This window comes from Drosophila subobscura, chromosome E (assembly GCF_008121235.1).
Source record: "Drosophila subobscura isolate 14011-0131.10 chromosome E, UCBerk_Dsub_1.0, whole genome shotgun sequence".
Lineage (NCBI taxonomy): Eukaryota > Metazoa > Arthropoda > Insecta > Diptera > Drosophilidae > Drosophila > Drosophila subobscura.
The window spans coordinates 501076-573164 of NC_048531.1; the positions used below are offsets into that span (position 1 = coordinate 501076).

General features: G+C 41.5%; 4 protein-coding genes across 6 annotated transcripts; 2 read left to right on the plus strand and 2 right to left on the minus strand.

Moving 5' to 3' along the window:
• Window positions 1-4872: 4872 nt before the first annotated feature.
• On the plus strand, window positions 4873-56653 carry LOC117889780 (protein Wnt-5). 3 transcript variants are annotated; one of them, XM_034794247.1, is made up of 11 exons: window positions 4873-5266; window positions 18596-19026; window positions 25147-25886; window positions 25959-26755; window positions 31129-31213; window positions 33170-33350; window positions 42517-42925; window positions 44268-44492; window positions 53296-53398; window positions 55572-55739; window positions 55796-56653. In XM_034794247.1, the coding sequence occupies exons 2-11, from the start codon at window positions 18911-18913 to the stop codon at window positions 55981-55983; spliced, it is 3012 nt and encodes a 1003-aa protein (XP_034650138.1). In that variant the 5' UTR covers window positions 4873-5266; window positions 18596-18910; the 3' UTR covers window positions 55984-56653. The 3 variants fall into 3 exon arrangements, with proteins under 3 accessions (XP_034650138.1, XP_034650136.1, XP_034650137.1); XM_034794245.1 differs by having other exon boundaries at window positions 25147-26755; XM_034794246.1 differs by having other exon boundaries at window positions 4873-5165; window positions 25147-26755.
• Window positions 19448-20847, plus strand: LOC117889792 (probable salivary secreted peptide). Its single transcript, XM_034794264.1, has 2 exons — window positions 19448-19912; window positions 20597-20847. Exons 1-2 carry the CDS (start codon window positions 19727-19729, stop codon window positions 20771-20773), a joined length of 363 nt encoding a protein of 120 aa, XP_034650155.1. The 5' UTR covers window positions 19448-19726; the 3' UTR covers window positions 20774-20847.
• On the minus strand, window positions 21727-22347 carry LOC117889791. Its single transcript, XM_034794263.1, has one exon. It carries the CDS (start codon window positions 22276-22278, stop codon window positions 21910-21912), a length of 369 nt encoding a protein of 122 aa, XP_034650154.1. The 5' UTR covers window positions 22279-22347; the 3' UTR covers window positions 21727-21909.
• LOC117889790 lies at window positions 22538-23051 on the minus strand. Its single transcript, XM_034794262.1, has 2 exons — window positions 22842-23051; window positions 22538-22777 (listed from the first exon to the last, which is right to left on the minus strand). Exons 1-2 carry the CDS (start codon window positions 23034-23036, stop codon window positions 22604-22606), a joined length of 369 nt encoding a protein of 122 aa, XP_034650153.1. The 5' UTR covers window positions 23037-23051; the 3' UTR covers window positions 22538-22603.
• Window positions 56654-72089: the final 15436 nt, after the last annotated feature.

Consider the following 72089-nt stretch of genomic DNA (forward strand, 5'->3'; position numbering starts at 1 on the left):
GGCACGCAGTAAATGGTCCTTGGGAATGTCCTGGAGGACCGGCTTTGCATTAGAAGTCCACTTCCTCAGCGGAAAACCCGCACTGTCAAGTGCAGCGCGAAGCTCCTTTATAGATGCGATTGCACCTTTTATTGTGTGTGCACCCGCAAGTACATTGTCGACATACATCGAATTGGATATGATGTTGCTTGCCAATTGGAATCGCTTTAGGACATCTTGCGCAAGTTCCTTCAGCATACGAATGGCCAAGAATGGAGCCCAATTTACCCCGTACGTAACTGTGGTAATCTTATGGCGGAGCTCGCCATTTACATTCCTGGAAAGCATTCGCTGGAATCTTGTTTGCGAGAGATCGAGGGTAATTTGCCGATACATTTTTGTGATGTCAGCACCAAAAACATATCGTAAGAACCGCCATTTCAGTATCTGAATGGTTAGATCGGATTGGAGAACAGGTCCTGGATGGAGAATATCGTTTAAACTCTTGGCATTCGAGGAATTACTGGAGGCGTTAAAGGCGTACTCCTGGAGGATACGATCATACTGCTCATTTAACGGAACGTTTCGTCTCAACCGACTTTCCCTTTTCAGGAACTGAGCCAGAGCGATTGATCTTGAATGCACTAAGTTTATGCATTCGGGTTTCCGAAAGGGCAATGACACTTGCATCTCTACGGGCGGTTCGAACTAAATTGTCCTCGCAGAGGGACTCCGAAGAATATTTAACCCGACTGGCTGGAAGATCCTCCCTGCGCTGACATTAATCCTTATTGCAAATGAGGAATTTGAGGTGCAAGTTGACTCAGCTACTGGTCCGGTAAGGATCCATCCAAAAAATGAGGCCTGGCGGCGATTGCTTCGTTTAAGTCCGCATCTTGAACTTGAACTGGTTGAAATGGAAGTATGATGATTCTGAACAAGTGCTCTGAGATGAACGTCGCCTCTGACCCAGAGTAGATCAACGCACGAGCTTTATAATTAGTGCGTAAGTGGCACACGTTTATAATAGCCGTGCCTAGCAGAACACCATGGGTGTTTGCTGAGTAGTAACTTTGGACATTGGAGGATGAAGTGGATTGTATGTCTTGAATTGGGTTTGACTTTGGAGGAACTTCTGTAGAGGGATCTGGAGGCGGGTTGCCACGGTGCAGAAGCGTGTGGTGGCGACGTTTGCACCTGAAGCAAGTATGCTGACTGGTGCACTCTTTTATTTGGTGCCCTCTTGCAAAATAGTTCATGCATAGCTTTTGCTGCTTATTGTAGTTGGCTCGATCATGAGCTGACATTTGGAGAAAGGGTGGGCATTGGCGTACCGGGTGGTTTTCTTCCGAGCAAAGACTGCAGGTGCGAATCTTGACGGAGCTTTGGCGGAGGTCGGAGCTGACCTTTGCCCCAAAATAATTCACTTCTTTCCCGCCCCTTTCTATTTTTTCGGGCCTGGAAAGCGCATGCATGGAGGCATTCGCGTTATCCATTGCTTAGAGAGATAAATATAGCTCACTCAGCAATTTGTTCATGGAGCTCCACGACGGTATCTCGCTCTTGCTCGAAAGTGACTGTTCTTAAAGAGACAAGGTCACTTGCGGCAAATTTGAGGAAACCAGGAACACCAGAACGCCGTCCGCGAAACGATTGTCAATGGGAGCCTCTGAGTGTTCTAAAGCCGTGAGGCATCCCTGGATGGCGCTTTGGAGTATTTTTTAAAGCGGCCCTGGATTCATTTTGGATAGGGGAGCAACTAAATAGTATTCTTAGTTGGCTGTTGACCTGAGTTCTCTTGTTCTCGAAACGTTCTTTTAGGGCGGTCCATGCGGAACTGAAACCCTCGTTCGTCAGAGGAGCTTTTTCCACAATGACCTTGGCTCACCGCGAATTTTCAGGCATAGGTGACATAACATCTCCACTTGAGTCAGCCTTGGATTACTTACATAGATTGCAAAATATAGATCGCGGAAAGTGGGGCACTTTAAATAATCGCCGTGGAAGACCTCGATTTCAATTGTGGGCAGACGACTGTAGCCTCCTTGCTAGGTGTGGATAACGGGGGAGCCGAAGCACTCTCGATTTGCTCCTGAAGGCTTGTAGCGCACCTCTTATAAACTGAGTAGCAATGCTCATATTTGGCTTGCATGCATTGCATTGCGTCACCATCGGGTTCAGTTTCACTGAGAGCATTGGTGCAGCGCTCGAATTCTAGCCGTACCTTTTTTCCCAAGGTCCTAACTTCGTCTAGACGGATCTTAAGGGTTAACGTTGAAACCACAACCGAGGATGGAGTAGCGAGCCTCGCCTCCAAACTGCCGAGACGGCCTGATGCCGCGATATAATCCGCTAATGCCATCTCTTGACCTCCGCAAGTTTTTGTCCCAGGGCGCGAGTAATGCTGACTGGAGTAAGTTTGGATTCGACTTTCGATTAACCTGAAGGATCTTTTCTAGAGGAGGACGATGGAGTTTTAGGATGAAAGTGCTGCGCTGCGTATGAAAGTTAAACGGTGGAAACGAAATGGATATTGTAGGAGAGCGATAATTTGAAACGAGAAGGGACGTGTGAGACGCTTCTTACGCGTCACAACTTTTATACCCGGCACTCAGTACTACATCTGCGCCTTAGCGGTTATTTGTCAAATTTTAAATTTTTTCTTCATCTGTCATCTACATCAACAACACTACTCACGCCAACACGCTACTTTAGCTCGCCCACCTCCCCTAGAGCCACACACTGCAGAGTCATGGCAGAGGCAGAGAGAGAGTCAGAGGCAGAGACGTGTCAGGGGCAGAGACCATAAACAGCGCGAAGCAGAGTGTGAATGCTGCGGGACGGGGTGGGTTTGGCCACTGAAAAATAATTTCTTCATTGTGGCTATAATAATGATCCAATCGGATCCCAATTTGGTGATCTGATAGATATGGTCATTCCCTACGGAATGGCTGTTTATACATAAGTCTGAATGCAAAATTTGGTGGCTCTAGCTTTTATGGTCTCTGAGTACAAGGCGCTCATCAGGACGGTCAGACGGACAGACGGACGCACAGACAGAAATGGCTCAATCGACTCGGCTATTGATGATGATCAAGAATATATATACTTTATGGGGTCGGAAACGTTTCCTTCTGTGCGTTACACACATTCACTTTGTGCACAAATACAATATACCCTATTTAGTCTTCGAGTACCGGGTATAAAAAGAATATTCGACAAAAATCACAAGGTCCCAAATGCATATGTTTACTGACAGAGTACCGGGTATTAAAGTCGTGACGTTATTTAAGTATTAAGTACCGATTACCGGTACCGGTACCGGAATAATAAGCATATATAACTTTTGCATTTACTACGTAAGAACAAGTTGAAATTTAAAGTTGAATTTAAAAAAAAAAAACGAGAAGGGACGTGTGAGACGCTTCTTACGCGTCACAACTTTTATACCCGGCACTCAGTACTACATCTGCACTTTAGCGGTTATTTGTCAAATTTTACATTTTTTCTTCATCTGTCATCTACATCAACAACACTACTCACGCCAACACGCTCCTTTAGCTCGCCACCCTCCCCTAGAAACACACACTGCAGAGTCGCGGCAGAGGCAGCGGCAGAGACGGGGCAGAGGCAGAGACGTGTCAGAGGCTGAGGCCGCACACTGCGCGAGGCAGAGTGTGAATGAGAGAATGTGTAAAAAACAAATATAAGCTGCGGGACGGGGTGGGTTTTGCCACTGCAAATTAATTTCTTCATTGTGACCATAATAATGATCCAATTTTGTGATCTGATAGATATGGTCATTCCCTACGGAATGGCGTTTTCAGTTTTCTGTTATCTTCAAAATTGTAGATTTTGGAGGTTTTCTCCCTTTTGCGGGGGTGGAAAGGGGTGGGGCTCATTTTTGAAATACACTGGTTTCAGTGTGAGCATACCAAATTGAGATCCGATTGGATCATTATTATAGCCAGAATGAAGAAATTAATTTTCAGAGGCTAAACCCACCCCGTCCCGCAGCTTATATTTGTTTTTTCACATTCTCTCATTCACACTCTGCTTCTGCAGTGTGCGACCTATGCCTCTGCAGTGTGCTGCTCTAGCGAGCGTGTTGGCGTGAGAAGTGATGTAGCGATGACAGATGAAGAAACAATTTAAAATTTGATAAAAACCGCTAAGGTACAGAGGTAGTACTGAGTTCCGGGTATAAAAGTTGTGACCCGTAAGAAGCGTCTCACACGTCCCTTCTCGTTAAATTAAATATTGACTGTAGAAAGCAGCCATCATTTATTAAACATATTTAAAGACCCATATCTCTCAGAAAAAGTTGCTTTGGCTTCTTGATTAAGTAAAAAAGGTCGTTTTTCTTGAGAAGTGTCTTATTGCTAATCGAGAGCTACGATTAATGGAAAATATAATTTTGAAAGCCTGTCTCTTATAAAAACTAGATTGTCGTAATACCTAACCATAGCCTGATGAACCTTTTTTCACAGGGGATTTAGAAAATACATATTTTCATACATATGTACATATGTACATATGTCTTCATACGTACATATGTACATATGTATGAAAATATGTACATATGTATGAAAATATGTACATATGTATGAAAATATGTACATATATACATACACACATTGTTTTAAAAACTATATACATATGTTGGGATTTATGAACATATGTACATACATACATACATATGTACATATGTATGTATTTTTAAAAAACGTAAACATTGAGCTGCCCTAAATTAAGTTTTGAGAACAATTTAGCAATTTTAGAAATTACATTACATTAACTTAAGTAAATCTAAAATCTCAAGTGCGCCGAGAATGTACATATTTATAAATTATTAAAAAAAAAACGAATGTTAGCTCAAATGAAAAATGCACTCACTCACTCATACAGAGAAAGGTTGTCGGTTGTGGTGGTTGAAATTTCAATTCGCTCTCGCGGAGTTTTATGAAGCTGCTCTTGAAAGTGTTGTTTACCCAGAAAACGGACGATTTAAATGAAGAATAAAATATGAAAAATAAATAGAAGTAAAGTGAAAGCCATTAGTTCTGAAATACGGTTAATATAATAAAGAAATTCTCAGCGCAAGTTGGTGGACTCCTCGATTCTCGTCGCGAGTGCCTTTTTCGTGCGAGATTCCTTCGTGCTTGATACGGTTTTGGTTTACATACGTATGTACATACATATGTATATACATATATAAACACATTTTTACAAATCCAGTTCTCGTTTTGTTGTGTATGGATGTATGAGTGAGCATACATATACATATGTATGTATAAATTGTGAATATACCTAAAATTACATGTTTATGCTGAAGAAGTAGCGTATTTCAGTGTATGTACGCATGCAGAAATACATAAATACATATGCAAATAAAAAGTTTGCATGTTAAATTTACAAAACCATTCATAAACAATTAAAAATAAAAGAACCCACTTAATGCATAAATTCATAATAAATGAATGTATTTGTATGCACATATAAAAACAGAGATTACTTTTAAGTTGTTATGAACACACACATATATACTAACATACATATGTACATGCAGATATGTATACATACATATGTATGTCTTTATACTATAATAATGCGCAAACAATTCATACACATGTAAATACATACATATGTACATAAATACATACATATGTATGTATGTACATATTCACGCATAATCAGCATGATTAAGCGTGCGTGCAAGTGTATGTTGTGCATACATACGCATAAATATATGTATGCAATGTACAAAGTACATGTTTTATTTAGCGAGAATATTAATAATATATTGTATCTTGTAAAATATATGTATGTACATATTTATGTAAATATATGTAAATTCATCTGAAAATGCATCTGTACCTATGTATGTACATATGTATGTAACTTATGTATGTATTTGAGACAAATAGATTTTAATACATTTTTTATTTACGGTAATTTGGTCAGCAATATAAAGAACAAAATGCAATGTTAGCTTCACATTAGATACATATTTATGTATGGACACATGTAACAAAATCAACCATGGAAGAGAAGAGTTATCTTATGACCATACATATGTACATACATACATACATACATTGCACTATGGTCCCAGTGACCACTTTTGTTGCTCTAAATTAATAACTCGCGAACGAATCAAGTTTTTTGGATTGTCTTTTCAAATTAGTTAAGAATAGCAAGAGGAAGGTTTTTAAAAAAAAATGGGCGTGGAAGCTCCTTTTTTTTAAGGGAAAATCAGGTTTTAATTTTTCTCAAAATGTTAGAGGTAAAAAAAAAGGATGGGAACATGTTTAGTAGTGCAAGATTCTATTAAAAAAAAGTCGTGGTACGAATTAAAACAACTTAAAAGTCCAAGATAATCGATTTTTTCTCCCACAAAGCATGGTCTCAAGCAGTTTCCATTATAAAACAATATTACGCTGGATATCAAACTCTAGCCCTCGAAAATAGCTAGCGGTTAATACTGTGGCTTAAATGCAATGCAAAATGGCACCCTACTTCACAATTTTCTTATTCATTGTGTTCCAAACGGCAAAAAAACATAGAAATTTCTCATTTGAGGTTATGATCCTGAAATGAAAATTGTAAGAGTTGTGGTCAAATGTGGCAATTCTGACTATATACATTTTAACATTCATGTATTGCTCTACGACACACAATCTACATATTAAAAAACCTTTTTCAAAAATTAGTTTCCACTACGAGTTGACACATATTGAAGGACTCACTTTAACATACAATTACGAAGACATCGCCAACTATTAGATACCGTTCACATTACAAAACAGGTAGTAAAAACCCTACTGAATAAAATGCATCCAAACAAATTGGATCAGTTAATAGTATTTTTCAATTTATGAGATATTTAAAACAGCAATAAAATTGGTACTTTTTCACTGCACATGCTGTGCAATTATGACCGCTAGCTTTCACAGCAGATTTTACGAAGGTGGGAGGATATGGAAATTGTAGGGCCCGTACGGGAACCCCCTGCTGTTGGGATTTCGGATTTTTTTTTATCAAAACGTGGACATGTATCTGTTATCTATCGATACAGAAAATAGCATCAGTCAATTATTCCGAAATCTCGGCCAAAAAAATATTTTTGGATTTTAACCGTAAATGACCGTATCCAAAAATCGAAATAAATCGGGATTTTCTCGGAACTCGACCATTTTAAAGTGCCTAAACTTAATGATTCCGTCTGCTCTACATCCTAACTTATAATTCCACTAAAAATTGTTGGCTAATGTTGGACCAGAACATTAAAAAACGTGAAAATGTTCCTAAAAATGGGGGTGGGGAACAATTACGCTAAAAGTCACAGTAAAATTGGTCGAATCGATTCCAAAATTGCTGATAATTGCTATAAACAATAGGAGGAACTTAAAACATATGAGTTTTTAGGTGAAAAGTTATCTGGAAACAAAAAAATATGGGTTGGGGATTTTGGTTCAAATAAGCTGAGAGATGAAATTAGGCACTTACTTTGGTTTTAATTGTGAAAAAAGTTTTAAAAAAAAAAATTGTTTAAAAATAAATGAAGTTGGTTTTGTTGAAGATTAAATGTTTATCTATCGGTATACATTTCATTTTCAGCGGTGAGTTAGACGGTTCAGAAGTTATACGACTTTGAAGTTTGAAAAAGGTTTTGGTTCATTTAAGCTGGGAGCCACTGTATGAAAATTTCTGGTACGCAGCTTTGATGGTTAATCTTTTTCTAATACACAGCGCCAAAAACCGCGTCTTGTTTTTAACTTTTAACGAGATGGTTTTAACGGGTACGTTTGAGATGCTTCTTACGCGTCACAACTTTTATACCCAGCACTCAGTACTACATCTGTACCTTAGCGGTTTTTTTTGTCAAATTTTACATTTTTTCTTCATACATCATCTCCATCTACAACACTTCTCACGCCAACACGCTCCTTTAGCTCGCCCCCTTCCTTAGAGCAACACACTGCAGAGTCACGGCAAAGGCAGAGGCGCGGCAGAGGCACTGCAGAGGCAGAGTCCGCACACTGCAGAAGCAGAGTGTCTGGACGTTGATATGCAATGACTGCACCATCAAGTGGCCCATGCGACACCAAGCCAAAGCCTGTTACGCTCGGAAACCAGCAGAACGCAGCCCTCCTCCCGCCCAACCGACCGAGGGGCGCTGCCGCATGACGCGCGGCGCGATTAACCGAACCGGTCGCGAGCATGCAGGAAAGATAGATGTTAGGCTAATATTCGAGGAAAATTAGAACTAAACACAACTAAACTAGAGCAACTATAGCTAAGCAAGCAAAATTATCAAAGTCAAAAATTAAATTAACTACGGGAGAGGTAGGCTAGTATAAGAGATTTAAGAAGAGGAAGGGAGTGAGTCGAGGATATAATGTGATAGAGAGAATTATATTCCGAGCATAACACTCTAAAGGGCTCGTGCAAGGCATAATTCGATCTAGAAAGGAATATAGTTTCTAGTGGGTCTAATGGGAATCGTAAAGTTTACGCGGCTCAACAAGTCAGGGCTGTCTACATCCCCCTTGATCAAGTTGTGCATAAAAATTACACCAAGCATTTTTCTACGACTAACCAAGGATGGAAGATTTATTAAAAGAAGTCTACTACGGTAGGATGGCAGTCTCACAGTTGCATCCCAGTTGAGGCCCCGTAGGGCAAATAATAAGAAGTTTTTCTGTACTGATTCAATACGGTCCTGATGTATGTTGTACTGAGGGCACCATACACATGAGCCGTATTCTAAAATCGGACGAACAAGCGAGATATAGAGAGTCTTCGTTATATAGGGGTCATCAAATTCCTTTGACCACCTCTTTATAAACCCAAGCACACCCATGGCTTTATTTACTATGGTAGAAATGTGTTCAGAAAACTTTAACTTGGGGTCTAGTTTAACACCAAGATCATCAACTAATGTAATTCTCTCAAGAGAACTACCGCAGAGGGTGTAAGGTGCCAGTAAGGGGCTGGAGCGATGAAAAGTCATTACTTTGCACTTCGAGGCATTAAGGTGTAACATATTTGCGCAACACCATGACTGAAAGCTATTGAGATCAGATTGCAAGCGAGAGTGAAATGAGATGTCCTTATACTGGACACAGAGCTTACAATCATCCGCATACATAAGTATTCGAGAATTTGTTAAGACAGAAGGCAGGTCATTAATAAAGAGTGTGAAAAGTAAGGGGACTAAATGGCTACCCTGTGGTACTCCAGAAGTAACCATGACAGGTAAAGATAAGGAGTTTTTGAAACGGACCCTTTGAGACCTAGAACACAGGTAGCTAGAAATCCATCTCAACAGATTGGGCGGAAACCCTAGAAGGTCGAGCTTTTGTGCAAGAAGAGAGTGGTTTACAGAATCGAATGCCTTACTGAAGTCAGTGTAAATAACATCCGTCTGCAAGTTACCTTGGAATCCTTTAATGACAAAGGAGGTGAACTCTAAAAAGATTAGTGGTTGTTGATCGTCGCCGTATAAATCCGTGCTGAGCTGGAGATATAAGTGATTTGCAAAGATGTTGCAAGTGCGGAGTTAAAATTTTCTCGAACATTTTAGGAATAGCGGATAACTTAGATATACCTCTATAGTTTTTGGCGTCAGACTTGCTACCTTTCTTATGGAGAGGAATTGTAAAGGATTCCTTCCAGATGGGGGGAAAGCTAGAAGAATGGATGGAAAGATTGAATAATTTAAGCAAAGGTCCGCACAGAGACTCGGCACAGTACCTGAGTACACAGCCGGGAACTCCGTCAGGGCCCGGTGAAAATACCGGCTTAACTAATTTAAGTTCATGAAGTAAGGAGCCTTCATTTAACATAGGGCAGAAAATGCCATTCGACCTTGGTAAACTATATGGATACATAGTGCCTGGGTAGCTTTCCTGGGAATAGGTGGTTTGGAAAAATTGTGCAAAAAGATCGGCGATTGCCTGATCATTGTTTGCCGACATATTCAAAAATGATAGCATGGATGGATGTGCGGACGTTCTACGCTTACTGTTTACAAAGCTGTAGAACTGTTTAGGGTCCTGTGAAAAACGTATCCTGCATCGAAGTAGGTAGTTCCTATAGCATTGAGCATTAAGTGTGAATGAGAGAATGTGACAAAAACAACAAAAGCTGCTGGACGGGGTGGGTTTAGCCACTGAAAATTAATTTATTCATTGTGGCTATTATAATGATCCAATCGGATCCCTTTTATCTTCAAAATTGTAGCTTTGGGAGGTTTTCGACCTTTTGCGGGGTCGGGGCGAAATTTTGAAATACACTTGTAGCAGTGAGAGCATACAGCCATCTGGATGCAACATTTTGTGGCTCTAGCTTGTATAGTCTCTGAGAACCAGGCGCTCAACAAGACGGACGGACAGACGGACGGACGGACAGACAGACATGGCTAAATCGACTCGGCTATTGATGCTGATCAAGAATATATATAATTTGTGGGGTCGGAAACGCTTCCTTCTGTGTGTTATATTTTTTCCCCACAAATACCCTATTTACACTTCGTGTACCGGGTATAAAAACGAAACTTTGTTTTCCGGCACAGCTGACTTGTGTGATAGTCGGTTTGCGTTCAATGCTCAAGAGAGCTACACGCCAAACTCTCTCAGCCGAAGGCATCAGCAACAAGAGCCGAAGGCATCAGCAACAAAAGCCGAAGGCACTGGAAACCAATCCCCTATACTCTTTATGCAGCAAGTTTTTTAGCTATTTGAAGCCTCTATGTGTTGTTTGCTTAGTTCTTTTATATAAGAAATAAGACGCTTAGTATTAGTAGTCTGGGCTATTCTATTTTATTATAGCAATTCGCCCATTTAAACGAAGTTTAATCGCAAAGTGGGGCTCAGGTGAAAAGCGGAGACGAAAATCGGAAAATTGAATGAGCGCTTTGCATAAAATTAGTTGTTCGTGCGTTGGTGCATTGGATCGATTTAGAAACCATTCGGCTCCGAGTCGCAGAAAGCGTTACTTACTTAAGTAAAGGAACATTTAAGGAGCATACACACAACACGAGGAGGAACGTTGTGAGGCGCGCCTCTACTCCATCTACACACTACTCACACCAGCACACCCATTTAGCTCGCTCTCTTCTCTCCGCCAGACGCACCGAGTCCTCTGGAAGCAGGGTGCAGAGAATAAGCCGGGAGCAGCATTGCTGTAGGGGGCGAGAAATAAGTTTATTTGTTTTGGCTATAATAATTTAAATACGATTATGTTACGTTTATAAGATTCATCTTCAAGATTGATAACAATAATCATAAGTTTCATACCCGGTACTCGATGCACGAAAATAGCACGCTGGCCCTCTAAAAAAAAATAGGTACTGTTATGCATCCGTTGGCCTTAGAAAGTTATTGGTCCTCATTTGCGACATTATAAGTCTAGCTTTTGGGTCTGTTAGCGCCTTAGGGCGACCTTCGATTTGCTGTTTCGGGACAAAATTTCGCATCTTTTCCACTCAGATCACCACCGATTGGCCAATGCCAAGTTTTTCAGCAGTATTATACGTAGTATAGCCATTTTCAGTGAGCTAGTCATTAATATTTATTGGTTACGTTTGCATTATGCATTTATAAGTTATTGTGAACATGTACTCATCATTGCTCCCCACTGTATGTATGTACATACATACATACATATGTACATATGTATATACAGACTGCGTACCGGGAATAAAAGTTTTGACGCGTACGAAGCGTCTCAAAAACGTTCAGTGACGAAGATTTCAAGCCAGCCCGGCTTGAGCCACTCGGCTCACCAAGATCCATCCATAAGTATTTTTTTTACGAGCGGCAACTGGTTGCTAGCGGATGTCGCAATCGATCGTATTCGATAGTAGTTTGCTAGCGGCTCGAAAAATATAAATTTGTTTTATATTCCGACGAGGTAGCTTGTAAACCGAACGTACAAATTTTAAACTGGATATGAATTTACCGACGAAAGCATCTCACTTTTACTTTTTTATTTACTTGCATTAACTTTGAAAAATAAAAATGTTTCAAAATTCACAAAGTAAAAAAACAAAACAAAACAGTTTTTTGAACAGTAAGGCATTCGGTGATCATATCTAGTCACTCTCGGCCGCTAGAAGGATATATAGACCATTTTGTTATCAAAACTGTTTTCGGATCTGAGTACTCAGATCACACACTAGAAGTAATTTCCTGCAAGTATGCATTTTGCCGTCATTGTTTTATTGACCTTTTATTCACTTTTCACATATTTTCAAAAAGTCTACACATCCAAACGGCTTCCTGAGACGTGTAACCGTACGGAATGCGGTTTTCACATCTGCCCACACTCTGCCGCTAGCAAAATATATTGCACAGCTTGCTAGCAAACGTGTTTCGTGTACCGGGTATAAAAACGAAACTTTGTTTTCCGGCACAGCTGACTTGTGTGATAGTCGGTTTGCGTTCAATGCTCAAGAGAGCTACACGCCAAACTCTCTCAGCCGAAGGCATCAGCAACAAGAGCCGAAGGCATCAGCAACAAAAGCCGAAGGCACTGGAAACCAATCCCCTATACTCTTTATGCAGCAAGTTTTTTAGCTATTTGAAGCCTCTATGTGTTGTTTGCTTAGTTCTTTTATATAAGAAATAAGACGCTTAGTATTAGTAGTCTGGGCTATTCTATTTTATTATAGCAATTCGCCCATTTAAACGAAGTTTAATCGCAAAGTAGGTCTCAGGTGAAAAGAGGAGACGAAAATCGGAAAATTGAATGAGCGCTTTGCATAAAATTAGTTGTTCGTGCGTTGGTGCATTGGATCGATTTAGAAACCATTCGGCTCTGAGTCGCAGAAAGCGTTACTTACTTAAGTAAAGGAACATTTAAGGAGCATACACACAACACGAGGAGGAACGTTGTGAGGCGCGCCTCTACTTTTATACCCGGTACTCGATCAGTGTATTTATTCGAAATTATTTCAAATTTTACAACTTCTGCCCCATCTACACACTACTCACACCAGCACACCCATTTAGCTCGCTCTCTTCTCTCCGCCAGACGCACCGAGTCCCTCTGGAAGCAGGGTGCAGAGAATAAGCCGGGAGCAGCATTGCTGTAGGGGCGAGAAATAAGTTTATTTGTTTTGGCTATAATAATTTAAATACGATTATGTTACGTTTATAAGATTCATCTTCAAGATTGATAACAATAATCATAAGTTTCATACCCGGTACTCGATGCACGAAAATAGCACGCTGGCCCTCTAAAAAAAAATAGGTACTGTTATGCATCCGTTGGCCTTAGAAAGTTATTGGTCCTCATTTGCGACATTATAAGTCTAGCTTTTGGGTCTGTTAGCGCCTTAGGGCGACCTTCGATTTGCTGTTTCGGGACAAAATTTCGCATCTTTTCCACTCAGATCACCACCGATTGGCCAATGCCAAGTTTTTCAGCAGTATTATACGTAGTATAGCCATTTTCAGTGAGCTAGTCATTAATATTTATTGGTTACGTTTGCATTATGCATTTATAAGTTATTGTGAACATGTACTCATCATTGCTCCCCACTGTATGTATGTACATACATACATACATATGTACATATGTATATACAGACTGCGTACCGGGAATAAAAGTTTTGACGCGTACGAAGCGTCTCAAAAACGTTCCGTGACGAAGATTTCAAGCCAGCCCGGCTTGAGCCACTCGGCTCACCAAGATCCATCCATAAGTATTTTTTACGAGCGGCAACTGGTTGCTAGCGGATGTCGCAATCGATCGTATTCGATAGTAGTTTGCTAGCGGCTCGAAAAATATAAATTTGTTTTATATTCCGACGAGGTAGCTTGTAAACCGAACGTACAAATTTTAAACTGGATATGAATTTACCGACGAAAGCATCTCACTTTTACTTTTTTATTTACTTGCATTAACTTTGAAAAATAAAAATGTTTCAAAATTCACAAAGTAAAAAAACAAAACAAAACAGTTTTTTGAACAGTAAGGCATTCGGTGATCATATCTAGTCACTCTCGGCCGCTAGAAGGATATATAGACCATTTTGTTATCAAAACTGTTTTCGGATCTGAGTACTCAGATCACACACTAGAAGTAATTTCCTGCAAGTATGCATTTTGCCGTCATTGTTTTATTGACCTTTTATTCACTTTTCACATATTTTCAAAAAGTCTACACATCCAAACGGCTTCCTGAGACGTGTAACCGTACGGAATGCGGTTTTCACATCTGCCCACACTCTGCCGCTAGCAAAATATATTGCACAGCTTGCTAGCAAACGTGTTTTTGGATCTGAGTACTAGGCTTTAGCACTTTACACTTCGTGTACCGGGTATAAAAACGAAACTTTGTTTTCCGGCACAGCTGACTTGTGTGATAGTCGGTTTGCGTTCAATGCTCAAGAGAGCTACACGCCAAACTCTCTCAGCCGAAGGCATCAGCAACAAGAGCCGAAGGCATCAGCAACAAAAGCCGAAGGCACTGGAAACCAATCCCCTATACTCTTTATGCAGCAAGTTTTTTTAGCTATTTGAAGCCTCTATGTGTTGTTTGCTTAGTTCTTTTATATAAGAAATAAGACGCTTAGTATTAGTAGTCTGGGCTATTCTATTTTATTATAGCAATTCGCCCATTTAAACGAAGTTTAATCGCAAAGTAGGTCTCAGGTGAAAAGAGGAGACGAAAATCGGAAAATTGAATGAGCGCTTTGCATAAAATTAGTTGTTCGTGCGTTGGTGCATTGGATCGATTTAGAAACCATTCGGCTCCGAGTCGCAGAAAGCGTTACTTACTTAAGTAAAGGAACATTTAAGGAGCATACACACAACACGAGGAGGAACGTTGTGAGGCGCGCCTCTACTTTTATACCCGGTACTCGATCAGTGTATTTATTCGAAATTATTTCAAATTTTACAACTTCTGCCCCATCTACACACTACTCACACCAGCACACCCATTTAGCTCGCTCTCTTCTCTCCGCCAGACGCACCGAGTCCTCTGGAAGCAGGGTGCAGAGAATAAGCCGGGAGCAGCATTGCTGTAGGGGGCGAGAAATAAGTTTATTTGTTTTGGCTATAATAATTTAAATACGATTATGTTACGTTTATAAGATTCATCTTCAAGATTGATAACAATAATCATAAGTTTCATACCCGGTACTCGATGCACGAAAATAGCACGCTGGAAAAAAAAAAATAGGTACTGTTATGCATCCGTTGGCCTTAGAAAGTTATTGGTCCTCATTTGCGACATTATAAGTCTAGCTTTTGGGTCTGTTAGCGCCTTAGGGCGACCTTCGATTTGCTGTTTCGGGACAAAATTTCGCATCTTTTCCACTCAGATCACCACCGATTGGCCAATGCCAAGTTTTTTAGCAGTATTATACGTAGTATAGCCATTTTCAGTGAGCTAGTCATTAATATTTATTGGTTACGTTTGCATTATGCATTTATAAGTTATTGTGAACATGTACTCATCATTGCTCCCCACTGTATGTATGTACATACATACATACATATGTACATATGTATATACAGACTGCGTACCGGGAATAAAAGTTTTGACGCGTACGAAGCGTCTCAAAAACGTTCCGTGACGAAGATTTCAAGCCGCCCGGCTTGAGCCACTCGGCTCACCAAGATCCATCCATAAGTATTTTTTACGAGCGGCAACTGGTTGCTAGCGGATGTCGCAATCGATCGTATTCGATAGTAGTTTGCTAGCGGCTCGAAAAATATAAATTTGTTTTATATTCCGACGAGGTAGCTTGTAAACCGAACGTACAAATTTTAAACTGGATATGAATTTACCGACGAAAGCATCTCACTTTTACTTTTTTTTATTTACTTGCATTAACTTTGAAAAATAAAAATGTTTCAAAATTCACAAAGTAAAAAAACAAAACAAAACAGTTTTTTGAACAGTAAGGCATTCGGTGATCATATCTAGTCACTCTCTAGACCATTTTGTTATCAAAACTGTTTTCGGATCTGAGTATTCAGATCACACACTAGAAGTAATTTCCTGCAAGTATGCATTTTGCCGTCATTGTTTTATTGACCTTTTATTCACTTTTCACATATTTTCAAAAAGTCTACACATCCAAACGGCTTCCTGAGACGTGTAACCGTACGGAATGCGGTTTTCACATCTGCCCACACTCTGCCGCTAGCAAAATATATTGCACAGCTTGCTAGCAAACGTGTTTTTGGATCTGAGTACTAGGCTTTAGCACTTTACACTTCGTGTACCGGGTATAAAAACGAAACTTTGTTTTCCGGCACAGCTGACTTGTGTGATAGTCGGTTTGCGTTCAATGCTCAAGAGAGCTACACGCCAAACTCTCTCAGCCGAAGGCATCAGCAACAAGAGCCGAAGGCATCAGCAACAAAAGCCGAAGGCACTGGAAACCAATCCCCTATACTCTTTATGCAGCAAGTTTTTTAGCTATTTGAAGCCTCTATGTGTTGTTTGCTTAGTTCTTTTATATAAGAAATAAGACGCTTAGTATTAGTAGTCTGGGCTATTCTATTTTATTATAGCAATTCGCCCATTTAAACGAAGTTTAATCGCAAAGTGGGGCTCAGGTGAAAAGAGGAGACGAAAATCGGAAAATTGAATGAGCGCTTTGCATAAAATTAGTTGTTCGTGCGTTGGTGCATTGGATCGATTTAGAAACCATTCGGCTCCGAGTCGCAGAAAGCGTTACTTACTTAAGTAAAGGAACATTTAAGGAGCATACACACAACACGAGGAGGAACGTTGTGAGGCGCGCCTCTACTTTTATACCCGGTACTCGATCAGTGTATTTATTCGAAATTATTTCAAATTTTACAACTTCTGCCCCATCTACACACTACTCACACCAGCACACCCATTTAGCTCGCTCTCTTCTCTCCGCCAGACGCACCGAGTCCTCTGGAAGCAGGGTGCAGAGAATAAGCCGGGAGCAGCATTGCTGTAGGGGGCGAGAAATAAGTTTATTTGTTTTGGCTATAATAATTTAAATACGATTATGTTACGTTTATAAGATTCATCTTCAAGATTGATAACAATAATCATAAGTTTCATACCCGGTACTCGATGCACGAAAATAGCACGCTGGCCCTCTAAAAAAATAGGGTACTGTTATGCATCCGTTGGCCTTAGAAAGTTATTGGTCCTCATTTGCGACATTATAAGTCTAGCTTTTGGGTCTGTTAGCGCCTTAGGGCGACCTTCGATTTGCTGTTTCGGGACAAAATTTCGCATCTTTTCCACTCAGATCACCACCGATTGGCCAATGCCAAGTTTTTCAGCAGTATTATACGTAGTATAGCCATTTTCAGTGAGCTAGTCATTAATATTTATTGGTTACGTTTGCATTATGCATTTATAAGTTATTGTGAACATGTACTCATCATTGCTCCCCACTGTATGTATGTACATACATACATACATATGTACATATGTATATACAGACTGCGTACCGGGAATAAAAGTTTTGACGCGTACGAAGCGTCTCAAAACGTTCCGTGACGAAGATTTCAAGCCAGCCCGGCTTGAGCCACTCGGCTTTCACCAAGATCCATCCATAAGTATTTTTACGAGCGGCAACTGGTTGCTAGCGGATGTCGCAATCGATCGTATTCGATAGTAGTTTGCTAGCGGCTCGAAAAATATAAATTTGTTTTATATTCCGACGAGGTAGCTTGTAAACCGAACGTACAAATTTTAAACTGGATATGAATTTACCGACGAAAGCATCTCACTTTTTACTTTTTATTTACTTGCATTAACTTTGAAAAATAAAAATGTTTCAAAATTCACAAAGTAAAAAAAAAACAAAACAGTTTTTGAACAGTAAGGCATTCGGTGATCATATCTAGTCACTCTCGGCCGCTAGAAGGATATATAGACCATTTTGTTATCAAAACTGTTTTCGGATCTGAGTACTCAGATCACACACTAGAAGTAATTTCCTGCAAGTATGCATTTTGCCGTCATTGTTTTATTGACCTTTTATTCACTTTTCACATATTTTCAAAAAGTCTACACATCCAAACGGCTTCCTGAGACGTGTAACCGTACGGAATGCGGTTTTCACATCTGCCCACACTCTGCCGCTAGCAAAATATATTGCACAGCTTGCTAGCAAACGTGTTTTTGGATCTGAGTACTAGGCTTTAGCAAAATCAATAAATATCATACGGCTATTATATTGCCATGTTCAATCGATAGTTAATCTTAACCTTAACCATCGATATGAACATTTTAAAATTTAAAATAAATACATCAAGTATAGTATGAAACAAAATCACATTGATACAAAGTTTTCATGTTCGTTTTTTGATTAGCCCAAACGCACAGATGGTTCATAAACGGCAACCTTATTTTTCATTATTTTTTTGTTGCCTCTGCGCTGTAGGAGTTGAATTACAAGTCTAAACTAAAGGATATATGTATTTCGTTCGCTCACACTGCATGCTATTTCCATAAGATCTGGTCTCACAGTCTTAAATTGCAGAGCGATAGTTTTTAGACAGCCCTCGAATCCGTATTTCTGAGCTTTTAGGAAATGGAATACCAATAGAAATGCAAATTATTATTAATGTTATTATTTCTTCCTATTTTACAGCTCGAAGTGGCAATCATCAAATGCACGTAGCTTCCAAACAAAAGAAAAAATGTATATTTTGGAAAGATAACAAGTAAAAAGAATCAAGGAGGATTCAAAAGCCGCTAAATTTAACAAGAACCCAATATGGAATTCAAACCGGAGCCCCTTCTTTCAAGTTGATCCTTAAAATAATTTTAGAAACAAAAAAAGATTTATATAAGTCTGATGTAAAATACGGTAGCAATACCAATTGATCTCCTCAAACTTTTAACTAAAAAATTAGCAATTAAAAGTTTAATCATTAAGCGCAAAACAATATAACCATCCTTAAAAATGGAATTCATCATAAAAATGCACTGCCTATTGTGGATTGCATATTCGATTTGTGTTTTTCTGATGGCGCCACGGGCTTATGCTGCAGCTGGATCTCAAGGTGTGCCTACATGGATGTAAGTACTTCAGCATGTACAAATTGTATTACTTATCTAACTACTTTTAAGTTACTTAGTAAAGTCGTTGCTACACAAACGTCATTGCATAGATCGAACATCAAATGCATGCACCATACCATTTTTCAATTGTATTTATATGATATGTAGGTTAGGTTTCGGTGCGTTTGGTTGTACCTTTATTCAATTTATAGTAGATTTCATATTACAGAAAATTCAATTAATTTAAACTTAAACCATATGTATTTTGTATTATTTGGAAATAACATTTTAATAGCATTATGCCATAATACATTTTTTTCATTGAAGTCGATTTACTTAGTGATAAGAGAAAGTGATGAAGTATCAAATTGCCTCTCAAATTTAAATGGAGAATCACATTACTGAAGACAAGCTTGGGCACAGCGACTTAGTTTATATTCTGAACTTTACTTAAGCGGTACCGGCAGCACCGTAGCGTAATACATTGAAAGAGCTCGTGCTATACAAGTTCTTGTTTAAAAGCGAGTCAATACCGCACATATGGCAGACACTAGACAAAACTGATAAGAGTTTATACATGCACATGCGCCGATAACACAAACAAAATTAAAAACTAGAAGCATCTTACTAGAAATCAACTCTAAGTTCAATCAGCTCTATAAATAGTGCTTGTTCACTTATCAAGGAGTTTTTTTTTTGATAGATTATAGACGCTAAAATGGCAACGAACTACAAAAGTCTAATGCGATTGTTAGTAGTTACAAGCTGTGTGGCAACAGCCTATGCAGTATCCAGTACATGGGGAAATATTTCAAACTCAGCTCAACTTTTACATGCTGAAAATGTGGCAAACGCATCGTCCCCCGGAAGATATGTAAATCATGAGATTAAATATCCCAAAAACGTAAGCATCAACGCGACTCATCTTTTTAAAATGTTCATGCATATTTACGTATGTATGCAGGCATGTACATTTGTATGTATATACTTCCTATCCGTTTCCCTGTTTTTCTGTGTGTTCTGTTAATTTCATACACTAGGAGAAAGTGAAATTTACTCTTAAATAGCATACACATATCAGTATCTTAAAAAGTATATCATCTTAACATTTATCTAAACTAAAACTTCAAATAATCGTCTAATAAAACTTATACAAAATCACTCCTCAGATAACACAAACTTACACATTTGTAAAACAGGGATCAAAGATTTTAAAGTAATATATCAGCAGCAGAACATTTTCTTGACTTTGAGTCTTAGGTGTTAATCTAAATTTTCGCTGGTCTCTTAATGTACCAGAAAGTAATCAATTTATCCAAGTATCTTTGGTGTTGATCTAACAATTTATCCTGTGCCTCAATAGACCAAAAAGTCATTTATTCATCCAGTATTTCCGAGGTACAATTATTTTCCTCAAATCTGTCTACATACATACATATGTACATACATACATACATACGTACATACATACATACATATATAACATGAAAACTCAAGCACAAAAACTATTATATACCTTGTGTAAATACATATGTATATGTATATATATACATATATATATATATATATCGGTTTCCACACACTACAGGGCATTGGTAACGGGAGAATCATAACGGGCATCCGGGCGTTCGACCAGGTGACGAATAACACTGGTGGCCATGCTACAATTTACTCTGGAGGTCCCGGTTTCAACTTTGTACACATCAAGCTTCAGTCTCAGTACAACTATGGCCTAATATTTCGAGTTGAAATTTACGGAAAATAAAACCAGTTCCCAAATTGATTGTAGTTCATAAGTAATTGAATAACAAAATGAGTAAAATAAAATAGTAAGGACTCAAAAAAAAAATACACTTGTTTCTTTTACCATGATCCACGTTTTCGCGATTTGCGTGGACGCTATAGCCATGTCTGTCTGTCCGTCCGTCCGTCCTTCCGTATTGTTGAGCGCCTGGATCTCAGAGCCTATAAAAGCTAGAGCCACCCAAGATTGCATACAGATGGCTGTATGCTCACACTGTTACAAGTGTATTTCTAACAATCAGCCCGCCCCCTTCTGTCCACGCAAAGTGCGAAAATCTGCTGTATTCACAATTTTGAAGTTACAAGAAAACTAAAAACGCCTTTCGGTAGGGTAGGACCATCTATCAGATTACCAAATTGGGCTCTGATTGGATCATTATTATAGCCAGAATGAAGAAATTTAACTGCAGTGGCTACCCCCACCCCGTCCAGCAACTTTTTTATTTTTTGCACATTCTCATATTCACACTCTGCGTCGTGTGATGTGTGGCTCTAGGGGAGAGGGCAGGCTAAAAGAGCATGTTGGCGTGAGAAGTGATGATGTAGATGACAGATGTAGAATAAGTGTAAAATTAAACATGTAAAATTAAAAAAAAAACCGCTAAGGTGCAGATGTACTACTGAGTACCGGGTATAAAAGTTGTGACGCTTAAGAAGCGTCTCCCCCGAGCTTCTCGTTTCCTTTTTGTTTATTTTAGTAGTTATGTTTCGCTTTATTTTATCTCCTATAAGAACAATTATTCCTGATAAAAGTTCTTTTACATTGGTAAGTATGAATATGTGCAATATAAATGTACTAGATATATAGTTATTCTAAGTAAAAAAATATTGGTTATGCATAATACATTATTGCATACTTATTGTATATGTACATAAATATGTACACATGTTCATAGGTAAGACTTATTCTTAAATAAACATATTATACGAGTAATAATAATAATAGGATACTTTGAGTTATGTCTCTGTTTGTTACATTATAAAAAAATTCTAAGCCGTGTCTAATCTACTCGATACACTTAAAATGTGAGTCGCACAACATATCGATTCGTGCTATATAAAATATTTTATAGAAGAGTTTTATCAATTTTCATTCGGTTATGCTCCATATATTTCCACTTGAGACTTAATGCCGGATCCCCTTGAAGAAGTAAATTTTATAGTAACTGTCGTGTCACCTACACCGCCAGAAGTGATCTCCGCTGTTGCACCGCGCATGCGTTTTAAATCCGTTATATGTATATAGCTTATAGTCTTGGCAGTGCCCGCCTGGGTCAGCGTATATGTCTTAGTCGTAGTTTGCAGAAGCATCTTTGTTTTAGTTATGACCTCGCGTGCAATCAGGGTATCGGTTGTTAATTTACTACCCCACGTGTAATCGTTACCTTCGCCACTACTGCCGCCGAGACCGTTGGTCAAACAGACATAGGCGCCAAGTAGCAACAAAAACACACTGCTGAAGTACATTTGAATAGAAGTTAGTGAGCTGTCGCAGTGGTTTGAAGATGGCAGAATGAATACTGATGTTGAAGACAAGACAGCCTTTCGCTTTTATAGGGCTGATGCTTGTTTCAAAAATTTCGATGATGACCTACTTCGATAATAAAATTGTGTCTGCAACACCTGCAACGTATCTCAAAAGTTGGTACATTCTACCTTTCCACACTATGTGGAAACTCATGTAACGGATCTTTGTTGCTATCGGTGTAACATAAAAATAAAATAATTTTATTGCTGCGTATCTCATTTATTATGGAGAAAGTGAAGTGGTAAATTTTCAGTTGTTTATATTTCATCGGCCCCATATTTCAACCACATCGTTGATGCCATAGCCACGCACCGATTTAAAGAAAATAGTAGCACCTTTTGAACCAGGGCCACCGCTAATTAGTTCTGCAGTGGCTCCATTATTTTTCTTTTGGTCAGTGATTTGAATAGCGGTAATCGTTAAAGCATCTAGGTTGTCCTGCAATTAAACAAAAACACTTGCTCGTTTATTGATAGTCCGGCGTAATTGGTTTTTTACCTACCGACTGTTTAAAAACATATTTTTTAGTTTGTACAAGACCAACAAAAAATGCCTTTTTGATTGTATCCTTTGCCAACTTGTAGTCATTGGAGCCAATCTCGCCCCAGAGGTAGTTGTTGGTGGCATACACCGGTTCCTGGAAAGCCAAAAAAGAGGAGAAAGCTATCACCACAAGAAGTACGCAATTATGCCTCATTTTTAAATTGTACTGAAACTTTTTTAACTGCAACGTATTCAATCTTACACGTGCCTTTTATTTATAGAGTTATACTATATGCTCGAAAGTAGTTTGATAGTACAATCATGTCCTCCACTTGCGAATGCTATCGCCGATGTTCAGACTTGAATATATCCAGTAATCTGATGTGTTTTTAATTTTGGGTGTGCAAAAATAACTACCTATGCGAATTAAATATTTGTTGAGGGCAAAAACAATCCAAGGTAGTTTGGATAATGAATATACTTGAATTCCTTTTTTTAATCAAATTATTGATATTGATTATGAAACAAAAGAGTCCACAAGCTCTCAGGCTCTGGATTCAAAGTCAATGTACAATATTTATACACTTCCTTCTGCCCTTTACCTACACATGTAACATTAATCACAAAGCTAACTACGGGGTATAAATGTTTGGGTACATTCTAACTATATTGAGTTTTTGAGGGTTCAAATTACTTAATAAACTGTATCTTATCGAAAGAAAAGACAAAAATATTAATTAACAGCTAAACGTTGCAAGCTTCACTAGAGAAGTTAAAAGTTCGTGATAAGCTTGACACCTTTGTAGAAGTTTGTATACCCTTAAAGTATAACGGGCAGTTAATGTAATTGTATTTACTTAAATATGACCGGATTTGAATAAGTTGAAATGAGAAAAACAATTACCAAAAATTTAATGTTACACTAAAAGTCTGGGATTGAAGCGGAGATGACTTAAGACCTTGCTAAATTTCATAGCAGAAAATATTTGTATATGCTTTGAGACTAAGGCAAAGTTGTTGTGACTTAAAATGTATACTTTTTTGTCCGCTAAAATGATTGAGATATCCTTAAAGCTTTGCGAAATTAAGAAATGAAATGTAGTGAGCCTTAAAACTTATTAAGACATCTTCAGAATTACGGAAAGCTTTTAAATAAGATATACTAAGAGAATATGTGTTGTGTCTTAAGAAGCATGGGTTACCACAGAAATGGAGAGCACTATTGTTGTGATTTACTAGAGATCGTGAAGTAACAGTGGCCTCTATTAAGGCCGGGCTATTAAGGCTATTGTGGCACCGTACACAGTAATTAACCGCTGTAAGGGTCGATTAAGATGTCTTGATAAGTATATGACGCGGTTCTTATGTGCAGTGTTCACACTGTTGTGGATAAAAAGAAAAACAGGAATACATACTTTCCAAATGAAAGAGAATCCTCTGATTTCGCATAGCTTAGATATTAATGAGAAAGTTTGCGAGGTATTTTACCTTTGTAAATTGGATGGAGTCATTTATTATATTTAGTTATTTCATTAATATATTTGCATATCTAGGGAATTTCCGAACTATTTAAATTTTAAAAACGTCTTACTGGAATTGTTAGATATTCTTCATTAGCATACACAATCCCATAAAAAAATACCTCTTTTTATTACTGCTTCCAGTTCCACAGAAGCTTTGGTATATGGCACTGACAGCTGAAATGCTAGAGCCATTTTAATTTTTGGATAGTATTGGCACTCTTTATATGTACAAATAAAATACGTAATGCATACGTAAAATTAATTTTCGAGTACATGTATTTTGAAATCATTTTCGACACCTTAAGATAAAGTGATACAACTTTAGTTTTGTTACATTTCTTACTGCTATTGATACTATTAGCTTGCGATCATTGTCAAGAAGTACAGTTTGTTATTAATCAATTTGTTCCTGTATTGGATGAATGAGTGGCTTGATTATTTTTCTTCCCATCCTCCAGTTTGAAAATTATTTTCGCAGCAGCTTAAATACACAAAGTCGAGCCACTCGAATATAACACAACGGCAGTACAACCAAGAAACTAGAAGTGGACCCTACACTCAAAATAGAAGTAACGATAAAATTTGTTCGTTGATATGGTTGGAATGTATGCAATAGAACTAAGTAAAACGGTGTTTAAAAAATGTCGACTTACCAAAAAACGTACTTTAACAATGTTTTGAAGGTTTTTCCAGATTAGCTTGATTGGGATAGAATATTTGTGATCGACGAGTCAAACATAGTTATATATATTATTGTTTTTTTTTTGCTATGCATTAACTCACGCGTATTTTTCTTTTTAGGTGTCTGGGGCTAAGATCGCCTTTTATTGAATTCGGAAGTCAAGACGAACAGCTGGCTAATACAAGTATTCCTCTTAATATCACTAAAGATGAACAAGCATATATGCACCAAGAGGGCCTACGTAAGCTTGGAACTTTTATAAAACCTGTAGATTTGCGAGACTCTCAGACTGGATTTGTAAAAACAGATCTCACTAAAAGACTGACAAACGATCCGCAAAGATCTCGACGCATACATCCAATACAGGAAGAAATGGATCAAAAACAAATTGTACTTCTTGACGATGATACCGATGAAAACGGTCTGCCCGCTAGCCTAACTGATGAGGACCGCAAGTTTATAGTACCAATGGCACTAAAGAATGCATCACCTGATCCTGGGTGGCTTGATTCTGCCTCTTCCAGTCCCCAAGTTGTAAAATCTACATTCGAAGCAGCTTCTGATACACAACGTCGAGCCACGCCAATAGCACACAGCAGTAAAACGCCGAAACTAGAAGTAGACCCCGCGTCCAATATAGACGATTTAAAGAAGCATATATTGTTCTTGCACAATATGACTAAAACAAATACAAACTTTGAATCGAAGTTTGTTAAATTCCCAAGCTTGCAAAAAGACAAAGCAAAGCAGGCCGCTGGTTCACCAACGAACGTGAAACGCCCGCCTAGACCAGTATTCCAATATGCTGCTCCGATAGCTCCGCCGACACGCCAAGTTCCGCAGGGCGCACATACTCCAGGTCAGCAGCCGTTTGGTGGTTACTACCATAACGATGAAGATATAAACAGTTTGTCGTCTTTTCTAAAACCAGTTTCTGATACCAATGCTTCTGCTCAAAACGATGGGGACCGAAAGATGGAAAAAATGCACAATCCTCCAGTACATTTATTGAATGAGATTCAGTCAACGACTTGGTCGACCACTGAAGAGATAGTGCCCACTATAGTGAGCTCAGGGAATTTGCAACCCGCACGCACAACGAAGCGACCTGCTTGTCTTCGTAATCCAGAATCGCCAAAATGTGTTCGTCAGAGGCGACGCGAAGAGCAACAACGCCAGCGTGAGCGTGATGAGTGGTTTAGAGGTCAATCAGAATACATACAACCTCGATTTCAACCTATCATCCAAACAATCAATAATACCAGGCGTTTCGCCGTTTCTATTGAGATACCGGACTCTTTTAGAGTACTTACCGCTTTGAATTCCCCCTCCGACGAAATAAAGGAGGAACAACAGAATCGTATGAAGCGTTCCCAGCCACGTGGTCATAAACCCCTAAAAGATTTGATTGAAGGCTCTGTGGAAAAGACTTTAGATAAGCTGGCTCATGAAACTGATTATTTCGATCGGGATATTGTGATGACGTCTGCAGATGTCACGAGTGGACACGATTTTGTGATCGCTAAGATGACCGAAAACGGATCAGTATCGCCTAATGAACCGTACAATGAGACAACATCAAGACTTAATGCGTACTCTGAAAAAGTAGACCTAAATCCAAATAATTGTTATAAAATCAATGGCTTAAGCTACGGGCAAAGAAAACAATGTGTGAAGCATACTAGTGTTATGCCAGCGATTAGCCGTGGTGCTCGTGCAGCTATTCAAGTAAGTATGTAACAAAAATGTAATCATTTTATCAATGCAGAATTGTCTCAATTTCACATTAGCGCCGGATATCCAGCAACGTGGAAAAAAAAAATTCCTGTCAAACTTTATTATAGAAAACTGCTCCAAGAATTTGTTTTTTACTTATTCAAATTTTTATTTTCCGCGGTGCTGGAAACCCGGCTTAAAGGTCTGTCTCCAGCACTCTCAAAAATTCCTGTCAGGAATTTGCTACTTATTTCGTTTACGTGGAACCAATAAGCAAACAACTCATGGATAGTTAATTTAGCTAAAAAACCTGCTGCATAAAGAATATACGGGGGTTGGGCCCTAGCATGAAGAAATTATATAAGGAGGTGCCGTCGGGCCCGTTTGTCCCGTATTGATGCTGCTTGTGAGTGCGAGCGAAAGGGTTCGGCGCAGTGAGTGTGAGTGAATCGAAACTATCGTGTGGTGGTTAATCCACGATGGCATGGGGGTTAAAGTTACCCATGACAAGAAAAAGAGTTTAAGTTATTTTTTTAAATTTGATTTTTCAATAAGCTTCTACTTGAAGGTAGTCATTATTATGGCTTTTTAGTCGATTTATTTTGCTTAGGCTCTTAATTCTAAAAAAAATCCAATTTTATTATCAAAAATCGAAGTCATTTTCAGCGCGCATATGCTTAATATGGACGGCTAACGGGTTAAAAAAAACGAAAAAATTTGTTCGCACACAATCTTTTGCATGAACAAGCGAGCACTGAACATTTAGAGAATGCATCCGAACATCCGAATGCCACGCGACGGCACCTCCTTATATAATTTCTTCATGGGCCCCAGTGCTTTCGGCCATGGTAGAATTACTAATAGGTAACGTCGTCAGCTGAGTGCTTCTCATTCGAGAACGACCAGCTTGTCAGTTGTTTGCCAAACGTCGAAGAAAGAGGTTGTGTAGCGCACGAATTTTTTTCATTGTCTTCTTCTTCTTTTTCTTCATTGTTTACGAATGAAGGCGTAAGCGGAAGACAATGAAATTAAGTACTGTACATGCAAGTACTTATTTATTTTGGATGTGTATTTTTTTATTTTTAGAAATGAACATGTCTGCAAAATATTGCTTTCTATGCCGATCCCAAACTTTGCATGGAAGTATTTTAGTTCCAAGAGACGAAAGCAGAAGGGAAGTGTGGTCGAAGAGCACCGGCGATACATTTACTAATTAAAATGTTATTATTTGTTTTGAACTATTTCGTTTCATTTATTATCGAACATCTTTTCTTTGCTGTCAGCAGAAACAATAAAAACGAAGAGTGCAGAACGTAAAACGTTTGCTATCTGCTAGAGAGAGACATGGTAGAATTACTAATAGGTGACGGATTCACCACAGTGCTTCTCATTCGAGGCCGATAAATCTTGTCAGTCGTTTGCCAAACGTCGACGAAAGAGGTTGTGTAGCGCACGAATTTTTTCATTGTCTTCTTCTTCTTTTTCTTCATTGTTTACGAATGAAGGCGTAAGCGGAAGACAATGAAATTAAGTACTGTACATGCAAGTACTTTTTTATTTTGGATGTATTTTTTATTTTTAGAAATGAAAATGTCTGCAAAATATTGTTTGCTGTGCCGATCCAAAACTTTGCATGGAAGTATTTTAGCTCCATTATTTAGCTCATTTATTATCGAACATCTTTTCTTTGCTGTCAGCAGAAACAATAAAAACGAAGAGTGCAGAACGTAAAACGTTTGTTATCTGCTAGAGAGAGATAGCTTGCCTCTCTGAGAGCTGAGAGAGCGTGGTGAATAAGCTTATGGTCCTCCGCTCAGCTGACGACGTTACCATGGTGAAATTAGTAATTCTACCATGCCATGGACGTTACCTATTAGTAATTCTACCATGGAGAGAGATAGCTTGATTCTCTGAGAGCTGAGAGAGCGTGGTGAATAAGCTGGTCGTTCTCCACTCAGCTGACGACGTTACCTATTAGTAATTCTACCATGCCTCGGCTCTTGTTGCCCATGGTAGAATTAGTAGTAATTCTACCATGTTGTTGCCGATGCCTTCGGCTGAGAGAGTTTGGCGTGTAGCTCTCTTGAGCATTGAACAAAAGTGAGCCGTGCCGAAATTTAAATGTTTTTGTTTTTCCTTTTCAAGTCGGATTCGTAATTTCAAGTGTGCGGTGACACATGCATACATACATTTGTAAATACATACATTAGGGCTATGCCTGTATCTATTCTCGACTTCATATGCGCTTTCATTTTTAGCGCTTGAGACGTTTTGCATTTTTATACCCGCTACTCGAAGAGTAATTAGGGTATATTGTATTTGTGCACAAAGCGGATGTATGTAACGCAGAGAAGGAATCGTTTCCGACCCCATGAAGTATATACATATATTCTTGATCAGCATCAATAGCCGAGTCGATAGAGCCAGTCCGTCTGTCCGTCTTGTTTGTCGGCTAGTTCTCAGAGACTACCAAATTTTGTTTTCAGACTGCTGTATGCTCACACTGAAACTAATGTATTTCAAAAATGAGCCCCGCCCCTTTCCGCCCCCGCAAAAGGGCGTAATCCTCCCAAAGCTACAGCTAGGATCCGATTGGATCATCATCATAGCCTAAATGAAGAAATTAATTTGCAGCGGCTAAACCCCCCCCCCCCCCCCCCACCCCATCCGCGTCTTACACGTCCCTTCTCGTCTGCAGTCTGCAGATTCCTAGCCATATGCAAATTCTCTGTCATATTTTCAAACTGAGGAATATGCAAAGGGTATCGTTTCATGGGTTTCCATAAATGAACACAATTATTATATGATTTATAGTACTCAAATGTATAGACAACGACCGTCCTGGATTCTTTCCTGCAGATATGGGCTTAATCAAAGTTGTCTTCGCTTATTTCGCTGATCATGCAAGAGCCGCCAGTCTCACTAAAATAATCTCCTGCATTGATCCATTTTGCATTCATTGTTTTATTAACCTTTTATTCAATTTTCACAGATTTTCAAAAAGGTAAACAAAACAACACAGCTGCCTGAGTAGTGTAACCGTACGGAATGGGGGTTTCACCTCTGGTCACACTCTGCTGCTAGCAAAATATATTGCACATTTTGCTAGCAAGTTTTTTTTCGATCTGAATACTAGGCTTATTTCTTTGTTTTTCGCACAGTTTTTTCCTTCAGCCTAGTACTCTGATCGAAAAAAGGGGCCGCTAGAAAAATCATGGATGATATTCGTATGGAACCGATAAGAAATGTTGTCGGGCAAACTACTTTGTAGCGGCTGTACGCCAAGGAGTACTCAGATCGGAAAAAACTGGCCGATTAAATCTAGAAAATCAGCCGATAGTATTTTGTGGTATTCGATGGTATGTTTCTAGCAGCTCGACAATTATAGATCTGTTTTATATTCCGCGAGGGTACCTAGCAAACAGAGAGAAAAGTCTCAATAAAATGAAGGCAAAAATTCCGCTGAAGTGGAAAGATAAATGAACACCGTGATTTTCAACGATCATCAAACGGCAAAAAAGGAAACAATAATTATAGATATTCATCTATAATTTATTGCATTTTTTTTGTTTAACTTATTTGAACGCTTCATGTCGCCAAGACACAGACCCGGCTGGGCTGTTAACAAAATGTTTTAAGGTGTTTTTCTTTTGGGACCAAGTACTGCTCCACAGGGTTGTGCCGAGGAGAGGCGAAGGCGACGATTTGGACTCGAAACTATCCAATTTTTAATATGAGTGGTGCTTGGGGGCGCAAATATTCCCTGCTGCGGCTTGCTACTTCCAAGAAGGCCAGACATATATTCAAACTGCGGAATGTACAAAGGGTATTGTTAGATGGGTTTCCGTACATAAACACATACTTATTTATATGATTCATATGTAGTTCTCACATGTATAGACAAACGACCCTCCTGATTTCTTTCCTGCAGATATGGGTTTAATTAATGCTGTCGGCGCTTATTTCGATGATTGTCCTCCTCCTCCGCTAATGCAAGAGCCGCCAATCCCACTAAAAGCAATCTCCTACATGGATCCATTTTGCTTTCATTTTTTTATTCACTTTTCACACATTTTCAAAAAGTAAACAAAGCAAAACGGCTCCCTGAGAAGTGTAACCGTACGGAATGCGGTTTTCATTTCTGGTCACACTCCGCTGCTAGCAAAATATTTTGCACAGTTTGATTGCAATCGTGTTTTCGGATCTGAGTACTAGGCTTAACAGCGAGTTTGTCGTCAGCGGAATCGCTACGTGTCCTTCCCAGAGCTGCAGCTGCTGGCTCACTCTCTCTGCCTCTTTCATTTTAGATTAATAAGGCTTCTGTTTGACAAAACTTCCTTCATTTAAAACGTTTCTTTCTTCGTTTCTTGGGTTTTATATTTCAGGAGTGCCAATTTCAATTTAAAAGCCGCCGCTGGAACTGCAGTACAACTGACGACGAAACAGTTTTTGGTCCTATGACAATTTTGGGTAAGTATTTAAAAAAATTTATTTCTGTCTATGTAAAAACATGACATACATCTAACAAAAGTTACCAGGTGAACTTCTGCCGACGGTATGGATGACCATGCGTTACCACTCAGAATAAAATCAACCTGCCAACATTTTCTTCGACCAATTTAAGCCTTTAGAGCAGGGATCGGCACGGCCCTATCTATTGCGCATAGGACAAGGCGCTGCCGCTCGTAAAAGTGTATTACAGTGATTCGTACCAATACCAATTTCAATGTTCCGTTTTGCGTGATGTCTTTGCACACAAACGCAAAACCAAGGTAGATGTATCCGTGACGAGCGCATTAGAGCCACCATCTTTGGCCAATGTTGAATTTGAAATACGTCGAGTTCTGAGCAAATATCATTTGCAAAACTTTGTGATCCTATCTGAACATGATTTTTAAAACCTGAAGCTGTTTTTCATAACACCGCTTATTATTTACTAATTTAAAAAAAAAGTTGGAAATTCTTTTGGTTTTTTATTAGATTTCACCACCCGACACCATTTTTCCGTTTCGAACCAACCCAACTTTTTATACCCGGTACTCGAAATAGTGTGTACATATGTATGTGTCGCACAGAAAGAAATGTTTCCAGCCCCAAGGTACATAAATTCTTGTTCAGCATCAACGTCCGTCCGTCTTGTTTGTCGGCTAATACTCAGAGAACATAAGAGCTAGAACCACCGAATTTTGCCTCCAGACTGCTGTTATATCACACTGATAAGTGTATTTCAAGAATTAGCCGCGCCCCCTTCCGCCCCCAAATCTGCACCCCAATATCTGCTATATCCACAATTTTGAAGATAAGAGAAAAACTAAGGAGGAGGGACGTGTGAGACGCTTCTTACGCGTAACAACTTTTATACCCTGTACTCAGTTGTACTTCTTCTGTACCTTAGTGTTTTTTTATACCCGGTACTCGAAGAGTAAATATGGTATATTGTATTTGCGCGAATAACGGTTGTATGTAACGCACAGAAAGAAACGTTTCCGACCCCATAAAGTATACAGTGGGGAGCAATGATCAGTACATGTTCACAATAACTGACTTTCGTCGCCCATAACTTCTAAACGAATGAAGGCAAGCACACCAATTTTTTTTCGTGTATTAATTACTGTATTCTTAGCAAACAGGCAATGAAAACAAAAAGAAATGAAAAGCTTTAACAGAGCGAAAAATGACAAGCCAAAACAACTTGCATGTACTCAGTTTTGAAATACACTTGCATACAGAAGTCTGGATGCAAAATTTGGTGGCCCTAGCTTTTATGGTCTCTGAGTACAAGGCGCGCATCAGGACGGACAGACATTTATTATCATTTACTGACATATTAGTTTGACAAGAAAATGATACTCAGGGAAAATCTTGTCAAAGTACGTTTGTCAGTGAGGAGGAAATAATAATTTCATTCGATTTATTCGATCCACATACAAAAAATTACCAGCATTACTCGAATCAAAGATCGTTCATAATCAAACTAAATTTGATTGACTATTTAATGAGACAGACTATAATATTTGACCAGTTGGACCAAATTGCGGAACTATAAAATGTTATTACGATCTGTTTAGTAGCTTAGGATGAATGCAGATCGGAACCTGCTCGTTACGTGTCGAATTGCTTGAATTTGGGACTTCTATAGTCGGTTTTTTTTTTCGAATATGATATTTTATTATTTTAAAGTTTATTTCTGAAACACATTTTGTGTCATCACATTCGAACGATTTTTTGTCATTTTACCCAAGCGGAAGAAACAATTAATTTTAAGCAGGCCTCTTGACAGCCAAATTCTTATTTTTAATGATTTATAAGTTAATCGATGAAAAATAATCATCCAAACGAAATGTAAAGACATCGATTTGATCATCATTATAAAATTACTAGTACTAATATACATGCGACTAATTTAAATCTTTGTATCTGATGCAGCGGCACCAGAAATGGCATTTATTCATGCACTTGCAGCAGCAACAGTGACTAGCTTTATAGCACGTGCGTGTCGAGATGGCCAGTTAGCGTCATGTGGCTGCTCGCGTGGGAATCGGCCTAAACAGCTTAATGACGATTGGACATGGGGAGGTTGTGGTGACAATCTGGAGTACGCTTATAAGTGAGTAGTAACTTCGCGCTCTTGCCTCAATTTCGATTAAGTCTCCTAAATTACATTCAATGACATATTCTCTGAAAATATTTACAATATTGTAGATTATTGTACCAGTTTTTGTATAAAAATTAAAAACTAAAAAAATGAATAAAGCTGATAAATGCATCTATTAAGTGTAGCCAAACACTTTGCGGCTGTAGCTTACCGTCTGAGAAATATTAAGCTTTGAAATACAAATATTATGAATTTTGTGCGGTATGTACGAAATTTTTACTTTAAAAACTCAGGATATGTCGAAAAGCCTGTGTCCTTTTTTTATACCCGGTACTCGGAAGAGTTAATAGGGTATATTGTATTTGTGAACAAAACTGGATGTATGTAACGCAGAGAAGGAAACGTTTCCGACCCTGTAGCTTACCGTCTGAGAAATATTAAGCTTTGAAATACAAATATTATGAATTTTGTGCGGTATGTACGAAATATTTACTTTAAAAACTCAGGATATGTCGAAAAGCCTGTGTCCTTTTTTTATACCCGGTACTCGGAAGAGTTAATAGGGTATATTGTAATTGTGAACAAAACTAGATGTATGTAACGCAGAGAAGGAAACGTTTCCGACCCCATAAAGTATATATATTGTTAGGCCTTTTCGCCAATCGGATCCCAATTTGGTGATCTGATAGATAAGGTCATTCCGTACGGAATGGCGTATTTAGTTTTATTTTATCTTCAAAATTGTAGATTTGGGAGGTTTTCGCCCTTTTGCGTAGGCGGAAGGGGGCGGGGCTCATTTTTGAAATACACTTGTAACAGTGTGAGCATATAGCAGTCTGGATGCAAAATTTTGTGGCTATAGCTCTTATAGTCTCTGAGAACTAGCCGACAAACAAGACGGACAGACAGACATGGCTCTATCGACTCGTCTATTGATGCTGATCAAGAATATATATACTTTATGGTGTCGGAAACGTTTCCTTCTGTACGTTACATACAACCGTTATTCCCCACAAATACAATATACCCTATTTACTCTTCGAGTACCGGGTATAAAAAGTCGGTTTGGTTACTTGAGGAAAAATTCGATTTTGTCGAGTAGTGTAGTCATATCAATACTCTCGACGTGGCCATGTTCGTCGGCCCTCTAGGTGGCCCCCATTGCATCTTTTAGTAGTCTTTACAATAATGTTTGAAAAATTGGATAATTTTTTTTGTTTAATTTATTAATAATGCCATCGATTTCTCCATTTCACTATGAGTAAAAAGCCCGTTTTTTTTTACATTAATCCAAAAAATAGAGCTAGAGCTCTACAAATTGGCATGAATGTTAGTTAGACTAAAGTAGAATTTCGGTCATTTGAACCCCGCCTACTTCCCGCCCCCAAACGAACTAGATCCCATTTACTTCGCATTTATTATATATGTAGGTATAAAAAAGGTATTCCATTCCATTTGAGAACTTTAAAAATTAGATTTGATTGACTGATTGTTTGGTTAAAAGTAATTTGATTGGAATCGCTCCAATGTACAATTGCATTTCGCTTAGTACTTGTTTAGGTTAGGTTAGGTTGAGGCGGCTGTCGGGGTTGTCAGAAACCCGACACACTTAGGCCGGCTTCGGCCCATTGTGATACCGCATGTTTCGCTCCCTTCTCTCCCGTGAGACCCTATTTTATCCATTATCCCATCCGGATGCCCTTATGAAGCCTGCGATCCGTCTGGGACTTTTTGTAGACATGTCCGAAATGTCATTTAGAAAAGGAGCGCCCAAATATTGGAGTCTCCTTCTACTGAGAGCCGGACAGGAGCAGAACAGGTGTTCCACAGTCTCCTCCTCTTCCTCATCTCTACAGCTTCTACAGCTGCACCTACTCCTACTGAGTTTGCAGAGCTCATCGGTGCGCTTCCTATTTATGTCAGGCCATGTTTGCCGAGTTATGCGACATAGTGGCACAGTTTGCCATCTGTCATTTGTTAGTTGCTTAAAATGTTCTTTTATTTTGAGCTTGCAGGTGGCCATTGGCATACGTATATCCTCCTTATCATTGAGAAGGGGGATTGTTGTTCCAGCTCTGGCCAGCTCATCTGCTATACAGTTGCCTTCAATGTCCTGGTGGCCCGGGACCCATATTAGGCTGATGACGAACTGATAAGCCATCTCGTGAAGAGATTTGCGACAGTTTGCCACTGTAGCCGAGCTTGTTGTTATCGCATTCAGTGATTTGATTGCAGCTTGGCTATCACTATAGATGTTTATGTGAGTCGCCTCAGGGGTTAGTTCCTGAAGACAGCTCAAAGCTTCCTTGATCGCTATGACCTCCGCTTGGAAGACACTGCAGTGATCCGGGAGCCTGAAGGAGTAACTTATGTTCAGCTGTTCGGAGTAGATTCCTCCTCCGACCTTGTTGTCCAACTTTGAGCCATCAGTAAAGATTCGAATGGCTCCCTTTGGACCAGGTGGTCCCTCAAGCCAGTCGTTTCTGTAAGGGATGATTGTTTCAAAGGGGGTATCTGTATACTCCCTCGAAACGCAGTAGTCCGTTTTTGAAGGGACGATGTTGTTTCCATTTAGGATGGACGCATGGCCGGTGCGATGTGACACCCATTGGTCAGAGTCTCTGAGACGGATTGCTGCCATTTCTGCCTGCTCCTTACCTGCAAGGTCAAGGCTCTGCAGGCAAAGTATAGCATTTAGCGCATCCGTTGGTGTTGTGCTCAGAGCTCCACTGATGCTTAGGGCTGCAGTACGCTGCACCTTGCTTAGTTGTTTAGTGATGGTCCCCTTCGATAGGGCAGTCCACCACACTGCGACTCCGTAGAGCAGTATTGGTCTTACTATTGCTAGGTAGATCCATTGGACTATTCTTGGGCTCATGCCCCATTTTAGCCCAATGGCCTTCTTGCAAGTGTAGAGGGCTATCGTAGCCTTCTTCACTCTGTCTTTGATGCTTAGGTTCCAGCTGAGCTTTTTATCAATTACCAACCCTAAGTAACTGGCACTGTCGCTGAAGGAAAGCCTGCATCCGTTTAGTATTGGGGGGTTGACGGACGGGATTTTGTATTTGGTTGTAAACAACACAAGTTCCGTTTTAGAGGGAATCATTCCGAGTCCACGCGACTTTGTCCATCCTGAAAGTCGTGCGAGCTTCGCGGTCATTAGTTCGCAGAGTGTTTGAGGGAATTTTCCCGAGAAGATAATGGCAACATCGTCCGCGTATGCTACCACCTTGCAGCCCTCCCCTTCCAAGTCACACAAAATCTTATTGACTGCTATGTTCCATAGAAGGGGAGACAGGACACCGCCTTGCGGGGTGCCTCTGTTGACATACCTTGACTGAGTGGACGATCCCATTGATGATGTCACTGTCCTGCATGTGAGCAATTGATCTATGAGCATCACCAAGTGACGATCCACCCCCAGGTCAGTCAGTGCCTCTGTGATGGCTCCCGGTATGACGTTGTTAAAAGCTCCCTCAATGTCTAGGAAAGCGATTAGGGAGTATTCTTTGACGTGAAGAGATTTCTCTACCGCCGAGATTACTTCATGGAGTGCCGTTTCCTTGGATTTCCCTTTTCGGTAGGCATGTTGAGCGCCTGACAGCCACTGAGGTTTAATGGTTGTCCTCAGCTGCAGCCCGAGTCTAGCCCGACTAGTCTTTCAAAGGTTTTAAGAAGGAAGGACGATAGACTTATTGGTCTGAAGTCTTTTGGGGTTGTGTGTGAGGGTTTCCCTGCCTTGGGTATAAAGACTATTTTAGCCTTTAGCCAAGCGCGGGGGATTTTTCCCACTGTCAGTATCTTCCTGAAGATACTTTGCAGCCAGTTGATGGCCACGTCCTCGGCTTTTTGTAGCTGAGCCGGAATGACTTGGTCCGGGCCAGGCGATTTGTAGGATTTAAAGCTGTTTACTGCCCAGCTTATATTCCGTTTTGTGAGGATGTGCCCCATCGAGGTTTCCGGGCCTTCACTTGGGGTGTCTGCCGGCTCGATGGTCGTACACCCAGGAAAGTGAGTTTCGAGAAGAATGTGTAGGGAGTCCTCGCTAGAGTTTGTCCACGTACCATCAGTTCTCTTGAGATATCCCACCGAGGGGGATGTTTTTGACAGGACCTTGCGTAGCCTTGCGGCTTCTGACGTGTCCTCAATTTCGGAGCAAAATTTATGCCAAGAGGCCCTTTTTGCTCTCCTTGTTTCTTTTTTGTATAGGGCTAGCTTACTTTTGTAATTTTCCCAGTGCGCTACCTCGCTGCTGCTTTTGGCTCTGTTAAAGAGAGTCCTGCAGTCTTTTCGGAGGGTATCTATATGTTTAGACCACCAGGGGGGTTTCTTTTTCCCTCTTGGTTTGGTCGAGGGGCAAGCTGCCATGAAGGCCTTATTGCAAGCTTCCGTGAAATTGTCCACAAGACGATTAAGATCGTCTTGTGTATCCGGGCATTTTGGGGCTAGGGGGGGGAGTAATTCCTCCATGTTTGCGCTATACGTATCCCAGTTGGTTTTTCTTGGGTTTTCTGTCCTCTAGAACTCTCCAACTTTTCATTATGTCTGACAGTTTGTGAGACAATAGAGTGAGGTCAATAACCTCTTGGCGGTTTTTTATGATGAAAGTGGGGTCATTACCCCGATTTCCAATAATTAGGTTGGAGTTTAGGATGAAGCTGAAAAGTGACTCAACCCTTACATTTGTATCCGAGCTCCCCCATTGGGTGTGATGAGCGTTGGCATCGCAGCCTATTAGTAGGCTTGTATCCGACCTCTCGCTGTCGCTGGCAATCTTGCGAACGAGGTCACTGGGAGGATCGCTTTCCTCATGAGCCATGTAGGACGACACCAGGTTCAGGCGTGTCCCTTGTAGCTCTAGGCTAGAGCTTGTCGCCGTTGCTAAAGTTGTGGAGCAGAAAGATATTTAAGTGCTTTCTCGCTAATATGCAGGTTCTGATTTTACCTTCCGTTTGGGCTACAATCAGCTTGTAGTCCTTCGTCGCTAATCCACAGACCCTGCCTCCTACCACCCAGGGCTCTTGGATTAGGACTATGTCTTCTCCGCTCGCGACTAATCGCCTCAAAATCGAGCAACAGCTCCGTCTCCGAGGAGTAGCTCTCCAGGGCCGGCTCCGGCTCCGGGTCTACTTCGGGTGCCTCGATCTCCGAGGCAACGTCCTGCTCAACTGGGTTGTTGACAGAACGCGCCTCGGCCGCTGCATCCGACTTGTAGACCTTCATGGTCACCGAGTTGAACCCGAAGTTAAGCTCTCCCCTGGCTGCCTCGATCGGGGCTAGCGATTCCTTGTTCAGGATCACAACCGCCTGATTTGTGGGGCCCTTTGATGCCTCGACTTTAGCCACCTTCCAGTCTGAGGTTGGCAGTGTGGGGTTGCATCTCTGCAGCATCGTTAGGATCCGCTCGGGCTCCTTGAACGTGGCCGGTACCCATATACGGGCCCTTGGCCTACTTGGCACCTCGCTCCAGTCCACAGCGACGAGCTTCGCCCCTGCGTAGACCTCACCGATTTGCGACACCGCAGCTTTGTATAGCTTTACGGAGCGCTCATCCTCGCAGGCTACCACTTTTATGTTTCCCTGGAACCATCCCATGTCTTTGCAGACTGGGGGTGGCCCGGGATCCTTCTCGAGAAGCTCGAAGCAGCGGTCGGCCAGTGCCGCTTCCACCCACTTCCATTGGCTTCTGGGTATTTTCCCCTCCGTGCTGCCTTTATCGAGAACGCCTATCAGCGTCCTCTCCTTGGCAATCTGCGCGAAGGATACGTTAGGTAGAACCCTGGATCGCTTCGCGGCAGGTCCGGGCGTCTCTTGAGAGCGTTGCCTCTCCACACTGAAGTTGGGCAACACCGCCGAGGCCCATTCTACTTTTTTCAGCCAGTCTGCGGTTGGACTGACTTCCTGGCTGGCGTTCTGCCGACGGAGTATGTGCCCACTCCTCTTTTCGGCATAACTGTATTTTTTGGCTTGGACACTGGTTGATGGTAAGTCATCACCCGCCGCTTCACCGAAAGGTTGAGCAGCCGCAATATTGCTTAGCTGCCCTACCATGGTATCAGTTTTGGGTGTTGGCTTTCCACCCATCCCAGGTTTGGGATGGGATCCACCCGGATTCATACCCGCGTCCTTCACCGTGCAGGTCTTTCCTGCGTCTGAGCGGATCGGGCCAGGCCTTCGGGCCGCTGCCTTCTCCCGCTTGGGATTTCTCCCTGCAGGCATTTGGGGAGTGCCTCTCTCGTTTTTGTTTTTGTTTACAATATTTAATGATTTCTCCATATAGTTCCCACGAGCTGCAGAGAAGGGGAACGGTCCACCCCGGCAGAGCTCTGCGTTACCCGGGTAAGGCATAATTAGAACAGGGGGCTGCCAAGTCCCTGAGCTCTCCGTTCACGACTGGGCTAGTGTTTATACCGGGCCCCCAGCCAGGCTGACTCTTGGCACGGGTCGAGTGACACCTTAGTCCGGCCCGGTGTGAGGTGAGTGTTGGGGCTAGGATGTGGGTAGGTGTTGTGTAGGGATGGGATTGTGTGAGCTACTTCATGAGAGGCGGCACCACAAGCGCATCGTCAGTGTTGCTGCGTCGCAAACACCCGCTGGCTGTCCGGGACTGCTTATTTCGGTACTCTCCCTCAGAGCCAACTTAGTTGATGCTCTTTGGGATGCCCGCCTATTCGCAGCTGACCTACCCACTGGGGTAGGCCGTTCGCTATCCGCAACCTGCGACCCGTCCGGTGGCCTCAGCTAGGCCCCCTCTGAGCCACCTCAAAGCCCAATAGGATCATCGGATAGTACTTGTATAACTAAGCTATAAATTGGATAATTTTCGTTTGAATTGTAATAGTTTCATCTTTAGTTAGTCAGTTTTTGCCAATACTCTGTAAACCATAACATTTTATTGCGTCTGCTTCACGATTGGTGTTGGTCTAGAGCTACAGCAGCGCTGCATGAGTGAAAGCATTAACACCACGTGATTCTATAATATTTGGTTAATAACATGTAACTTGAACCTCTGTGCAGTGGTGTGCTGTGAAAAAGTAATATTCCACAGAAAACACGTGCAATTGTTAGTACCAGGCTAAAAAGACACACGAACAAATAAATTGCACAATTTAATAACTACACACAACTATACAAAAACATGTACTAACAATTATTTTAAAACCCTCGACCTGATATTTCCATATTTTTACTTGTATATAAACTTTGTAATCAAGCTACAATTAGAGCTGCAAGTTGCTCAATTTTTCCCGCACTTTTTCACAAGTCAAAGCAGCTCAAAATCAGCCGACTTTGAAAGCGCGCAAAAAACATATGGTACTATGTAAAAATCTTCTTAAACCAGATTTGTTCTATCTGGATATTAAGGAATCAGAAAACTTAAGTCGCATTCAAATATTTTACCCAAAAAAATTACATAAATGCCAAAAATTCGGGCTTTTTACCCATAGTGGCATTGATTCTGATAAGAAATGCTCTACCCTTTTCCATACTGAACTATCCGTTATATCTATCTCTGTCTTTCCACCAACCAATTACCATAAGGCATCTTTCTCAGTCTGCGGCGCTGCAATGGAATGGGTATAAAGAGCACGAAAGCGAGGCAGGGTTGTCAGATTTGGAAATCGCAAAAAAAAACACGAGAAGGCTCGTGTGACACGCTTCTTACGCGTCACAACTTTTATACCCGGCACTCAGTACTACATCTGCAACTTAGCGGTTATTTGTCAAATTTTAAATTTGTTCTTCATCTGTCATCTACATCAACAACACTGCTCACGCCAACACGCTCCTTTAGCTGGCCCCCCTTCCCTAGACCCCCACACACATCAGACTCATGGCAGAGGCAGAGCCAGCGGCCGGCGGCCAGTGTGCGGCCACTGCGCGAAGCAGAGTGTGAATGAGAGAATGTGCAAAAAACAAATATAAGCTGCGGGACGGGGTGGGTTTAGCCACGGCTGAGGAAGAGGCGGAGGGATGGCAGGGGCAGACGCCACACACTGCGCGAAGTGTGAATGGGAGAATATGCAAAAAACAAATATAAGCTGCGGAACGGGGTGGGTTTGGCCACTGCTAATTAATTTCTTCATTGTGGCTATAATAATGCTCCAATAATGCCCCAATTTGGTGATCTGATAGATATGGTCATTCCCTACGGAATGGCGTTTTTAGTTTTCTGTTATCTTCAAAATTGTAGATTTGGGAGGTTTTCGCCCTTTTGCGGAGGCGGAAGGGGGCGTCGCTCATTTTTGAAATACACTTGTAACAGTGTGAGCATACAGAAGTCTGGATGTAAAATTTGGTGGCTCTAGCTTTTATGGTCTCTGAGATCCAGGCGCTCAACAAGACGGACGGACGGACAGACGGACAGACGGACGGACAGACAGACATGGCTCAATCGACCCGGCTATTGATGCTAATCAAGAATATATATACTTAATGGGTCGGAGACGTTTCCTTTTGTGCGTTACATACATTCACTTTGTGCACAAATACAATATTCCCTATTTACTCTTCGAGTACCGGGTATAATGATCCGACCACAACGCGCAATCTAGTAAATTTGATAAGTTTATATTAACCTGCGTTTTCATTTTTTCATTTCTTCCAAATTGAGCACTTTAAGGATAAAAATGATTAATTTGGTGTTCTTATAGTCTTCTGAATTACACTACCCAACACGATTTTTTCTCATGGATCCAAACCAAATTTTTCTGAAAGATATGGGGCTAAAAAATGGTCTAATGATATTTTTTTTATGGCAGAACTTTTTTAGAGTTTTTAAAAACAGGTATTTTTGTTGATCCTTTTTTCAAAGGTAGCGGTTAATTTTTTCACATAACTAACTGAAATTTAAAAAAAAAATCTTCCTTAGAACAAAAGAAAAGATACTTAGGTAATTAAAAAAAAGGACCGCTACCTCTAAAAGAGCATAAGCAAAACATACCGGTTTTGTAAATTTAAAAAACAAAGGTTCTGGTAAAAAAAAATGTAATTAATTAAATAATAATGCCCCAAATCGACCAGAAAAAGTCGGTTTTGTTCCTTGAATAAAAAAAATATTAGATTTGGTCGAGTTGTGCAATTGATTAAATTTTTCGCAATAGCAAGTAAAAAAGTTTACTGGCTTAATATTTGTGTGGTCAATCATTTTTAATATTCTTAATCACTTCATTAACAGATTTGCTACCGATTTCATTGATGTGCGGGAAAAAGAGGCTCACCGTGAAACTCGCGGCGTTCGCAAACGGGCTCGGGAATTTACACAGAGCCAAATGCAGAGGACACAAATGCAGGCTGACGATATCAAAACCTTTGGAACGTCAACATTAAAAATGTCAAATTTAACGAGTTTGATTGATGCAAAAAATGGCACTGTCGAGAACGTGTCAAGAGAACTCAGGAAAAAGCCGAGTGGAAAAAATAATTCTTTTCGTAACGAACTTGTGGTAACAGCAACTCCATTAAAACTTAAAAAAAAAGAGGATAGTGGACTAGGACTACCAGACGACCTATTCGAGCTTCAGCAACGTATTACAAAAGAAATACTCAATTCGAAACTAGAGGGAAGGGAAATGCTGGTATTGCAGGTAAGAACAGGTTCTGGTATTTTGAAATGAGAAAAGTTACAAAATGTTGGATATACTATTTTGTCAATATATTCAATATGTTTCGGATCATAATTATGGTAAACATCTGTATTCTTTAAATCTTACGAAGAGAGACATATTTTTGACTAACTTAAATGCTTTTGATTTATTAATTCATCTTTTCATACTATTCGACTCCTGTGACCTTTTGTGGCAAGCACACCTTTAGAAGACTTTTCTCCCAGATCGGAAGCTTTGCTGTCATGCACCGCTTTAATATTTTCCAACTGCACCATATTCAGAGTTTCCATTATTAGCGGCTTATTAAAGAAATAGCAGTTTTTCTGATAGATTTCGACATTTAAATTTTGATAAAGAATTATAATAATTTTTCTATGGAATACTTTAAAAAACAATTTTTTTATACCCGGTACTCGAAGAGTAAATAGGGTATATTGTATTTGTGCACAACGTGGATGTATGTAACGCACAGAAGGAAACGTTTCCGACCCCATAAAGTAAATATATTCTTGATCAGCATCAATAGCCGAGTCGATAGAGTCTGTCTGTCCGACCGTAAGTCCGTCTTGTTGAGCGCCTGGATCTCAGAGACTATAAAAGCTTGTGCCACCCAATTTTGCATCCAGATGGCTGTATGCTCACACTGTTACAAGTGTATTTCAAAAATGAGCCCCACCACCAACCGCCCCTGCAAAGGTCGAAAATCTACTGTATTCACAGTTTTGAAGATAAAAGAATCGACTTCTTCGAGTACCGGATATAAAAACAGATATACTGACTGAGTGCCGGGTATATAGTGTTGTGACGCGTAAGAAGCGTCACACACGTTCCTACTCTTTACTATTTTCTTATAGTAACTTTTCTTTTACAATTATCTCATTTCTATAAGAAACATGATTCTTGTGAAAAGTTATTCCACAAAGACTTTCTTACAAATTGAATTATTTTAAAAAATATGAGAAAAATATTTTTGTCTGTTATTAACTTTACTATTTTTACCCCGTGCGCAAAATCTGGAAAACGAATAGCTGCCCAAAATCGACCAGTCGGCCATTAGCAGTCGACTTCGGTAAAAAGCCCTTATATGCTATGCATATTAACGGATTGACCCTTTTCGCTTTATATATGTACACATGTACATCTTATATATGTATGTACGTGAATAAATGGTATTTTATAAAAATCTATAGTAGCTATATAAACTATAGTAACGGGCTTATACCCCTTAAACTCTAAATATATTCAAAGTTATATCATATTTTCATAAGTTCTCCATATATTTTCAAAGTTTTATTGCCTCTACTTTGTATATTTTGTACAGGAAAAAATTAATCGGGAGATATTAAACTCGAAAATTTTTCAAGCAGACGATAAAAGCAATCGACGTAAACGGAAGCGGAAAAATCAACGGGCTGTAGTCGAAGACGCGCCTAGTGCAGGTAACATTGACAGAGGAAATTATGTGGATGGAGTGGATACACGAACCACAACAACCACCAAGGCTCGAAGCCTAATGAATTTACATAACAATGAAGCAGGTCGTCGGGTATGTTTATCAACTATAATCTTTTTTTGTTTATTTTAGTCGTAGCCGAAGCAAGTAAAAAATTTTCCTTAAAATCGTTAGAATGAAATTGCAAAAATGCTACATCGGCGAACGAACTCTATCTGGATGGAACTGCTGCGCCATTTTTTACATTGATTTGCGGGAACTAGTTGGAGTTTCCAAATTCGTTGAAATTACGTTAAGTGACTATTTCTATAAATGCACATAAGTACTCGTATGGGCAATTCTCTGAATAGGCTGAAAGGGACGTTCGTACGCATTACAACCTTAAGAACGGTCAAAATAAGTCGGGTTTTGTACCATTAAGGCACACTCTTGACGACCTCTATAACTTCTGCTAAGTTCATTTTAGCAACCATTCGTTTCCAAGATTTTCGCATAAATCCAAGTGATTCGAACGGAACAAATACGGTACTAGTTTTCGCGGCAACCGGTTCAAACTCAGGTCTCAGCGAACGTTGATGCAATATATTAGTGCGAGCATCTGATAAATGTGGCCCATTGATGTCTCTATCACTATCTCTACCTATGGTTTAAATTGGTTATTATTTTACGAAGTTATGATTCGTACTTTAAACAAAATTTAATTAAAACCTCTGTCGCACGTGACATGTTACTCGGGATAAAACATGCAGCTCAAAATGTACAGGTTAGCTGAGGTTGAAAAATGCTTCTCGTATTTTTTTTTAGAGAGACTTAGTGGAACATCTTTTCTCAAGGATCACCTTTCTTATAGAAGATAACACTACTTGACAAAATCGCTACCGAATTTGTGTACCCGGTACTCGAAGAGTAAATAGGGTATATTGTATTTGTGAAAAAAAGGTTATGTATGTAACGCAGAGAAGGAAACGTTTCCGACAAGGTATATATATTCTTGATCAGCATCAATAGCCGAGTCGATAGTGCCTGTCCGTCTGTCCGTCTTGTTTCGGCTAGTTCTCAGAGACTGTAAGAGCTAGAGCAAAATTTCGTAGACTTCTGTATGATCACACTGTTACAAGTGTATAAATGAGCCCCGGCCCCTTCCGCCCCCGCAAAAGGACGAAAACCTCTACAAGCTACAATTTTGAAGATTAAGGAAAACTAAAAAGGCCATTCCGTAGGGAATGACCATGCAGTGTGCGGCCTTTTCCTCTGCCGTGGACTTGCAGTGTGCGGCTCTAGGGGAAAGGGGCGAGCGAAAATAGCGTGTTGGCGTAAGAAGTTATGTAGATGTAGACGTAGATGACAGGTGTACAAAAAATTTAAAATGTCAAATGTAAAATTCGAAAAAAACAATATGGGACAGGTATGACTGAGTACCGGATATAAAAGTTGTGACGCGTAAGATGCGTCTCCCACGTCCTTTCTCGTTTGCAAGTGTATAGGGCCATTGTAGCCTTCTTCACTCTGTCTTTCGTGTTTAGTCCAGTCCGTACGATCTTGTCCATTGAGACAATCGCGCAAGTTTTTTGGTCATGAGATCACAGAGTATTTGGGGAAATTTTCCCGTGAACATTAGGACAACGTCGTCAGCATATGCCACTACTTTGCAGACTATTCTTTCCAATGTTTTTAGAAGAAAGGAGGTTAGACTAATCGGTCTGAAGTCCTTTGCCGTCGAGTAGGAGGCTTTTCGTGCTTTCGGAATGAAGAGCCATGAGCCATGCTTTGGGACTCTTTCCTATCTTTAATATCTTCTTGAAGATACGTTGTAGCCAGTTGATAGGCTGGTCTCCAGCCTTCTGAAGTTGAGCTGGGATGACCTTGTCTGGACCTGGCGATTTGAACGGTTTGAAGCTGTTCACCGCCCAGCAGATGTTCCGTTTTGTGACGAGGTGCGCAATCGAGGGCGCCATCGAGGGCATCCTTCTATTTACAAGACTGTTAAGGTCGTCTTGTGTATCAGGGCATGTTGGTGCTATTGAGGGAAGAAGGTCTTCTAGGGCTTTAGTATATCTCCCAGTTGGCTTTCCTGGGGTTGATACAGCTATCAGGTATTGGGCCTTAGAGAGATAGTATCGTCTCTATGTACCTATGCTCGCAGAAGGAGTCTAGGTCTTCTAGGACCCTCCAACCCTTAATTAAGTCTAGTAGGTTATGGGACACTAGGGTAAGGTTCTTTATAATGAAAATGGGGTCAGTCAGTTCCCTGATTACAAAGGACCAGATTCGAGTTTTGGATGAAGCTGAAGAGTGACTCACCCCTTACATTTATGTCCAAACTTTCCATTGGGTATGGTGGGCGTTGGCGCCGCAGCCCATCTGGAGGCCTGTATTTGACCTCTCGTTGTCGCTGGCTATCTTGCGGACGAGGTCAGTGGGAGGGTCGCTTAGGTCGTGAGCCATGTAGGACGACACCATTCTGAGATGTGTCCCGGGCTTGCAGCTCTAGGCTAGCTGCTGTGTTGTCGCCATCGCTAAAATTGTGGAGCAGAAAGATGTTTATGCAGGTACGAATTTTACCTTCTTTCGGCGGTCCTTCGTCCCTAATCCACGGACCTAGTCTCCTACCATCTAAGGCTCCTGGATTAGGGTTACGTCGCCTCCGCTCGCTTCCAAGCGGAGTATGAGGGCAGTGGATGCTGCTTACAGTGGTGGAGGAGATTTATCTAAAGAAGCCTCAGAGGGATCCTTGCTACTCTCCACCGCTGTATTGTCGGCGTCCGACTCGCCGGAGTTCTCGTTTCGGTACATCGCCTCGAACTCGAGCATCAGCTCCGTGTCCGTGGAGTCACCTGAATGGGTCAACTCCAGCTCGTTGTCGGGTGCTTCAATCTCAGAGGCCACATACTGGTCGACTGTGTTGTCGTCAGGACGCCCCCCGGCCGCTGCATCCGACTTATACACCTTTATGGTGACGGAGCTGAACCCGAAGTTGAGCTCTCCTTTAGCCTCTATCGGGGGCAGCGACTGCTTTGTTTTGTGGGGCCCTGCGTCGCTTCAACTTTGAAAACCTTCCAATCTGCTGTTGGAAGGTTCTGGTTGCATCGCTGCAACATTTTGAGGATGCGGTTCCTTTCAAAGAGGCCGGCACCCAAATTCTCGCCACCGGTCTTCTGGTCACTTCGCTCCAGTCGAATGAGACCAGCTTAGCCCCTGGATAGACCTCTCCAACTTGCGCTACCGCTGCCTTATACAGCTACACTGAGCGTTCGTCTTCGGAGGCTATAACTTTTGTGGTTCCCTGGAACCAACCCATGTCCTTACAGACTGGAGGGGGGCCGGGTTCCTTGTCCAGGAGCTCGAAGCAGCGGTCGGCCAATGCCGCTCCCACCCACTTCCACTGGCTCCTCGGGATTCCGCCAGTGGTGCTGCCTTTGTCGATGACGCTTATCAGCGTCCTCTCCTTGGCAGTCTGAGCGAAGGACACGTTCGGCAGTATCCTGGATCGCTTTGCAGCTGGTCCAGGCGTCTCTTGCGAGTGCTGCCTTTTGGGTTGCTGGGGCGGTCTGTAAGGCTCCACATTAAAGTTTGGAAGCACTCCCGATACCCATTTCTCCTTCTTCAGCCAGTCCTCTGATGGGCTGGCTTCCATGCTCGCATACTGCCGACGGAGTATGTGCCCTGCACTCCTCTTTTCGGAGTATGTGAACCTCTTGGCTTCCGCGCTGGTCGATGGCCCAACTTCCCCCTCTACTTTGCCAGAAGGTCGGGCAGCCGCAATGTTGCTTAGCTGCCTCTCCAAGGCGTCAGTATTAGTGGGTGCTGTGCCACCCACTCTTGGATTAGGGTAAGGCCCCAACGGTCTCGCACCCTCGCTGTCCACCGGGCAGGTCCTCCCTGCAGAAGTTTGGGGAGTGTCTTCCTCATTTGTTATTTTTGTATTTTGTTTTTTTGTAATATTATTTTTTTGCAGAGATGCAGAGAAGGGGAACGGTCAGCCCGGGCTCCACGTAGCCCGGGTAAGGCATCATTAGAACAGGGGGATGCCATTTCCCTGAGCTCTCCGTTCACGACTGGGCTAGTCTGACTCTCGGCATGGGTCGAATGACACCTTAGTCCGGCCCGGTTTGAGGTGGGTGTGGGTGGTTGTTGTGTGGGGAGGGGAAGTGTGTGAGCTACTTATACGAGGCGGCATCGTCAGTGTTGCTCCTGCGCGAACACCCGCTGGCTGTCCGGGGCTGCTTATTTCGGTACTTTCTCTCAAGGACAACAGCGTTGAGATTCTTTGGGATGCCCGCTTCTTCGCAGCTGACCTACCTACCAAGGTAGTCCGCTCGCTATCCGCAACCCCCTTGAGCCACTTCACGCTCGTTGGATACCGGTTTCCGAATGGAAACTAGTTTACGAATTTTAGCCTGTAACTAACTATATTCTATCAAGCGCATCGGCGCGAGACATACACCTTTTCTTAAGGCTCCTATGATGAATTTTATATAACTTGAGAATTAATTGTATGGCTACAAGAATATTCAAAATCAAGGGGAGAAGCCACAATTTGTTAATGCTATCAGTGTGGTCAACGATTTGAATTTTGTTGTCCACGTTGGCGTTTGATTTTTCCACTGTTGACTTTTTATATCTGGTACTCGAAGAGTAAATAAGGTATATTGTATTTGTGGGGAATAACGGTTGTATGTAACGCACAGAAGGAAACGTTTCCGACCCCATAAAGTATATATATATTCTTGATCAGCATAAATAGACGAGTCGATAGATCCATGTCTGTCTGTCCGTCCGTCTTGTTGAGCGCCTGGATCTCAGAGACTATAAAAGTTAGAGCCACCACATTTTGCATCCAGACTTCTATATGCTCACACTGTTACAAGTGTATTTCAGAAATGAACGCCATTCCGTACGGAATGACCATATCTATCAAATCACCAAATTGGGATCCGATTGGAGCATTATTGTAGCCACAATGAAGAAATTAATTAGCAGTGGCCAAACCAACCCCGTTCCGCAGCTTATATTTGTTTTTTGCATATTCTCCCATTCACACTCTGCTTCGCGCAGTGTGTGGCGTCTGCCCCTGTCGTTCCTCCGCCTCTGCCATAGCCGTGGCTAAACCCACCCCGTCCCGCAGCTTATATTTGTTTTTTGCACATTCTCTCATTAGCACTCTGCTTCGCGCAGTGGCTGACACTGGCCGCCGGCCGCTGGCTCTGCCTCTGCCGTGAGTCTGCAATGTTTGGGGCTCGGGAAGGGGGGCGAGCTAAAGGAGCGTGTTGGTGTGAGAAGTTTTGTAGATGTAGATGACAGATGAAGAAAAAATGTAAAATTTGACAAATAACCTCTAATGTACAGATGTAGTGCCGGGTATAAAAGTTGTGACGCGTAAGAAGCGTCTCACTCCTCCCTTCTCGTTATTATTTGCCCTACAGGGCCTCAACTGGGATGCAACTGTGAGACTGCCCTCCTACCGTAGTAGACTTCTTTTAATAAATCTTCCATCCTTAGTTAGTCGTAGAAAAATGCTTTGTGTAATTTTTATGCACAACTTGATCAAGGGGGATGTAGACAGCCCTGACTTGTTGAGCCGCGTAAACTTTACGATTCCCATTAGACCCACTAGAAACTATATTCCTTTGTTCCTTCTTATGTGTAGATCGAATTATGCCTTGCACGAACCCTTTAGAGTTTTATGCTCGGATTATAATTCCCTCTATCACATTATATCCTCGACTAACTCCCTTCCTTTTCTTAAACTAGCCTACCTCTCCCGTAATTAGTTTAATTTTAGCTTTGTCTTGTTTCTGACTTTGATCATTTTGCTTGCTTAGCTATAGTTGCTCTAGTTTAGTTTTGTTTAGTTCTAATTTTCCACGAATATTAGCCTAGCACCTATCTTTATTGCATGCTCGCGACCGTTTCGGTTAATCGCGCCGCGCGTCATGCGGCAGCGCCCCTCCGTCGGTTGGGCGGGAGTAGGGCTGCGTTCTGCTGGGTTCCGCGCGTAACAGGCCTTGGCTTGGTGTCGCATGGGCCACTTGATGGTGCAGTCATTGCATATCGACGTCCAGACAAAATAAGGTACATTCGATTTTTGGTCGAAGCAATGTGTGCAACAGACAGAAGGAAACGTTTCCGACCCTATTGAACAGCGTCAATGCCGAGCCGATATAGCCATGTCTGTCTGTCCGTCTTAGATAGACTATAAGAGCTAGTCATCAAAATTTCAGCCACGACCCCTTCCGCCCCCACAAAGGAAGATAATATCTGATATTCATAATTTTCAAGATAGGAGAAAATCAAAAACACATTTCCGTGGAGAATGTCTATATTTATAAGGTTAGGGTCAGATTGGATCAATATTATGTTATTACACTATTAGGAAGGTAGGTCAAACAATATTATATTTACCGCTTGTGCATATATTTTTATGAACGATACCTAATAAAAGCACGTATACAAATATATGTGTATGTCAAAATGTTGAAAATGTAACCCAATAAAAATGATCACTTTCTAATTTGGAAGCTTACTATTTCCCAAATGGTAAGGTAAAGTTGCGAGGTGGTTGGGTCCAATTTATGGCTGCACTTGTCAGCTTTTCAAAATTTCAATTATAATTGTGGAAAAATGATTTTGAAATTTACAGCAAATCGTTTTATGTATGCTACCAGTTAGCCTGGCAACAGCTGCTGTATCTTGAAGTATCAATCGTTGACGTCCTCAGTTTGCTGTCGAAATTGCTAACAGACACCAGCTTGTGGTGACGATCTATACAAGTGATACTGTTCTGGTTACTTTGGTAATCGCAAATCTGGTGTTCTATTGCGGAGCAGTTTAAGCAAAGCTGCTCTTGCTTAACCAGAGAAGGAAATTGCAGGATAAATTAGTACGCCGCCAGCAAAGCATATTTTTGTGGAGACATCGGAGTGGTCGAGGGTGGTAAAACACTTGTGGAGTGCGCTCTACAACTCTTTTAAGGCATCTGCTGATTTAGTTTGGAGGCACCTGTTTGAGTGACAGTGCGAGGCTTTGGTTGGAGCTGGTCAGATAAAATGTAAAGCGCGTAGTCAATCATCGCATATATCATACACTTTCGCTTACTATCTGGATCCACTTCCGCCAGCCCGGCGGAACAGTCCCGAAATTCCGACTCAACCTGCAACCATAACTTCGGAACTGGCGGCAGGGTAGGGTTTTGTGGTTGGGACCGTGCCAGCGGCTGGTGAGGGAAGTAACCAGTCGTCGAACATCTCCTGGCTATCCCTGGATGTGAACGGATACCGGGTATGAAACTTAAACGTCCCTACTCGTTTATTGCTAAATAAATCTTATCCCACAAAACCTCGCTTTTCTTTGCTAAACATCCACCGACCAGAAGCCCGTAAAACTTGCATTTTAAAATTGACCAGCAAACTCATGTTTAGCGGGTTGATAGAAACTGCGTTACCGGCCCACTGTTTCAACCAAGCATGTCTCGACAAGTTTATATAAATACATATTTGTAAAGACTCTTGCAATAAATCAACATCCCACAGCTTATGTGTGCGTTTTTCAATGACATTGTATTTTTAATGTATAGCTGACATAGTGCTTCACACACACACTGGTCCATAACACATTGCCAACAAAAAGCAGTTTATCTGTCGTCACAAAAGTTCTTTAAAAAATTATAGTGACGCTTCTTAAGATTCATTTAAGCCCAGTACTCAGATTCGTTAATTTTCGGTCGACCAAATCTGGGATGATATTCCTCTGCAACCTATAAGAAATCAGCCATCAGTACCCGGTACTCAGTAGTACTGCTGTACCGTAGTGGTTTTTTTTTCTAATTTTTAATTTTACATTTAACATTTGTTCCACATGTGTCATATACATCTACATCTACATCACTTCTCAAGCCAAAACGCTGTTTTATCTCGCCCGCCTCACCTATAGCCGCACACTACACGAAGAAGAGTGTGGAATGTGAGAATGTGCAAGAAATAAAAACGAGAAGGTACCTGTGAGACGCTTCTTGCGCGTCACAACTTTTATACCCGGTTCTCAGTACTACATCTGTACCTTAGCGGTTATTTTTTTTGTCAAATTTTACATTTTTTCTTCATCTGTCATCTACGTCTACAACATATCTCACGCCAACACACTCTTTTAGCTCGCCACCCTCCCCTAGAGCCACACATTGCAGAGCCACGGCAGAGGCAAAGACGCGGCAGAGGAAGAGGTACGGCAGAGGCAGAGGCAGGGCTGCATTCTGCAGAAGCATAGTGAGAATGAGAGAAAGTGAAAAAAGCAACAAAAGCTGCTGGACGGGGTGGGTTTAGCTACTGCAAATTAATTTCTTCAATAATGATCCAATCGGATTCGGTGATCTGATAGACATGGTAATTTCCTACGGAATGGCGTTTTTAGTTTTAATTTATTTTTCAAATTGTAGCTTTAGGAGGTTTTCGCCCTTTTGCGGTGGCGGCAGAGGGCGGGCTCATTTTTGAAATACACTTGTAACAGTGTGAGCATACAGAAGTCTGGATGCAAAATTTGGTGGCTCTAGCTTTAATAGTCTCTGAGATCCAGGCGCTCGACAAGACGGACGGACAGACGGACGGATAGACGGACGAACAGACAGTCATGGCTATATCGACTCGGCTATTGATGCTGATCAAGAATATATATACTTTGTGGGTTCGGGAACGCTTCCATCTGTGTGTTACATTTTATTTTATTATTTACTCTTCGAGAACCGGGTATAAAAATTTGACAATAACACCAGTGGGAGCTCATATACATACAATGACTGAGTACCGGAGTGCTCACAACGTTCCTCCTCCTTATAATTACGAACGAATTTGAACGAATATACATTCTATGATAATCATTTAATTTTGGATTCTAATATTTTTTTCAGGCCGTCATTAAAAAAACTCGAATTACTTGCAAGTGTCATGGAGTCTCTGGATCATGCAGTTTAATTACTTGCTGGCAGCAATTATCATCTATAAGAGAAATTGGTAACTTATTTTCCTACGAGGAGGGACGTGTGAGACGCTTTTTACGCGTCAAAACTTTTTTTTTTTTGTTTTCAAATTTTAAACTTTACTTTATTTCTACAAAAAGTTTATTTGCTGTGGCTACCCTTACCCTGTCAAGTTTTGCTTAGTTTTTGCACATTCTCTCATCCACACTCTGTTTCGTGCATTGTGCGGCTGTGGGGAAGTGGAAGCGAGCTAAAAGAGCGTGTTAGCGTGAGAAGTGATGTAGAAGTAGATGACATTTGCAGAAAATTTGAGATAAACCACTACGATAAAGATGTACTATTGAGTACCGGGTATAAAAGTTATGACGCCTAAGAAGCGTCTCACACGTCCCTCCTCGTCATTTTTGTAATTAAGTTTAAAGCGCTGTATCCGTACATTCAAACTATTACCTTAACAACCCAATTAAGACATTACAAAAAGGACCAAACCCGGAAGTTTAGTAGCTCCTTGAACGGCCTTTTAGAGTCATATTCCAGGGCATCCAACAACGAAGTGTTAGTTCCTTTCCCTTTCCAGATCCATATTCGTCCGTGTAAATGTATGGATCTTAACGCCGCTTAAGTATCTACGAAGATGTTCATCACGCTTTGTGCTATATTGAAAAACCTCTCCTTTTATAAAGTCACGTAGCCCATATCTCTGAGTCTCTACAGGATTCTCGCATGCCCGCTCCTATTCTTCCTTCCACCTTGTTTAGGTTTTCGGCTTTGAAGTCTTTGGCATTGAGTAAAGTATGGATATGATGTGATCGATAATCATGTCGATCATGTCTCGGTCAATTGACCTTGTCGATTTGACGATGTCGCAGATGATAAATTAGTAATTATACCCGGTACTCGAAGAGTAAATAGGGTATATTGTATTTGTGCACAAAGTGGATGTATGTAACGCACAGAAGGAAACGTTTTCGACCACATAAAGTATATATATTCTTGATCAGCATCAATAGTCGAGTCGATATAGCCATGTCTGTCTGTCCGTCCGTCTGTCCGTCCGTCTTGTCGAGCACCTGGATCTCAGAGACTATAAAAGCTAGAGCCACCAAATTTTGCATCCAGACTTCTGTATGCTTAAACAATGTATTTCAACACTGAGTCCCGCCCCCGCAAATCTATCAGATCACCGAATTGGGATCAGATTGGATCATTATTATAGCCAGAATGAAGAAATTAATTTGCAGTGGCTAAACCCACCCCGTCCCGCAGCTTTCTTTGTTTTTTTGCACATTCTCTCATTCACACTCTGCTTCTGCAGTGTGCGGCCTCTGCCTCTCCGTGCCACTGCCTCTGCAGTGCCTCTGCAGTGTGCGGCTCTAGGGGAGGGGGGCGAGCTAAAGGAGCGTGTTGGCGTGAGAAGTGTTGTAGATGTAGATGTTGATGAAAGACGTAGACAAAAATTTGAAATTTAAAATAACCGTTAAACTGCAGATGTCTACTGAGTACCGGATATAAAAGTTGTGACGCCTAAGAAACGTCTCACACGTCCCTTCTCGTTCCTTCTTGTATTCTCTGAGTAGTATTCCTGAGAGTATTCCCGGTTCCACCAGAGTGGATTGGCATTCCTCTTTGTTCTCGATGGTGGGCATGATAGATGGTAGGCACCCAGAAGTTCCCGGAATAGGGTCTCTAGGTCACTTAATATAGACTGTTGTCTTCGGAGCGGCTTGTCTACCTCTAGGTTAGTTGATAATATAAAGTCGAAGAGTGACTCACCTCTGTCATTGATGCTGGGCCTTCCCCACACACTGTGGTGGCATTGGCGTCCGTAGCAGCATAAACAGCCGAATCGTTATAGCCATGTCTGTCTGTCCGTCCGTCTTAATGAGCAACCAAATTTTGCAAGCTGATTACTATGATATCACACTGATACAAGTGTATTTCAAAATTTGGCAATTCCCCCTGCCGCCACAACAAAGTGCGAAAATATAAATATTTACTCTTCGAATACCGGGTATAAAAATCATGAAAAACAAGAAGATGGAGTGCAAATATAACGTGATTTCTTCTGATTTGTATTGCTTGCAGTCTATTCAAAAAGCTAGCACTTGTTAAATTCGAAAGATTGGAAGTGTCTCCAAATAAGTTTTGAAAGTGCTATTTTCATAATCACAGCAGTTTAATTGTATTTTTAATGTAATTAATTGCAGGTGATTATCTTCGTGAGAAATTCGAAGAGGCAACTAAAGTGAAACTTAATAAACGAGGACGCCTTCAGGTTAAAGATTCGCAGTTTAAAGTACCCACAGCACATGACCTTATTTACATAGATGAAAGTCCCGACTGGTGTCGCAACAATTATATTCTGCATTGGCCTGGTAAATGTTTTAGAGTAGTTTATTTAAACACATATTTTCAAACTGTTTTTAATTAGGTACGCATGGTCGAGTTTGTCAAAAGAGCTCATCGGGTCTTGATAGCTGTGCTATTCTTTGCTGCGGTCGAGGCTATAATACCAAAAATATTGTGGTTCACGAACGGTGTAATTGCAAGTTCCATTGGTGCTGCCAGGTCAAATGCGAAGTTTGTACAAAGGTACTGGAAGAGCACACATGTAAATAGAATTTTTAAGAAACAGAATAAAACTATCCAATTGTTCACGACATAGCCATTATAAATTTAATGCATATTTCCGTAAATTATTTATTGAAATTCAGAAGTTACAAAATCAGGCATTCTGCTAGGCTTCCTGGTAATTGTTTTTTAACAATAAAACAGGCTACTTAATCATTATATTTTCATTCCTACGAAATGACTATAGAGATAAGTAAGACTATTTAACAATATTTAAAATTAATGGTTGCTTAATTTAATATTAATATTCATTATTCACGACTTGGAACACAATATTAACTTGCTCCGGCAACAGAAACAGCAATTAATCATGTATGTAACTACTTTGTGAAAACACTATTTATTCGTAATAATTTGTATTCAGCGTAAAATAGCTTCGATGTTCAATACTTCTAGGGTTTTAGTAAGTTTAATTCGTAAAACGAGTGTATTAAAAAGTCAGAAGAATTGCCACTGATTTTAAAATATACAAATTGATGAGTGTGACGAGTAGCTAATAATTCGATTTTAGCGCTAGAATAAGTTTAATTAGATCTAAGTAGATGCAATGATCAACCTATGCTCTAAACGTAATTTACTTTTGTAAGTATACATATGTATGTACATATGTATATGTATATGATTTAGCATGAATTGTGTGTCTTCCAACGTGTGGGAGCACACATTTCTATATAAAATGTCAAAAAATTGACAATTGAAATATTGAACTGTAGAATCATATGCAAATTACGAATAAAAATAATGCACATGTGAAAATCGAAGTAAATCAAAAAAATCGAAAATTCTTGATTATTATTATTCTATCAAATAAAAAAGCGGATCGTTACTAGTCGCGTTCAAAAGCGACACTATTTTTATACCCGATACTCATATGTATGTATGTACATACATATGTATGTAAATATGTTCATATGTATGTTTCTTTATGATTTTTTTTTTTTTAATTTAATCGCTACATTGAAATTGGTTGGTCGCAGACGATGAGTCCGCATTGACCAGGTACCAATGTTACTTAAAATTTTGAACTCAAAAAAAGTTGTTTGCCGAACGAACACTAAAAATATAATGCTTTATGATTTTTTAAAATACTACATTTTTTATACCCGGTACTCGAAGAGTAAATAGGGTATATTGTATTTGTGCGGATAACGGTTGTATGTAACGCACAGAAGGAAACGTTTCCGACCCCATAAAGTATATATATTCTTGATCAGCATCAATAGCCGAGTCGATTGAGCCATGTCTGTCTGTCCGTCCGTCCGTCTGTCCGTCTTGTTTGTCGGCTAGTTCTCAGAGACTATAAGAGCTAGAGCCACCAAATGTTGGCACCAGACTGCTGTATGCTCACACTGAAACCAGTGTATTTCAAAAATTAGCCCCGCCCCCTTCCGCCCCCGCAAAAGTGCGAAAACCTTCCAAATCTACAATTTTGAAGATAACAGAAAACTAAAAACGCCATTCCGTAGGGAATGACCATATCTATCAGATCACCAAATTGGGATCCGATTGGATCATTATTATAGCCACAAATATTCAGTGGCCAAACCCACCCCGTTCCGCAGCATTCACACTCTGCTTCGCGCTGTTTATGGTCTGGCCCCTGACACGTCACTGCCTCTGCCTCTGCCGCTACCTCTGCCGCGACTCTGTGTGTGTTTCTAGGGGAGGGTGGCGAGCTAAAGGAGCGTGTTGGCGTGAGTAGTGTTGTTGATGTAGATGACAGATGAAGAAAAAATGTAAAATTTGACAAATTACCGCTAAAGTGCAGATGTAGTACTGAGTGCCGGGTATAAAAGTTGTGACGCGTAAGAAGCGTCTCACACGTCCCTTCTCGTTCGACTTTGGTTTGAGGTTAAAATATACAAGAAATTTTGATATTTCTTTATCTTTGTGTGAGCTTCCTATTAGAGCTTCTAGACGTTTGGTTTATATATCCATTTAGGTATAAGAAAAAACGTTCGGTCTCTTTCGTAGTGACCAGACGTGTTTTTGTTTTGCGATGCGTATTTTCCTTTCTATATTCTTTCACCTATCCTAATAGTGCATGCCTATTATTTGTGTAAAATTATAATTTAATCTTATTCATTTGTGCGTCGGTTAGTCGTGTGTTTCTTTTCGTCAGTACGCCCTCACAATTATCCGCTCTCTCGTAGTTGCGTTTTCTGTCTACTCTCTCGTTTAAAATTAACTGTTCTTCCTCTCTCGCTCTGAAAACTTTCTGTGGAATAGCGCACGCTCTCTGTTTAGCTGTCGCTGCAACTTTTCTTCGCTCCTCTCTCCACTAATTTTTTTTCGCTAAAACCTCCAAGAAGCAGATCACCCACGACCAGCCGAGCTTTCCTTGCTGGCTCTGCGATAACGTAGTGCACGCAAAATGTATTGGGTTTTCAGGCCTCGTGGGTGACGCAATTTTAAAGCGTAATGGTCTGCATTACAGTTGCGAGGCATGTTGGTCTGTCGAGAATGACATGGTCACGTTTATGAGGCAGACGCGAAAGGGCTTTAAGGAGCTGACCGTGGGCTTTAAAAAGCAGTACGATCGGCTTCTAGCCATGGAGTCTCAATTCAGCGGTTTTAAACTGCTGAATGAGTCTCCTAGGCGCAAAAAAGTCACTCCTCGTGATCTGCAAGTGCCTGACCCTCGGCCGCTCGCTGCTGATCAACTGTCTCCGTCCCATAAAGTATATATATTCTTGATCAGCATCAATAGCCGAGTCGATTGAGCTATGTCTGTCTGTCCGTCCGTCCGTTCGTCCGTCCGTCTGTCCGTCTTGTTTGTCGGCTAGTTCTCAGAGACTATAAGAGCTAGAGCCACCAAATTTTGTCACAAGACTGCTGTATGCTCACACTGAAACCAGTGTATTTCAAAAATGAGCCCTGCCCCCTTCCGCCCCAGCAAAAGGGCCAAATTGGGATCCACAATGAAGAAATTAATTTGCAGTGGCCAAACCCACCCCGTCCCGCAGCTTATATTTGTTTTTTACACATTCTCTCATTCACATTCTGCTTCGCGCAGTTTATGGCCTCTGCCCCTGACACGTCTCTGCCCCTGCCTCTGCCGCGACTCTGCCCTGACCCTGCAGTGTGTGTTTCTAGGGGAGGGTGGCGAGCTAAAGGAGCGTGTTGGCGTGAGTAGTGTTGTTGATGTAGATGACAGATGAAGAAATAAAATTTGACAAATAACCGCTAAGGTGCAGATGTAGTACTGAGTGCCGGGTATAAAAGTTGTGACGCGTAAGAAGCTTCTCACACGTCCCTTCTCGTTGTCTCTCGGCTTGCCCCTGACCTCACATCTAATGATGTAACTGCTTTTAAACAAAGCATAATAGAAGCCGATGGGTTAAAGGTGGAGAGAAGTTTATTTTCTCTTATTCCAGGGAGATCTTCTTTAAAGATTAGCGTCTCTCCAACTCAATTCGAGACCATTTTCTCTTCCAAATTTTGGCCAGAGCACCTGGTTGTAAAAGAGTTTAAGGCTAAGAAGAAAAATAGGCCACCCCATAGCTCTTCCCAGTAGTGAGGCCAGTGCTCCTTCCTCCTCTGCTCCATCTACCTCTTCCCACTGCAATTCCTCGCAGCATAAACCTGATTGTAGCCCATCAAAATGCTCTCGGCTTTCGTAGTAAACTGAGCACTCTTTTTATGGATAGTTTTATATTTTCATCCCACGTTACTGTGTTTACCGAAACCTGGTTAAAGTCGGAAATTTGGCAGTTTTGGCAGATCGGTACACAATTTATAGGAATGATAGTTCGTCTCGACGTGGAGAAGGGGGTTCTGATTGCAGTGGACTCTTACTTCACGTAGGAGCTTTTAACAGTCCAGGTTTCACAAGACCTGGAACTCCTCTGTGTCAGACTCTTCCTTGGGTCGATTACTTGATCTGTGCTTTGTCTCGGATCCGACCGTAGCGTTGCTAACACGAGCACTTCCACAAACTATACCTGAAGACTGCTATCATCCTACTTTCGAAGTGTCGGTAGATAGTTTCCGAACCCATAAAGTATATATATTCCCGATCAGCATCAATAGACGAGTCGATAGAGCCATGTCTGTCTGTCCGTCCGCCTATAAGATCACCGAATTGGGATCAGATTGGATCATTATTATAGCCAGAATGAAGAAATTAATTTGCAGTGGCTGCGCTCACCCCATCCAGCAGTTTCTTATACCCGGTACTCGAAGATTAAATAGGGTAAATTGTATTTGTGCACAAAGTGGATGTACATATGTAACACAGAAGGAAACGTTTCCGACCCCATAAAGTATATATATTCTTGATTAGCATCAATAGCCGAGTCGATTAAGCCATGTCTGTCTGTCCGTCCGTCTGTACGTTTGTCCGTCCGCCACAAAATTTTGCATCCAGACTTCTGTATGTTCACACTGTTACAAGTGTATTTCAAAAATGAGCCCCGCCCTCTGCCGCCACCGCAAAACGGCGAAAACCTCCTAAAGCTACAATTTGAAAGATAAAGAAAACTAAACTTTTCACATTCTCTCATTCACACTCTGCTTCTGCAGTGTGCGGCCTCTGCCTCTGCCGCGTCTCTGCAGTGCCTCTGCAGTGTGCGGTTCTAGGGGAGGGGGGCGTGTTGGCGTGAGAAGTGTTGTAAACGTAGATGACAGATGAAGAAAAAATTTAAAATTTGACAAAAAAGACGCTAAGTACAGATGTAGTACTGAGTACCGGGTATAAAAGTTGTGACGTGCAAGAAGCGTCTCACAGGTCCCTTCTCGTTTTTATTTCTTGCACATTCCATACTATTCTTCCTGTAGTGTACGGCTCTAGGTGAGGCGGGCGAGCTAAAGGAGCGTGTTGGCGTGAGAAGTGATGTAGATGTATATGACACATGTAAAACAAATGTTAAATGTAAAATTAAAAATTAGAAAAAAAAACCACTACGGTACAGCAGTACTACTGAGTACCGGGTACTGATGGCTGATTTCTTATAGGTTTCAGAGGAATATCATCCCAGATTTGGTCGACCGAAAATTAACGAATCTGAGTACTGGGCTTAAATGAATCTTAAGAAGCGTCACTATAATTTTTTAAAGAACTTCTGTGACGGCAGATAAACTGCTTTTTGTTGCCAATGTGTTATGGACCAGTGTGTGTGTGAAGCACTATGTCAGCTATACATTAAAAATACAATGTCATTGAAAAACGCACACATAAGCTGTGGGATGTTGATTTATTGCAAGAGTCTTTACAAATTGGCGATAACGCCTCAAGCAAGCCGGTCGTGTTTCTGCATCGCTCTCGCATTTTTCGCCTCATCAAAAAGAAAAGAAACTTATAAACTATAATTAATTCAATTTGGTCTTAAGTATCTGAGTTACACACATCTTCATATTTTATAAAACTTGTGTATACTCAGTGTTTTAAATTGATTTATTAACTTATAATTTTTCTGTAGCTCCCGAACAAACATATGTACATACATCTAACAGTGGAGTGTTGCATTGTTTTTGTTTAGACAATTGTTATTGCTATTCGATCGGTTGCTTTGCTTTGACTCATCGACTCATCGCTCTTTGGCACTCACCGTTCTCGCGCATAATCCGTTGCACTGCCTACTCACTCTCTGGATTTCACGCGAGCTGCACTCTGGCTCTCACTCTCACATACGACGCCTGCACTCTTCGTTTATGGACTAATATCTCGGTGCCTCTGCTTTGTTTTATTGGAGTTCGCCGTTAGCTTTCGTCACTTCGCATCGCAACTCAGATACATACTTATATGTACATACGTACGTACATACATACATAACTGCTGATCATCGTGCTCGCTCTGCTGCTGCTGCTGCTGCCTGGTCTTTCATCTTGTTCGTGCTCTCAGTGCGTCTTTCATCTCGCTGTGCACAGTGACCCAATAGCTGTTGAAAATGGCTCTTGTCTGCAGTGCAAAGAAATGCGAATTTGGTGGCACCATTACCGGTGATTCCTACCTCAGCTGCTGGCTTTGTGATAATTACGCTCATATAAAATGTGCTGGAGGTGGTCACTTTGGACGTCTTAATGACTTAATATCGAAACGCATGGGTCTTTCTTGGTCATGTTTGGCCTGCAGGGAGATTGAGGCGGAAATGCGCACCTTTATGAGACAAACGAGGAATGGTTTCCAAGATGTTCGGAAGCAATTCAATGCTCTCAACGAGAAGTTCCTTACGTTGGAATCGCAATTTCTGGGCCTTAAACTCTTGAGCGAGTCACCAAGGAGGAAAATACCGAACAACAACCTACTGCTGGTCTTACCTAGTGGAACGCCTGCCTCTCACCTACAACCGATGGACTCCTTTTCTACTCCTAGTGGCCAACCTTCACCGATGGATGTCCATCCGCCATCGGAGGATCCAGCCTTTCTCACGCCTAACAACATAGTAGTTGCCCCAAAAATCGATACCCCCGTCAATTTAACTTCGAACTCAGTTGCCAGTGATGGAATCCCTAACAGTAACCAGCTTCCAGTTGCAAATGATTTGCCGGTCTCTGTTACATTGAATGGGGATGGATCGGCAGCCTCCTCTAGCTCCTCAGCTCCCGCCCTAAGACTTTTAGGAGTAGCTCCACCAGTTCGCTATTCCGGTGTTCCACTCAGCGCGGTGGTCCCCCGCAAAGCAATCTTTGTCTCACGTCTTATTCCCGAAGCCACACCGGATGATGTCAAAGTACATCTAAGCTCTTATCTTCAATTGCCGTCGGATAATTTTATTATAACTAAATTTAATTTTACACATAAGCGTAATATCTCATCTTTAAAAATTCTTCTTCCCGACTCTCTTCTATCCGAAGCTTTGGAACCGGCTGCATGGCCTGAGCACACTTTTATGCATGAATTTCTGCCTAGAGACTCTACCCAGAATCCTCGAGTTACTCTCCCTAAGATTTCAAAAAACTAAGAAACCATTTCTCCATCTAACATCAGAACGTACGCAGTGTTTTCGGTAAATTGTCTAAAATACTGAAACTGAACTGAAACCTGGCTTAACTCTTCTGTCTCCGATCACGAAATTCTCGTCCACAAGTTCACCACTTGTGGAATGGATCGTCCATCATTCGCTGGTGGGGTTCTTATTGCAGTGAAAACGGCATTTGCGTCCGAGCTGTTTCCATTGAACAACATCCATAGTATCGGATTTGTTGCAGTCAAAATCCGTATTGGAACAGCATATATATTTCTTACCTGTTCTCATATCCCTCCCAGATCTGATGCCGTTGTTTATTTGAACCATTTTTCTGCAATTCGATCTGTAGTTTCTGCTTTGGGCTGTGCTGATCAGATACTAGTCATGGGTGACTTCAACATCCCATCTCTATCTTGGCAACAGGATGATTCAAACATGTTGCTACCTGGAAGTCAACATGATTTTGTCGAGGGGGTAACTGACGTCTCGCTTGCCCAAATTAACTCTGTCAGAAATAATAGAGATAGACTGTTAAATCTCATCTTTGTCAGCGATTCGTCTCCTTTAAGAGGCAATCCGATATCTTTTCCGGAAGATCCGCATCATCCTACTTTATCAATATTTTTTGAGGTCTCTATTACTAACACAATTTTACCTTCAACGAGAAGGGACGTGTGAGACGCTTCTTACGCGTCACAAATGTTATACCCGGCACTCAGTACTACATCTGCACTTCAGCGGTTATTTGTCAAATTTTGTCTTCATCTGTCATCTACATCAAAAACACTACTCACGCCAACACGCTCCTTTAGCTCGCCACCCTCCCCTAGAGACACACACTGCAGAGTCATGGCAGAGTCGCGGCAGAGGCAGGGGCAGAGACGTGTCAGGGGCAGAGGCCATAAACTGCGCGAAGCAGAGTGTGAATGAGAGAATATGTAAAAAACAAATATAAGCTGCGGGACGGGGTGGGTTTGCCCACGGCAAATTAATTTCTTCATTGTGGCTATAATAATGATCCAATCGTATCCCAATTTGGTGATCTGATAGATATGGTCATTCCCTACGGAATGGCGTTTTTAGTTTTCTTTTATCTTCAAAATTGTAGATTTGGGAGGTTTTCGCCGTTTTGCGGGGGCGGACAGGGGCGGGGATCATTTTTGAAATTCACTTGTAACAGTGTGAGCATACAGAAGTCTGGATGCAAAATTTGGTGGCTCTAGCTCTTATAGTCTCTGAGTACTAGGCGCTCATCAGGACGGACAGACGGACAGACAGACATAGACTCGGCTATTGATGCTGATCAAGAATATATATACTTTATGGGGTCGGAAACGTTTCCTTCTGTGCGTTACATACAACCGTACAACCGAACAACCGTTCCCCACAAATACAATATACCCTATTTACTCTTCGAGTACCGGGTATAAAAAGTCGAGTTCCTTAAGGAAGTCATTTAGGTCCGCTTTTTTTCAATTTGTTTGTGAACGACCTGCCCCAAGTTATTTTGCACTCAGTTACTTTAATGTATGCTGATGACGTTAAAATTTGTTTTTCCTTTTCCGACTGGTACTTGCGTACTCGCCTGCAACTTGACCTTGATGAATTAAGCATTTGGTGTTCGAATAACCTACTTTTCTTGAACCATTCTAAGTGCAAACTTATGACTTTTCACAGCCGTGCACCACATTTTGTCTCCTATTCTCTAGGACACCATGTTTTGGATCGAATCTCCACATCAAATGACATAGGAGTCCTTTTCGATCACAAGCTATGTTTTAATAGCCATATTGCTTCAACAAAGCTAAGGGAGTTCTTGCGTGTATTAAGCGTTGGTCAAAAGAGTTCGACGATCCGTATGTAACTAAAACACTGTACGTCTCGTTGGCTCAGGCTCTAGCAGGCTCCTTCCACCATACCTATCTAAGCTAAAGCTATTGGACCTACCCTCTGTACACCATCGCGGAATTTGCAATGGGGTGGTATTCATGCATAAGCTCATTCTCGGGATTGTGGACTCCCAAACGCTTTTGGGACGAATCGATTTTTCGGTTCCCTTCCATAAAACCTTTCCTGGTTTTATGCAATAATTATAATTACTTGTACCATTTAATATATGTAAATTGTATCTTTCCTTTCTCTCTTGTACGTATATAATTAGTTTGTTTTTACTCCTATTACATAATTTGCAGATAATTGTTAATTGAAATAAAAAAATAAATATGTATTTATATAAACTTGTCGAGACGTGCTTGGTTGAAACAGTGGGCCGGTAACGCATTTTCTGTCAACCCGCTAAACATGAGTTTGCTGGTCCATTTTAAAATGCAAGTTGTACGGGCTTCTGGTCGGTGGATGTTTAGCAAAGGAAAGCGAGGTTTTGTGGGATAAAGATTGATTTAGTAATAAACGAGTAGGGACGTTTAAGTTTTATACCCGGTATCCGTTCACATCCAGGGATAGCCAGGATATGTTCGACGACTGGTTACTTCCCTCACCAGCCGCTGGCACGGTCCCAACCACAAAACCCTACCCTGCCGCCAGTTCCGAAGTTATGGTTGCAGGTTGAGTCGGAATTTCGGGACTGTTCCGCCGGGCTGGCGGAAGTGGATCCAGATAGTAAGCGAAAGTGTATGATATATGCGATGATTGACTACGCGCTTTACATTTTATCTGACCAGCTCCAACCAAAGCCTCGCACTGTCACTCAAACAGGTGCCTCCAAACTAAATCAGCAGATACCTTAAAAGAGTTGTAGAGCGCACTCCACAAGTGTTTTACCACCCTCGACCACTCCGATGTCTCCACAAAAATATGCTTTGCTGGCGGCGTACTAATTTATCCTGCAATTTCCTTCTCTGGTTAAGCAAGAGCAGCTTTGCTTAAACTGCTCCGCAATAGAACACCAGATTTGCGATTACCAAAGTAACCAGAACAGTATCACTTGTATAGATCGTCACCACAAGCTGGTGTCTGTTAGCAATTTTGACAGCAAACTGAGGACGTCAACGATTGATACTTCAAGATACAGCAGCTGTTGCCAGGCTAACTGGTAGCATACATAAAACGATTTGCTGTAAATTTCAAAATCATTTTTCCACAATTATAATTGAAATTTTGAAAAGCTGACAAGTGCAGCCATAAATTGGACCCAACCACCTCGCAACTTTACCTTACCATTTGGGAAATAGTAAGCTTCCAAATTAGAAAGTGATCATTTTTATTGGGTTACATTTTCAACTTTTTGACATACACATATATTTGTATACGTGCTTTTATTAGGTATCGTTCATAAAAATATATGCACAAGCGGTAAATATAATATTATTTGACCTACCTTCCTAATAGTGTAATAACATAATATTGATCCAATCTGACCCTAACCTTATAAATATAGACATTCTCCACGGAAATGTGTTTTTGATTTTCTCCTATCTTGAAAATTATGAATATCAGATATTATCTTCCTTTGTGGGGGCGGAAGGGGTCGTGGCTGAAATTTTGATGACTAGCTCTTATAGTCTATCTAAGACGGACAGACAGACATGGCTATATCGGCTCGGCATTGACGCTGTTCAATAGGGTCGGAAACGTTTCCTTCTGTCTGTTGCACACATTGCTTCGACCAAAAATCGAATGTACCTTATTTTGTCTGGACGTCGATATGCAATGACTGCACCATCAAGTGGCCCATGCGACACCAAGCCAAAGCCTGTTACGCGCGGAACCCAGCAGAACGCAGCCCTACTCCCGCCCAACCGACGGAGGGGCGCTGCCGCATGACGCGCGGCGCGATTAACCGAAACGGTCGCGAGCATGCAATAAAGATAGGTGCTAGGCTAATATTCGTGGAAAATTAGAACTAAACAAAACTAAACTAGAGCAACTATAGCTAAGCAAGCAAAATGATCAAAGTCAGAAACAAGACAAAGCTAAAATTAAACTAATTACGGGAGAGGTAGGCTAGTTTAAGAAAAGGAAGGGAGTTAGTCGAGGATATAATGTGATAGAGGGAATTATAATCCGAGCATAAAACTCTAAAGGGTTCGTGCAAGGCATAATTCGATCTACACATAAGAAGGAACAAAGGAATATAGTTTCTAGTGGGTCTAATGGGAATCGTAAAGTTTACGCGGCTCAACAAGTCAGGGCTGTCTACATCCCCCTTGATCAAGTTGTGCATAAAAATTACACAAAGCATTTTTCTACGACTAACTAAGGATGGAAGATTTATTAAAAGAAGTCTACTACGGTAGGAGGGCAGTCTCACAGTTGCATCCCAGTTGAGGCCCTGTAGGGCAAATAATAACGAGAAGGGACGTGTGAGACGCTTCTTACGCTTCACAACTTTTATACCCGGCACTCAGTACTACATCTGCAACTTAGCGGTTATTTGTTAAATTTTACATTTTTTCTTCATCTGTCATTTACATCTACAACACCCTTAGCTCGCCCCCCTTCCTTAAACCCACACACAGCAGACTCGCGGCAGAGGGAGAGGCCGCGCGAAGCAGAATGTGAATGAGAGATTGTGAAAAAAGCAACAAAAGCTGCGGGACAGGGTGGGTTTAGCCACTGCAAATAAATTTCTTCATTGTGGCTATAATAATGATCCAATCCGATCCCAATTTGGTGATCTGATAGATATGGTCATTCCCTACGGAATAGCGTTTTTAGTTTTCTTTTATCTTTAAAATTGTTTGGGAGGTTTTCGCCCTTTTGCGGAGGCGGAAGGGGGCGGGGCTCATTTTTGAAATACACTTGTAACAGTGTGAGGATACAGAAGTCTGGATGCAAAATTTGGTGGCTCTAGCTTTTATGGTCTCTGAGATTCAGGCGCTCATAAGGACGGACGGACGGACGGACAGACAGACATGGCTCAATCGACTCGTCTATTGATGGTGATCAAGAATATATGTACTTTATGGGGTCGGAGACGTTTCCTTCTGTGCGTTACATACATTCACTTTGTGCACAAATACAATACACCCTATTTACTCTTCGAGTACCGGGTATAATAAGTTTTTCTGTACTGATTCAATACGGTCCTGATGTATGTATTTTGTACTGAGGGCACCATACACATGAGCCGTATTCTAAAATCGGACGAACAAGCGAGATATAGAGTCTTCGTTATATAAGGGTCATCAAATTCCTTTGACCACCTCTTTATAAACCCAAGCACACCCATGGCTTTATTTACCATGGTAGAAATGTGTTCAGAAAACTTTAACTTGCTCGTGTTAACAACGCTACGGTCGGATCCGAGACAAAGCACAGATCAAGCAATCGACCCAAGGAGTTATTTACATGGTTGACTTGAGACAGGGACAGGTCTAATAAGCCATCAATAAAATCATGTCGTGACATGGGCACAAGGTTATTTGACTCGTTAACCTAAAACCAAACATCAAATGGTCCATATCAGATAGCGAGGAAGAAACAGTCGTATATTAATACATCCGAAGTCGGTGGAATATACGAGCAAGTGACATAAATAGACTGGCCGGGAAGAATCAGTCTAACACAGAGGAATTCCAGGTCTTGTGAGACCTGGACTATGAAAAGTTCCGACGCTCAGGATTTGAATTTACAAGATGCAGTTATATCCGTCTTGGTTAAGGGAAGCTCAAAGGGATGGGCGGCGTTTTGAGGCCAAGTCGAGCTATCTGCCTGTATGAATGGCGGTCCATTATGCCATAGCTGCGAGTCCAAAAGTTCCAGAGGAGTACATCCTCATGAAAGTGTTCAGTTGAGAGGGTACATGATGCCAGGTCATTCCCTTTGTCAGCTCCTGTATTTGTAATACTCTAATGGATACAAAAACGTTAAACTTAGACGGTGATTCAGGAATCCATGCTAGCGCCACTGTTGAGTCGGTCCAGAAATGATATTCCCAATGAGTTCTGATAATAAGAGCGCAGCTGACAGCTCAAGCTCTGGGATTGTGAGCGTCTTTAACGGGGCTACCCTGAATTTAGAGCATAGCTAATGTGATGAAAATACCCCTTGCAGTTCGGCTCTGACAAATACACAAGCACCATAGGTGGCCGTACTGGCGTCAAGCATGTAACAAGTGAGAGCTGCGATATGACTTTCATCCATTCGAAGTGCAGCGACTGCTGCAGGCATTCGCCCCAATTGACCTTCTCTTTCCACAGTGCTTGGAGAAATACCTTCAACCTGGTAACGATTGGCGCGACCAAGCCGAGAGGATCGAAAAATCTCGCCATCATTGATAATATGCTCCGCTTTGTGAAATCAGAGCTAGGAATCAGATAGCGATGTTTGTCCCATCCTTGAACTCCATTAGCTTTTCACAGTCGGAATCGCTTTCTCCTTTCAAGGCATTAGGCTCGTTCAGGCACCATTTCCTGATTGGAAACTGACCCTTTGCCAGGAACAGTGTTATTTCCTGGCGGATTTTAATGGCTTCTTTGATAAAGAAAATCGAGGCGAACTACCTTTAAAGCTAGCGGAAAGTTAGGCTCCTCCTCGTAGCTGAGCTGCTGCTGTCGCCATAAGATGCATTGCAGATGTTGATCTGGGTGAGTTATTCTCACCCAAGTCGGTGTATTCGCTCATGAATGCAGAGTAGGTCTCCTTCATTTGTTGATTTTTGATCAATTTGCTTTCGATGGTCTTGAAGCGTCACAGAGCATGTTGATATAAGTCTCTTAACGTATAGAAGCTGACCTTTGATGAAGTCCTGACTTAAGTCGCATGCAGCCTTGGAGAAATAGTTGATCACATAGGGTGTCTCCATCAGAGATCGTAGGAGCTGTGCCGCAGTAGCTGTCGAGTTCCCAAAATAGTTTTACGATGTCCGACAGCGAATCTTCCTCTGGATTAGGGTTCCTGTAAAGAGCTGATAGGGATGTGTGCTTGCTTTGTACGCGTGAGAGTCCGCCAGATGCCATCCATCCGAGCTTAGAATTCTGGAGCGTTGGTAGGTTATCCGCCATTCGAATTTGACCGACGCATAGGAGATCAAATTATAGTCCGCCACCAAGTAATAAATCTATTCTCTGAGATTTGAAAAACGTTGGGTGCGCAAGCGAGATATTTTTGAGGATATTCCAATCAGAAACGTCAAATCCAAAGTGAGGTTGATAATCCGTTATACTGCGAGTGCCGAAAATTATGCTGAAAATTATGTGCTGAATCTCCTATCACGGGACTGCGCTGAAATCTCAGTGGACATGTTAGAGGATAGGGTTGATTCGCCTATACCATACATCGAGACGGCATACTGGTTTTGAATCGAAGCTGATACGCGAAGTGATAGGGTTGAACTGAGATCCAGAATCTACCAATGCACGTCAGGATACAAATGCACCTGAGTGGCTCTTGGCATATATGATGGCGGTGGGATGTATCACGTAGTCTACAGGCTGGGCATGCGTGGTTTCAGGTGCGAATTCAAGCGTAGAGCTAACGAGAGTTGAAGGTGGTGAATTCGCCGAAAACGATGTGTGTTGGTGAGCTGCATCTGCAGACTGCAAGCCTGGTGCACATACATAGAAAAGAAGATTGAGTTGTAACGGGGGTTATGTGCAACAACGAATGATGCCTTTGTTGACAATGACCTGAGCGACATTGCTGCAAGCCATGACCTTTGCGCAAGCAGTTTAAGCAAAGATGCAATCGTTTTGCCTATTTGTGGCGCAAACTAGAAGACAGACTCAAAAACATAGGGCATTTAGCAAGATAATGCTCATAACATTATCCTTTATAACAATGCGATATTTGCCCTCGCAGGTGAGTCCCCCGCTCTGGAATAGACGAAATAAATCTCATCTTCTACTATATTAATAGGTATTAATGTAGCCTTTGGCTACACGTTTCTCCTGGTGGCTGCTCTGGCCCTGTTCGCTCCCTGCGATTTCACCGGCTGTGGTCCATATTTGTTGGTTATATTTCTTGTGAAGTTAATCATGGGCATTGTCATGATCTTCTATCGGACGCTCTTGATGCTCTGTAAATAGTGCAGTCTTGGCATACTGGTGTACTCGCTGTATCTGGTGGTGGACATACAGGACAGGTCAGGTCAAAGACTTTGCAGAACACTTTTCACTTGCCGAATTTTCCATTGTGTTGCTGACAAGGCTATACAAGGTTGTTTCGCTCGATTGAATTCTCACTGTACTTCGAAAATAGCTTTGCCCTTGATCGCTGCGAATGTCACTGCGTGGGCAGTGCGTGAATGCGATTACCGTTTTATGTGCAGAGTATTTATTTTTTTTTATATTTGTTCGTTTATTCTGCGCTTCTATTCAAGTATTTTCTTACTTTAAATACTACTTCTTACACGAGTGGTTAAATTATGTTTCCGTCTCTTGTTTTCGCCTTCTCTCCAAAACTCTGCTGTTCCTCCTTGCGGCAGCCTTCAGCTCGGCTCTTGTCGCCTCGCTTCGGTCCTGCGCGGCGGGTCTCCTGTCTCTCACTTACCTGCTCCCAGCGTGGGATTTGCCCGGCGATAACCAAAGCTGCTTCGTCCGACACAGTCCGGAACGAGCACGCAATTCTTAGGGCACACAGCCTGTACGTCGCCTCCACGCCTCGCATGTAGGTTTTCACCTGCGCGGCTTTAGACCACGCAGGCGCGGCGTACAGGATCATCGACGTCACAACACTCGTCAGGAGCTGCCGAGTTGCATGATTCGGGCCTCTGGTGTTCAGAAGCATTTGCGAGAGCGCTCCTGCGGTTACGCTGGCCTTCCTGTGCACATACTCCAAGTGCTCCTTGAAGGAGAGGCGAATGTCGATGAGCACCCCAGGTACTTGATTGCCCTCTGCGAGCGTATCGTGGTGCCACCGACCTGCACACTAGCTGTTTCGACAGCTTTCCGGCTCAATATGAGCACCGCCTCGGTCTTCTGCTCTGCCAGCTGCAATCCAGCGATCGTAAGCCACGACTCCACAGCTCGGACGGCCGCGTTGGCGAGCTTCTCTACTGCGGCGAGGTGCTTGGCCACCACCACTATGGCGACGTCGTCTGCGAACCCCACCATTCTGGTAAGTATTGGCTGGAATTTGTAGTCTCAGGACTCCATCATGAATGGCGTTCCAGAGCAGGGGTCCGAAAACGGATCCCTGAGGGACTCCGGCTGAGACTTCGTATGCCCTGGAAACCAGACTGGTCTCGTATGTAGCAACCTGTCGCTGAAGTAGCTACGTGCTATC

What these genes read in the sequence shown, in the direction of transcription:
- LOC117889790 (XM_034794262.1), bottom strand. Translation starts at nt 23,036, where the DNA reads ATGAGGCATAATTGCGTACTTCTTGTGGTGATAGCTTTCTCCTCTTTT. An exon ending in AATATGTTTTTAAACAGTCG is followed by an intron (nt 22,778 to 22,841) that starts GTAGGTAAAAAA and finishes GTTTAATTGCAG; the next exon opens with GACAACCTAGATGCTTTAAC.
- LOC117889792 (XM_034794264.1), top strand. Translation starts at nt 19,727, where the DNA reads ATGGCAACGAACTACAAAAGTCTAATGCGATTGTTAGTAGTTACAAGC. An exon ending in AGATTAAATATCCCAAAAAC is followed by an intron (nt 19,913 to 20,596) that starts GTAAGCATCAAC and finishes CACACACTACAG; the next exon opens with GGCATTGGTAACGGGAGAAT.
- LOC117889791 (XM_034794263.1), bottom strand. Translation starts at nt 22,278, where the DNA reads ATGTACTTCAGCAGTGTGTTTTTGTTGCTACTTGGCGCCTATGTCTGT.
- LOC117889780 (XM_034794245.1), top strand. Translation starts at nt 18,911, where the DNA reads ATGGAATTCATCATAAAAATGCACTGCCTATTGTGGATTGCATATTCG. An exon ending in AATCTGGAGTACGCTTATAA is followed by an intron (nt 33,351 to 42,516) that starts GTGAGTAGTAAC and finishes CTTCATTAACAG; the next exon opens with ATTTGCTACCGATTTCATTG. An exon ending in ACAATGAAGCAGGTCGTCGG is followed by an intron (nt 44,493 to 53,295) that starts GTATGTTTATCA and finishes TATTTTTTTCAG; the next exon opens with GCCGTCATTAAAAAAACTCG.